Genomic DNA, 72089 nt, shown 5'->3' with positions numbered 1-72089 from the left:
GTTGCTTAACTCGATATCTTTTCACTCTTAAAGACTATTATTCTTTATTACCCTCAAAATGAATTCCCCAGTTACAAACTTACAGGCAGAGGGCTAAAGTGAAACCTCCTGACAGGGGAGGCAACAGAAGGGAGTTTTGGGAGTGGGAGTTGGGGTGGGATGTGGGGGCTTGGGAGGAGTAGCAGCACCTTTCCTTAGGTATCTCAATCCCCACCTTCAGCCCTTATAAACAACACTAATGTTATTCCTGCTCGACTGGCTTTTTCCTTCTTTCACCTCTGAACCTGCCGCTTCTCTAAAATGCCCAGGTTTGGGTTGTTTATTTTGAGAAGTAGATGCTTCCATGGTAGCAGAGGCCCTGGTGAGGAGGGAGGGGCTGCTTGTCTACACGTGTTCCTGAGAACTGGCCGTGCGATTGTCTATTGGCACTCACCTGGGCGTGGCCCTGTGCTAGCCTTGGGAGCGAGCAGCTCAGAAAGGAATTCTGAAGCTCAGGAATGTATCCATGAAGGTAAGCAGGGCAAAAGGAAATGTTGAAGAAGGCCTTTGGCCATTTTCAGTCCTGCAGTTAAGCTGTTCACTTCAGTTCAAGGAATCGCCAAAATTAATAATCAAATAAGAAGTCTGAGGCCAAACCTAGGGAGGGGTCCACTCCAATCAGGAAACCGGGAGAAGACAGAGAGTTAATACATGCAAACAGTTTGTCTTTTTTTCTCCGTTTCCTACAACTCTTAATCTCAATTTCCTCATCTGTAAAATGGGATAAGAATAATCGGTACCTCATAGGGTTCTTGTGAGGTCTAAATAAGATAATGTAAAGTGCTCATGATAGTGACTGGTGCATAACAAGTACACAGTAAATGCTATTTATTTATTTTTGTAAATTCCCTTTAAAAAAAAAGAATCAAGTCAAACTGTTTGTTCTTGAACTCTAGTAGTACAAAGAAAAAGGTAAGCAGCCCTGGCTTGGGTTAATTTCAGGCAGAAAGTAGAAACTGAACATGGCTCTGAAGGAAGTACCAACCTAGAATGGCCCACAAGGAGAAGCCTTTTGGGGGTCCTGGTATAGAAAAGGAAAGGGGACTGTCCCCACAAGGCTTCAGCCAGGAATTAGTAAGAGGAAGAACCTGACTTTAGTACCAAGGAGGAAAGGGAAAATCTACCTACTGAAAACTGGGAGTTGTGGCTGCTGTATTTAATTTTAAAATGTAATCACGTGAGTACAAGGTGGGGAAACCTGATTAACCACACTTTTTTTTTCCTAAAAAAAATGGTCTGGGGGGGGTGTTGTGACTACAATTTAAATAAAAGCCCACAGTATGACATGTGATATGCCTATTTCCAATGTCCATTTAGTTATATGTTATATAATAGTACGAGGAAGGCTTCTATTCAATCATCAGCTATTTATGGAACACTTAATAGTGGGCCAGGCGCTATGCTTGGCCCTGGGGTTCCAATGGTGGCCAAGATAGATGCGGTGTCTGCCTGAGCAGTGGTTATAGTCTACCAGGGAATACAGACACTAAATGAATAATTACAAGTGTGATGGGCAGGATGAAAGGGCAAGTCCAAGTTGCTATGACAGTGTAGGACATGGGGGCTTGTCCTTGTCATGGAGGGGCAAGGAAGACCTTCCAGAGGAAATGACTTTGAAGGTGAGACTTAAAGTTAGGAGTTGGGGTTCCATGCTATGTTTTGTTTGAAAACAGAGTTTGACTGCTTTAAAAGAGTTTTAACAACCATTGGACTAAAGCATTGATTTTTCAGGTGACACCTGTTATAATGTAGGTACCCCTGGTAGGGAGAGGTGACCCCTCACTATAAACCTCCCCTATAAAGAAATTCCATGAAGGAAAATAAAGAGTAGAGCTCTAAGGCGATAGAATAAAAGACACGGACATAATGATGGAGGGAAGGGATATAAATCTGAAGTATGTTTTCAAAAGTCTTAAGTATGGCTCTCCAGAAAAGACAAGAGAACCACTTAGGTACTGGAGTGGGGACAGTGGTGTGTGCCAAAGTGAGAAGTATTTTATCACTGATATTGCTTAGAATTGCCAGCACATGGTGATAATAAAAGTCTGACCCAACATTTAGTTGGTTTTAATATTGTTTTAAAATTCTTTATAAACAATGCACCTGCTTAATGACTGCACCCTGTACCTTCTTGCCCCACCCCCCACCCCATATGCCCACTAGGTGGCGGTCACACAGAGGTTGCATAAAGGCAAAGTTTTCAGCCCAGTTCCCGGGAGCCCTTTGCTCTGCAATTCTAAGAAAAATCAGCTCTCTGAAGTAACTCTTGAAATATGGCCTCTTCTCAAGCAGCTTAAGTCATCATTGTATACATGCTGTGTTACTGCAGGGCAAAGTAGCCACTTATGGCCCTGAGGTCATGTAAGGCAGAGAGGAAAATTGAGGCAATCAGCTGCTCTCAGGCAACAGAACACCCCCTTCTGCAAGGACTGGCTGATTGTTTTCTCAAATGTCCCTTTTGCTTTGGCTAGTGGAGACCCAGTCTGACTATGATTATTCTCCTGGAGCTGAAACAAAGGCATAATCACATGGGGTGGGATTGGAAAGGACCAGATATTAACCCCAAGCCACAGGCAGGGGGCTGCCTGGAGCAAGACAACAGGCTTGAGAAGGCTCTGATGCAATGCAATGGGAAAGGAGGAGGGTGTTTGGGTGAAAGGAAAAGGTCAATGTGCATTTGAAGTCAGAACTGTGGCCTATGGGACGCCCTGAAGTTTCGGAAACTGAGCACAAGCTCCAAGAATATTGAGACATTCTGGCAACTTTGGAGAAGGAACCCCTCCAGAAAAACACAGACAATTCGAGCTGATTGAATGGCTTTGGATAGAAAGTGGGACTCTGGGTTGGATGAAATGGGGAAGGTTTGCAAGCAAGTGTAGGGGAAGGAGGGTCTGGGAAAGAATGAAGGGAAGGGAGAACCTCAAAAGGAGAGGAAGTCTAAAGTAGTCTTCTCAAGATTGCAGTCTTCTAAAGTTTTGGGGTAGACATTACTATCTCCTTGCCCCCCAAAAAACTAAGAAGTAGGCAAATTTGGTCTTGGTCACATATTTAGCTGCCCCCTCCTGCCTTTTAACCTCCGTCCCTGGTGCACAGCACCCTCTTGTTTCTCCTTGAGTGTTTGCCAACACTGGTAGAAGCTGGGGAACATCTGGGTTTGGCTGTTTGGAGTGGTACCAACCAGATAATGATCCATCTATCAAAGTTTGCCTACTGTTATAAATACAAAAACAATTTCCCAAAGCACACATTACACCCCAAAGACTAATTTTTCTAACCCACTAGACCTTCTTGGAGCCATTTCTGATCCCCACTCTGCTTTTAGGATGGAATTATTCAATACCCCACCCTGAAGCAAGCCAATTACTTCAGACTAATGTGTTAATTACTGCTAATAAGTTGAAGCCCTACCAAGCGAAAAATCTGTATCCTATGAAGAAGGGTCTTTGTTTAATTCAGTGGTTTCTAAACATTTTGAGTCCACATGACTTCTTTTACCAATCAAAACTTTATCTGATTATGAAAGTAGTTGTACTTCTATAATAGTATCTGCTGACTGAGAAAATATATAATGAAAAAGTTACTAGGAATTCAGCCACATGTGCAGATTTTGTGCTTTATTAATCCCATCAGCACCCAGGTATGCTTGAGAAATAGTAGTAAATATATGTAGTGAGTTATGTTTATTCCAAATAAAAACAGCACCTTGTTCCCAGGCAGATCTGCATGTCCCTCACATAACTCCCTGGTTCCCCAGAAGGTTGTGGCCCCAGATTAAGAATCACCATGAGAACCAGAAGAAATGATTGAAAGAAGAACTTTAATTTCCTTGAAAGTTTTGTACCGAAGATACACTTGTGTCAGAAGGGTAGGATGGAGCCTCTCCAATGTGCCACATAGATGTATTTTCTGTAGGAGGGTCTGGGCAGGGCTAGTTAATAGCTGACAAAAGAAAAATGAAGAAATGTTCATGTTTTACAGAGCCACCCTAAGTGCTCATGTGAATGACTTCCACAGAGACAAATGCTGGAAGACGCTGATGGAATATTCATTGTTTGACATTTTTTCATTAGTTATATTTCAACAAGAGCCTATAATTTATCAACATAGTATAATTCAAACTTCCCATTTCAATCCTATTAACAATCCAAAGATAAGTTCAATGGTACAAATATTGCAAATGTTCAATAAATATTTGATGGCAATGAACATCATAAAATGAGAATATCCAATGTCATTCTCAGCAGTACTATTTTCCTATCTTCTTTTTTTAAATTTCAAAATACTGGGCCGGTACAAATGTTTTTGTCGTATGGATGCCTTGTATAATGTTTAAGTCAGGGCTTTTGGTGTGCTCATCACCAGAATAGTGTTCATTGTACCCAATAGGTAAGTTTTTATCCCGCACCTCCTTGCCCACCCTCCCTGCTTCTTGGTTTCCAATGACATTTCTTTGTGCCTGTGTGTACTCATGGTTTAGTTACCACTTATTAGAACATATAGTGTTTAGGTTTCCATTCCGGACATACTTCACTTAGGATAATGCTCTCCAGTTCCATCCAAGTCACTGCAAATGATATTTCATTCCTTTCTATGGCTGAGTAGACATACACACACCATATTTTATTTATCTACTTGTGAACTGATGAGCACTTGGGTGAGTTCCACATCTTTGCAAGTGTGAATTGTGCTGTGATAAACATTCAAGTGCAGGTGTCTTTTTTATAAAATGACTTATTTTCCTTTGGATAGGTACCCAGCAGTGGGATTGCTGGATCAAATGGTAAGTCTACATTTATTTCTTTGAAGAATCTCCATACTGTTTCCCTTTGAGGTTGTACTAATTTGCAATCCCACCAACAGTGTATAAGCATTCCTTTCTCTCTGCATCCATGCCAGCATCTATTATTTTTTGAATTTTTAATAATGGTCATTATGTAGGGGTAAGGTGGTATCTAATTGTCATTTTAATTTGCATTTCCCAGATGATTAGTGATGTTGAACATTTTTTCGTATGTTTTTAGGCCACATCTCTATCTTTTTGATTTCCTATTTTTTCAAAGACTGAATAACATGCCCATGTGTGTATGTGTGTGTGTCACATTTTCTTTATCCATTCATCTGCTGATGGACACTTAGATTGATTCAAAATCTTGGTTATGGTAAATAATACTGCAATGAACATGGAAGTACAAATATCTCTTCAACATATTGGTTTCATTTCTTTTGGATATATACTCAGAAGTGGGCTTACTGGATCATATGGTAGATCTATTTTTAATATTTTGAGGAAACTCTGCTCTGTTTTCCATAATGGCTGTACTAATTTACATACCTACCAAAACTGTATAAAGGTTTTTTTTTTCTTTCTTTTTTTTAATTTCAGAGTATTATGGGGGTACAAATGCTTTGGTTACATGAATTGCCTTTGCACCACCCGACAAGTATGCCCATACCCCAGATAGTGCATACCACTTCTGTTAGGTGTGGATTTACCCATCACCTCCTCCCCTCCACCTGCCTGACACTCTAGAATATCACTTCCCATATGTGCACATTAGTGTTGATCAATTAGTACCAATTTAATGGTGAGTACATGTGGTGATTGTTTTTCCATTCTTGTGATACTTTACTTAGAATAGGCTCCAGCTCCATGCAGGATAATATGATAGGTAGTTCACCATTGTTTTTTGTGGTTGAGTAGTACTGCATGGTATACATATGCCACATTTTATTAATCCACTCATGTATTGATGGGCACTTGCGTTGTTTCCACATCTTTGCAGTTATGAATCATGCTGCTATAAACATTCAAGTGCATATGTCCTTTTTATAGAATGTCTTCTTTTTTCCTTTGGGTAGATACCCACTAGTGGCATTGCTGGATCAAAAGGTAGTTCTACTTTTAGTTCTTTGAGGTATCTCCATATTCCTTTCCATAGTGGTTGTACTAGTTTGCAGTCCCACCAGCAGTGTATTGAGTGTTCCTGTCTCTCTGCATCCATGCCAACATTTGTTGTTTTGGGACTTTTTGATAAAAGCCATTCTCACTGGAGTTAAGTGATATTTCATTGTGGTTTTGAGTTGCATTTCCCTGATGATTAGAGATGGTGAGCATTTTTCATATGTTTCTTGGCCATTAGTCTATCTTCTTTTGAAAAGTTTCTGTTCATGTCCTTTGTCCATTTTTTCTCCACATCCTCACCAACAATTGTTATCTTTTGTCTTTTTGATAAAAACCATTCTAACAGATGTGAAGTAATATCTCATTGTGGTTTTAAGTTGCATTTCCCCAATGATTAGTGATGCTGAGCATTTTTTCATACACCTGTTGGCCATTTGTTTATCTTATTTTGAGAAATATTTACTCAGGTCCTTTGTCCACTTTTTAATCAAGTTGGTTTTTTTTTTCTTGCTATTGAGTTGTTTGAGTTTCTTATACATTTTAGACATTAACCCCTTATCAGATGTATGGTTTCCAAATATTTTCTCCCATTCTATACCTTGTATCTTCACTCTGTTGATTGTTTCCTTGTCTGTGCAGAAGCTTTTAAGTTTGATGAAATCTCATTTATATATTTTTGCTTTTGTTGCCTGTGCTTCAGTGTCATAGTCAAGAAGATTTTCTCCTATTTTTTTGTAGTAGTTTTTATGGTTTCAGGTCTTGTGTTTAACTCTTTAATATATTTTGAGTTGAGTTTTGTGTATGGTGTGAGATAAGGGTCCAATTTTACTTTTTTGTGTGTGGATATTCAGTTTTCCCACCACCATTAGTTGAAGAGACTGTCCTTTTCGCATTGTGTGGTCTTGGCACCTTTGTCCAAAATCAGTTGGATGTAAATGCATGAACTTATTTCTGAGTGCTCTATTATGTTTCATTGGGGTGTGTGTGTGTGTGTGTGTGTGTGTGTGTGTGTGTGTGTATGTGTATTTTATGCCAGTACCATGTTGTTTTAATTATTATAGTTTGGTAGTAGATTTTTGAGATCACATAGTATGATGCCTCAAGCTTTGTTCCCGTTTGCTCAAGATTGCTTAGTTATTTGGGTTCCTTTGTGGTTCCATACAAATTTTAGGATTATTTTTTTCTATTTTTGTGAAAACTGCCATTGATGTTTTGATAAGGATTGCATTGAATCTGTAGATCAATTTGGGTAGTATGGACATTTTAATAATATTAATTCTTCTAATCCATGAACATAGGATATCTTTCCATTTATTTACATTGATTTGTGTCTTCTTTGGTTTCTTTCATCAATGTTTCATAGTTTTTATTGTATAGATCTTTCACCTCTTTGGTGCTCAGTCTTTTGATTACTGTGTTTTGGACCATTTACATGTGATGTAATTAGTGATAAGTTTGTATTTTATTATTTTTTATAATTGTTCCTCTGCTTCTACTCTCTTGCTTTCTTTTGTATCATTTGAATATTTTTCAGTATTCCATTTTAATTTGTCTATTGAATTTTTAACAAATCTCTTTGTATATTTTTAGTGATTGCTGTAGGGATTAAAATATACATAGTTAATTTTTCAAATTTTTAATTTTAAAGTTAATATTTTATCATTTCCTCTGGGCTATAAAAATCTTACCCCATATGGATCCTCTTACACTTTCCCTGTGTTTTATAGTCATATATATATACAAGAATACCTCATTTTATTGTGCTTTGCTTTAGTATGCCTCACAAATATTGCAAATTGAAGGTTTGTGGCAACTCTGCATTGAGCAAGTCTATAAGTGCCATTTTTCCAACAGTGTATGCTCACTTCATGTCTCTGTGTCACATTTTGGTGATTCTTGCAATGTTTCAAACTTTTTCATTCTTATTTTATCTGTTATGGTGATTTCTGATTGGTGATCTTTGATGTTACTATTGTAAATATTTTGGGGTGCCACAAATTGTGACCATATAAGATGGAGAACTTAATCGAGAAATGTTGTGTGTGTTCTAACTATTCCAATGACCAGCCATACGCCCATCTCTCTCTCCTCAGGCTTCCCTGTTCCCTGAGACACAACAATATTAAAATTAGGCCAATTAATCACCCATAATGGCTTCTAAGTGTTCATGAAAGGGAGAATTGCACTTCTCTCACTTTAAATCAAAAGCTAGAAATGATTTCGCTTAGTGAGGAAGGCATGTTGAAAGACAAGATAGGGTAAAAGCTAGGCCTCTTGCACCAGTTAACAAAGTTGTAAATGCAAAGGAAGAGTTCTTTTTTTCTTTCCCCTGCTTGATTTCCACTGAGTTTTACTTCCTTCTGTGTACATGTGTGCTCATTGACTATTTCCAATTTAATAGTGAGTATGTGTGGTTTGTTTTTCCATTCTTTAGATACTTCACTTAAGATAATTGTCTCCATTTCCATCCAAATCATTGCAAGAGGCATTAATTCATTCTTTTTCATGGCTGAGTAGTATTCCATGGTATACATATACTATATTTTGTTAATCCATTCATGAATTGATGGGCATTTGGGTTGATTCCACATCTTTTCAGTTGTGACTTGTGCTACAGTAAACACTTGAGTTCAGGTCTTTTTGATAAAATGACTTCTTAAAGAGTTCTTGAAGGAAATTAAAAGTGCTGCTCCAATGAATACATGAATGATAAGAAAGTGAAACAGCCTTATAGTTGATATGGAAAAAGTTTTAGTCATCTAGACAGAAAATAAAACCAGATAAAACATTCTCTTAAGCCAAAGCTATTCTAGAGCAAGGCTGTAGCTCTCTTCAATTCTGTGAAGGCTGAGAGAGGTAAAGAAGATGCAGAAGAGAAGTTTGAAGTTAGTAGAGGGGGTTCATGAGGTTTAAGAAAAAAAGCCATATCTATAAAAGTGCAAGGTGAAGTACTAAGTGCTAGTGTAGAAGCTGCAGAAAGTTGTCCAGAAGAACTAGCTAATAATTGAATAAGGTGGGCTACACTAAAGAACAGATTTTCAATGTAGATGAAACAGCCTTCTACTGAAAGAAGATACCATCTAAGACTTCCATAGATGGAGAGAAGAAGTCAATGCTTGGCTTCAAAGCATCAAAGAACAGGCTGACTCTCCCATTAGGGACTAGTGCAGCTGATGACTTTAAATTGAAGCCAGTGCTAATTTACCAATCACAAAATCCTAGAGCCTTTAAGAATGTTAAATCTACTCTACCTGAACTCTATAAATGAAAAAACAAAGCTTGGATGACAGCACATCTGTTTACAGCATGATTGACTGAATATTTTAAACCCGATGTTGAGACCTAATGCTCAGAAAGGAAAGATCCTTTCAAAATGTTACTACTCATTGACAATGCACCTAGTCACCCAAGAGCTCTGATGGAGATGTACAAGGAGATTAATGTTGTTTTCATGCCTGCTAACACAACATCCATTCTGCAGCTCATGGATCAAGAATTAATTTTGCCTTTCAAGTCTTATTATTTAATAAATATGTATGGTAAGGCTATACCTGTCATAGATAGTGATTCCTTTGATATATCTGGGCAAAGTAAGTTGAAAACCTTCTGGGAAAGATCCATCTCCATTCTAGATGCCATTAAGAACATTCATGATTCATGAGAGGAGGTCAAATCAACATTAAAAGCCATTTGGAAGAAGTCAATAACAACCATCATGGGCGACTTTGAGGGGTTTAAGACGTCAGTGGAGAAAGTAACTGCAGATGTGGTGGAAATAGCAAAAGAACTAGAATTAGAAGTGGAACCTGAAGATGTGACTGAATTGCTGCACTCTCATACAATTTGAACAAATGAGAGATTACTTTTTATGGATGAACAGAGAAAGTAGTTTATTGAGATGGAGTCTACTCCTGGTGAAGATGCTGGGAACACTGTTGAAATGGCAATGAAAGATTTAGAATATTATATAAACTTTGTTGATAAAGCAGTAGCAGAGATTGAGAGGACTGACTCCAATTTTCAAAGAAGTTCTACTGTGGGTAAAATGCTATCAAACAGCATTGCATGCTACAGAGAAATCTTTCATGACAGGAACAGTCAGTCAACACAGAAAGATCCATAGTTATCTCATTTTAAGAAATTGCCTCAGCTGCCCCAACCTTCAGCAACCACCACCCTGATCAGTCAGCAGCCATCAACATCAAGGCCAGACTTTCCATCAGCAAAAAGATTACAACTTGCTGAAGGCTCACATGATTGTTAGCATTTTTTAGAAATAAAATATTTAAATTATGTACAGTGTTTTTTGACATAATGCTGTTGCATTATGCCACATTTAAGAGGCTACAGTATAGTATAAACATATATATACACTGGAAAAAAACTATGACTTGCTTTATTGTGATACTTGCTTTATTGCAGCAGTCTGGAAGCAAACCTGCAAAATCTCTGAGGTATGCCTGCAATATATTTACATACATCAAAAAACCCATCAGATAGTGTTACCATTTTTGTTTTAAACCATTATAACAGATTTTTAAAATTTAAGAGAAAAATAATCGTCTATTATATTTACCCAGATAGTTGCCATTGCTGTTTTTCTTCCTTCATTCTTGAAGATCCTGATTTCCCTCTGGTATCATGTCCTATTCACTTCAAAATTTTATCTTTGGTTTTCAGAAATATGACTATGATGTGTCTATGCATGGTTTTCTTTGTATTTATTCTACTTAGAGTTCACGGAGCTTTTTGGATCTTTCACCAAATTTGGGAAATTTTTGAACATTATATCTTCAAATATTTTTTCCACCCATTCTAGTCTCTCCTTCTAGAAACCCAATTCCATTTATGTTAGACCTTAAGGTAGTGTTCTACAGGTTCCTGTGACTGTGTAGGGTTTTCTTCATCTTATTTATCTCCTTGATTCAGATTGGAGAATTTTTATTACTTTATCTTCAAGATTACTGATTCTTCCCTCTGTCATTTCCATTCTGCTATTAAGCCTATCCAGTGAATTTTTATTTTATAAATGGTATTTTTCAATTTTAAATTTCCATTTCTCTTTTAAAAAATAATTTTTGTTGATATATGCTATCATTTCATTGATTGCAAGCATATTTTTCTTCATTTCATTGAGCATAGTTGTAATAGCCACTTTATATTCCTTGTCAACTGTCTTGGTACATTTGGGCTACTCTAACAAAATACCATAAACTGGGTAGCTTATACACTACAGAAATTTATTTCTTACAAGCCTGGAGGCTGGGAAGTCCAAGATCAACGTGCTGGCAGATTCAGTATTTGATGAGGACCTGTTTTCTGATTCACAGACAGCATCTTTTTGCTGTGTCGTCACATGGAGGAAGGGATGAACAGGCTCTCAGAGGTCTCTTTTATAGGAGCATTAATCCCATTCAAGAGGGTCCACCCTCATAACCTTATCACCTCCCAAAGGCCCCAATTCCAGATGCCATTACATTGGGGATCAGGTTTCAACATATAAATTTGGAAAAGATGCAAACATTCAGATTGTAGCATCTACTAATTCCAACATCATGGTCATCTCCTGGATGGTTTCCATTGTTGTCTTTTTTTTTTCTTGAGACAGGATCATTCCTGTTTCTTCATATATCAAGCAATTTTATATTACAACCTAGACATTATGAATGCTAGGTTGTGGAGGCTCTGAGATTGTCATGCATCGCCCTGAAGAGTATTGATATTTTTGTTTTAGCAGTAAATAAACTTGATTGGATTGAAACTGCCAACCCTGATTATTTAGCTGGGCTGCTTTGCATCTGTCCCACAGGGGCATGGTTCAGGTGTTTGTCGTAGACCTGAGAAGAATTTGGTAGTACTTATCTCTGGGTCTGTCCTTTTTGGAATTCTCCCCTGACTTTCCAGTGGCTTTGGTTGTCCAGAGCACTGTCTTCTGGTTTTTCAGGTCAGAAATACTGCTGGCTTTCTATCAGTATTAGCTGCCTTGCATAATCCAAACTTTGGCCTGTCCTCAGGCTAAAAGGAGTAAAAAACGGGAAGCCCAATTCCTATCTTCCCTTTTTCCAAGCATCTATGCTTTTTGCTCACTCACTAGTGCATTTGTGTCATTATTTGTTGTATTTTGTCCAGAGCAGGTGATGGCAAACTTTTTCTGTAAAGGGCCAGAAAATAAATATTTTAAGCTTTATGGGCCATGCAGTCTGTCATAACTACCCAATTCTGCCATTATAACATGAAAGCCATCATAACAGAAATAGACATATATAAGTGAGTAGGTGTAAGCCTTATTTACAAAGACAGGTGACAAATTTGGCCTATGGGCCACAGTTTCCCAAACCTTAGTCTGTTATTTTCAAGAATGTTGAATCTGATAGACGTGTACTTGGCTGTACCAATAGTTGAAACCTCTCCATAAACTATTTCGTTTTAGATAATTCATTTTAGGACACTTGCATATTAATCTGTTAAATTTAAATTAATCAAATTTAAAATAGAAGAAATAGAAAAAAATGCCTAAAAGAATGTAAAAAAAATCACATATGGTGTTATAATCATCTTTTTGTATATGAAGTATAAATTTGATAAAAATGAGTTAGGTCAATGTGTGATTATGAGGTTATTTTTGCACGTTGCTTGACTTAGAGTTATAAAGGGCAAGATTCATTAATTCATTCATTGAATGTTTATTGAGCATGTACTATGTGTCAAACATTGTACTAGGTACTGGGGATACAATGGTGAGCAAAACAGCACAGCATAATGGTTGAGAGCACAGAATCTGGAACCACACTCCCTGAGTTTGAACCCCGGCTCTGTCACTTATTGGTTTTATGAGTCTGGGCAAGTTACTCTGCCTCTCTGGGTCTCAGTTTCTTCCATATGTATGACAGTAATAATGCTTCATGGAGTCACTCAGAGAATTAAATGAGGTAATATTTGTTAACTACTGAAAAATTGCCTGAAACATAATAAAACTTATATAAGTGCTTATTAAACAATAAAGTCTTTTTTTTTAATTTCAGCTTATTATGGGGGTACAAAAGTTCAGGTTATATATATTGCCCATGCCCCCCCCATCCTCCTGAGTCTGAGCTTCCTAAACAATAAAGTCTTAAACCATCTCTGCCTCCAAGGAACTTAGAGTCTAGTGGGAGAGACTGACTTTAATTAAAAAAATAAAAAATCACACAAGCAAATGAGCAAATGTAAAATCCAAGTGTGGTCAGTGCTACAAGGGAGATTTACATGGAACTATGAGAGTTTATATTGCAAGGATTTGACAAGGGAAGGCATCTCTAAGGAAGTGCTACTTGAGCTGAGGATAAGTATGAGTGCATTAGGCAAAAAAAATGTTTTGGGAAGGAGCATGAAAGGTGACATTGTATTTCCTGTCTCTGTAACTAAACACTCTGTTTAAAGAGGGCATGGCCCAAGTCTCAAACTTCTGCATTCTCCATCATTCCTGACAAACACAGGGATGACCCTATGACAAGCATCCTGGACAAGTCTAATGATATTTGTAGCAGGCAAGACCTGCCATTCTGGAGCCCCACCCTCCTCCTGCCTGGCTACCTCAAATCTGGGAAAATCCTTACAAACAAACTATACAAAAATGCTTGAGGGTGTTAAATGATCTGTCTAGAAGGCAAGGCCACTGAAGGGAAGCAGCAGTTTGGATGATGAATGTAACTCTCTCTGTAGCATTTTGGCTGCTGTATTATTTCAAAAGCATTTGCTCCACAAACTCAGCCTTGGAAATCAAAGGAGCTGTGCTGAGAAGCGGACACTGTGGGCTGAGGCTCCTCGTGCTTCCTCATGGTGTTCAATTCTGAAGCCCACGATCCTCTGGAGGGGCATTCTTTACAAACCAAGGTCTTTATTTCATCACACATGGCTAATGGATCAGGATCATCAGCCACCTGCAACAATTTTATTTCCAGGTTCTTTCTCTTGTCAACTACAGATCAGGAAACAAATGTATGAAAGCGGATATCTTTTTTCCTCTTTCAAAATAGGAGCAGCTGACATCATTTACAGTATAGAACTGCTGAAAACGTTGAACAATCCATTTCAGGGCATTTCTTGGGGAACATTTCCATCCAGTGTAGAGAACTATTCCAATGCAACCCACCCATTTTGCTTGGTGCCTTGCTATATTTTAAAAGGTTTCTTGTTTATTTGTAAGAAACCGGATAAAAATAAACAGCAACAATGCATCAGTTAGGATAGAATTCTTTGTTTGCAGTTCACTGAAAAGCTACCCCAAATTGTCTTAACCAAAAAAAAAAAAAAAAAAAAAAGGAACTTATTGGTCAATGTAGCTGCATAGTTCAGGGGAAAACCTAGCTTCAGATGAACTTTATTCTGCTTACCCTGTCTCTTGCTCTCTTTCTGTATTTCTCAGCTCCACTTCCTTGATGAGGACTCCATTGTCAGGTTGATTCTATCTTCTTGGTTTAAAGAGGGACTTGGCTGCTACTACCAGGGCTATACTACCACATTCCTGTCAAACAAAAGCATTTATCCCAGTATTCCCGGCCAAAGTCTTAAGATTCAGCCTGGTTTAAGCAGCTTGGGTCATATGCACACCCCAAATCCATCTCTGTGACTAGGGGATGGAATGAGTGCCTGGTTAATACTAGTCTATGTGTTCCATGAGTCAGCTGCCTCAAAACTGTATGTATCCCCGAATGGGAATCAGGTTTCTTTGGAAGCCAGAAAGTGGAAATGCATGATGGGAAGGCAAACAACAAATGTCCACTGTGCAACAATTATTGTTACTAACATTAGATAAGTGTTTTAACTTTAAACTTGTCTAAACCTTTTCATGTCCATTAGCACAGTAGAGGCTTGCAATAACCCTGATGGGTGACCAAGACTGCAAATATATTTGTGTTTGTTTTTTCTGTTTGCTGACATTTATTCAGATGCAAATGCACTCACACTAGAGAGTACAACTTGAAGGCTGGGAAAGACACAGCTCAATTAGTTATAAATATTCACAGAAATTTTATGTTTAGATGAAATCTAATTCCTGATAGAATGAGTTAAAACATGAAAGTTAACAGAATTAGAGATCAAACAAAATAAATAAAAGTAAATATTGAAATCTGCAGAGGATAGGAGCAATTTTTCCTGTCGATATTTAATATTTTTAATTTACATTCAGTCCCAACCTCAAGAGAAAATAAGTCAGGGTTTCAACAGCAGCAAATAAAATGTAATAAGCACATTAAGAAACCAATAAACTCCTGCAAAGTGACAGATGATTGAGATCCTAGGAAATTAAAAAAACTCAAATGCCAAGCAAAAGACATAAGTTTTAAAAAACTATATGTTTACATATACATTTGTGTACATGCAAATGTATGCCTATGCATATGCTTATATACATATATGTGTGTTAAACAGATGTGTATATATTTTAAGTTTTACCAAATATGGCATTTTTATTTTTTTTTATTTCAGAATATTATGAGGGTACGGGGGTACAAATGCTTTGGTTATATATATATATTGCCTTTGTACCACCAAAGTTGGAGCTACAAGCATGCCCAATCCCCAAACATTGCATGACATACACATTAGGTGTGAATTTACCCATCCCCTCCTCCCACCTCTCACCTGCCTGATGCCCTATGAATGTTACTTCCATATGTGCACATAAGTGTTGATCAATTAGTACCAATTTGATGGCGAGTACATGTGGTGTTTGTTTTTTCATTCTTGTGATACTTCACTTAGTAGAATGGGCTCTGGCTCCATCCAGGATAATACAAGAGGTGCTAGATCACCATTGTTTCTTGTGGCTGAGTAGAACTCCATGGTATACATATACCACATTTTATTAATCCACTCATGTATGGATGGACACTTGAGTTGTTTCCACATCTTTGCAATTATGAATTGTGCTGCTGTGAACATCCAAGTGCAGATGTCTTTTTTATAGAATGTCTTTTTTCCTTTGGGTAAATACCCAGTAGTGGAATTGCTGGATCAAATGGTAGTTCTACTTTGAGTTCTTTGAGGTATCTCCATATTAATTTCCACAGAAATTATATTAGTTTGCTGCAAGACTGCAAATATTGTTCCCATTTTATATCTGAGGAAACTGAAGCCAAGATGCATCAAATAAATTGATTAAGTATGTAGTGTTGCATAGTGTTAGAGACACTTGACTCTTAGGTTGTAGAAATCTGGATTCTCTAAGCACCAAATCCATATATTGGGTTATGTTCACCTTATCTTATTTTTAAAGCCCATAACCCACTCCCATTCCCCCATTCCCCTCCTTTTTCCCATGCTCACAGCCTTCCTAATATATTTAACATGTAGGTTATTTTTTGTTTGAATGCATTCTTTCAGATTGTATATTGTTGTTTTATATGCAAGTATTCTTTTTTTTATTTTTTTATTCTTATTTCAGCATATTATGGGAGTACAAAAGTTTAGGTTACGTATATTGCCCTTGCCCCCCGAGCCCCCCCACCGAGTCAGAGCTTCAAATGTGTCCATTCCCTAGACAGCATGTATTCTTAATCTATACATGTAGTGCTATATTATATATCTCATCTGTTTCTTAGTTCTTTCAGCATTATATTTTTAGATTAATCCATGTTGCTGTGCATCTATCACGTTTTACCTAACCAGTGAAGAGTTCCCACTGAGATTCTGCTACCTTCCACCTCCACAAGTAATGCTGTCATGAACATTTTTATACTTGTCCCTCTATGGTCTTGTGTGAGGATTTTCCTGGCTATATATACTCAAGAACAGAATTTTTGGGTCATATGATATGTGTATATTTCATGTGACTAAGTTAATCATATGACCCTCAAGCCAGTGTGGCCTTCCTTGGCCACTCTGTTTTTCAATTTCAACTCCCATGTAACATCTCACATCCCTTTCCTGCTTTAATTTCTCTCTTTAATACTTACAGCTATCTAATAAATTATGTATTTTATTCTTTATCTTTATTATCTTATTACTTATCCTTATTGTTTGTCTCCCCTAGGGATTTTTGTCTGTTTTGTTCACTGCTTATATCCCAAGCACTTAAAACAGTGCTTAGCACATGGATACTGCTCAATAAATATTCATTGAGTGAATGGAGTAGTGCCAAATTGTTCTCCAGCATAGCTGAACCAGTCTATATTATGCAGAACATAAGGGTCCTGTGTCCCCATATCCTCATCAACACTTAGCATTATCAGCTTTTAAATTTTTGCCAGTCTGAGAGCTGCTTAGTTACACTTGCATTTCTGTAATCACTTATGAGTTTAAGCATGTCTTCTCAGATTTCATTTTTCCAAGTGTTGCCCTTGGCGGTGAGCACTTTGTTCCTAAAGAGGCAAATTGAGTACTAATAGAGATGCCCAAACAAATGCCCTGAGCTGCACATCCACATACCTAACAAAAAGCAAGCACAATCAGGATGTCTAATGTCCTATTTGCAAAGAAAATTCTGAAACCCAAGACAAGAGTTCAGAACATCAGTTTCAGCTCTACCTCCCAAATTGTGTATCTTCTGGCTGCTAAAAACTCCTTAACTAAGCTTGTTGAAGATGAAGTCTGAATTCCATGGCTTTCTTCACTTATTGAACATAAAACTATCTAAATAGCCATTTTTTTCCTCATGAGCCCCAGTTAACACACCTAAGGAAGCATGTGTCCCAGGATTAGCTCAGAAATGAAGCTCAACTTTCAAATGCCATATCATCCCTTTCTTGGCTTATTCCAGATCCTTGTAGCCTGCAGCGGGGAGCAGGTTTCAGCTTCATCTCCTTCTCTGGCCCAGGCTGTTTGATGTGTCAAATGGGCAAAGGCTTAGGACCAAGGAGATGAAGCTCTAAACATTCATTCATTCCACCTCTATTGAGGCACCTACATGTTCCAAAAAGTACTCTAGGCACTGGGGGTACAGTGTCTGACACTAATCAATGCCCAGTGTTGGGGGTGAATAGAACCATTGTATAAGCAGTTCTATTCAGAGACTGTAATATGGTTTATGCTAGAAGGAAGCAGCGTGCTGGGAAGCACAGCGGAGGACCGCCTGACCTGGTCTGGGAAGGGATAAACAGGAGTAGATGAGGCAGGAAGAAGGCTTCTCATAGGCATATTGCTTGAACTGAAATAGAAGATCAAACAGAAGGTTGCCAGAAGGATTGGGGAAGGGGGATAGAAAAGACAGCTGTGTGCACATTCCAAAAAATTATAGGTAGCTCACTGTGGTTTAAAATGAGGGCGGGAAGATGTGCTAGTTGTGTTTTTTGCCAAATATTCCACTAACTCTTCCACCCCATTATTCTGAGCACTGATAAGATTGCACTTCCTGGTTCTCCTTGTGTCCAGGAATGGCCAGTGAATTGTGAGCAGAAATGATGCCAGTCATTTTCAGTCTGAGCATTTCATCGCCAGAGTAAGAGCCATGAGGCTATCTTCCCTCTGCCATGGTGACAGGCAATGGGTGACAGGCCCCATCAGCCTTTGTCCCAGAATGAAGACGAGGTGGAGCAGAGCCCCCTGCTGCCTGGCAGTAGACAAGCAGCATGAGTGAGAAAGACATTTTTTGTTATTTTATGCCACTAAGTTGTGGGGTTTGTTCATTTGTTACTGCAGCATAACCTAGACTGTCCTAACTAATGCAGAGGGGAAGAGTAGCAGGAGTGAGGAATCGAGTTAGAGAGGTAAGCAAGAGCCTAATCAGGACAAACTTCTCAGACCATGCTAAAAAGCTTTATCCTGTGGGATTAGTGGTTTTTAACCTTTGCTCTTCAGAATCCTTGGTGCCTCAGGGAAGCTAGGAGATACAAAATATTCAGGGATTCAGGCCTCTGACCCTCACTTCAATAGGCACACTTCTGCTTTTATTTGTTTTATATATATACACACACATATATATGTATGTATGTATATACACACACACATATAACACATATATACATATACAGTTGTGTGCTGTATAATGACATTTTGGTCAACAATGAACTCCATGTATGACAATGGTCCCATAAGATTATAATGGACCTGAAAAATTCCTATCACCTAGTGACACTGTAGCTGTTGTAATGTCATAGCATAATGCATTACTCATGTTGGTGGTGACACTGGTGTAAACAAACCTACTGTGCTGCCAGTTGTATGAAAGTATAGCACATGCAATTATGTACAGTACATAATTCTTAATGATAATAAACAACTATGTTACTGGGTTATGTATTTACTATACTATACTTTTATTGTTATATTAGAGTATACTCCTTCTACTTTTAAAAAAAGTTAACTGTAAAACCACTTCAGGCAGGTCCTTCCAAAAGTGTTCTAGAAGGCATTGTTATCGTAGGAGAAGACATCTGCGTGCATGTTATTGCATGTGAACACCTTCTAGTAAGACAAGATGTGAAAGTGGAAGACAGTGATATTGATGAGCCTGACCCTGGGTAGACCTAGGCTAATGCATTTGTGTCTTAGTTTTTAACAGTTTTTAACAATATTGCTTTGCATGTTGTCATCCTTTGTGTCAAGGATGTAATAACTGTAAGTGTGTTTTCAACTTGGGTCCACGATTGATACATGTACTTCAAATTTATTCATATGCACTGTTACGGTATTCCATTTTAAGAATGTACCTCATTTTATTTATCCATTCTTCCATGCATAATTTCTTAGGCTGATTCCAATCTTACATTATTTCAAACAATGCTGCAATGAGCATTCTGGTTCAGTCTCCTGGTGCCATATATGAGAAGGTGAATGCTGCTTTTTTGCCAAGTTCCTCAACCAATGTTCATGGAACTCCCACTCTACATAAGAGTGGCACATTTGGGAGGACAAAGTTTCCTCCTGAAGAACCTAGTGACCAGAACACTAGAAGGTCTTCAGAATTCTCTTATCTCATTATGTTTGGTCAAACATTTTTGACCTAAACCAAAATGACCAAGCCAGGAAAACCTAAAGTGACAAGATCAAGGTTACCTTCTCTCTTAATTCTCGGTTCAGAGTCTTGGTCTCTGAGAGTCAAAGCAAAATATATTTGTTTGTCCGCCTGGCCTGATGGATCCTCATGCATCAGTGACAGAGGGAGGTTAAGTAGTCAATGACAATCAGGTTGCAATGTCATTTCATCAAGTATCACAAGTGGCAAGAGACTTTTAGATGGTAGAGTCAAACTCAGGCTGTTTTACAGTGCAAAGGCAGAAGGTAACCAAATAGTTAGCCCACCACTGGATTTCCGAGTTGTTCTTTGGGTGTCACCTGCTGTTGCTCTGTTGTGGAGCTAGACGAAAGAGCATATGATGTTTATGAGTCTTTACTGAGGAGGACTCATGCTATAAGTCCGTGAGAAACTTGACAGTTCGGACGTTAATGTGGACTGCCCTTTTTTTTCCTCAGGATATTTCCAGAAGATTTTCTATTGCTCACTGAGTTCACATTTGCCCCCTTTATAAAATTTTCCTTAGACACTGTCAATTGTCTAGGTCTGTCAGAAACAGGAAAAAAAGTTTTGAAGCATCAGTGGATATTATCATTTAAGTCAGGTTATAATGGAGGTACTTTCTGCCTTTTTGCTCCCCACTATTCGTTACATCCTTTATCTCAAAAGTCTCTGATGCCACCCACTGTCCTTAAGCACCCAAGGAATTAATGCAGCTCTGTAATCTACCGATGGCAGCCCTGCTTTCTTGCCAGTCTGAAAAAACTACAGTTTAAATTCTTACAGACACATTTACTTTCTTAGATTGAGTCCTTTCCACTGCTATCACATAATTTCTCTGTGAACTCCCTTTAGGAATGTAGCCTGAAGCTTAGCAAGGAGCCCTGAGTTTCCCTAATAACTCTCATGCTCCATTCCACACGCAAAAGCTGTCTCCCTCTTCACATGATAGTGCTTTTTCTGGAAAAGTACGAATAAAATATAACAATGTTAGGCTGTTTCCATGTGATACTAAATCAAGGTGTTAATTAGAGTAATTCAAGATTTTTTTAAATTATCACATACTCATAAAAAGAGTCAAACGGATTTCTTTGGATTGTGGTCAATAATTTCTGTAATTGTGGTATTTATTACCACCAGCAAATACAGAATAGAAGCTGGTAAGCAGACTAACTTTAAAATTGAAAAAATATATATATATATATATGTATTTTAACATGTGTTAGAAAACTACTACTATAACATTATAAAATATCAAGCCCGTTATTTCAGAACTATTATTGCTTAGGATGAAGCTCCACTTTCTAGTTGACAAAAATTATATATATTTCTGATTTACAACATGATGTTTTGATAAATATTATGGAATGGCTAAATCAAGCTGATTAGCATATGATCACATACTTATTTTTTGTGATGAGAACATTTAAAACCTACTCTCGGCAATTTCCAAATATATAATACACTGTTATTAACTATAATCACCATGTTGTACAATGGATCTCCTGAGAGGCTATTTTGTTAAAGAAGTGAGTCAATTTGATGAAAAGTATTGAGTGAATAATAGGATAGGTGGTTTATGGATGTAGCAAAAATAGTGAAGGTGGTATGTCAGTGAGTAATACTTGAAAAACACGGATGTTGTAAATGTTTTGCTTCCTTCCAAGGACTCTGAAGAAATGGCCTAGGGGCTCTAAAACCCATTTGGATATCATTTAAAAATATTTGAAAACAACTTGAAATTTTTAACTGAAGAAAATGAAACTAAAAACAATGCAAACACTCAAAAACATTATAGATGCCACATTTTAATACATTGAAGACCAACAAGTGCTTTATCTTGCGATGCTCAGTAGATTCATTTTTGTACAAGATTCAAACTTCACTTGTCATTCAGTTTCATCCAAGAATATACCATAATTCCACAGTATGTTATTAAATGAAGGAATAAAAGTTATTGCCATTTGCAAATACTTATCTGTGAAGATCAAAATATTCTTACTACTGTGCAACCAAAACAAATTAAGAAATGAATGGATACAACTGCATCATAACTCCCAATTTCAAATATTTGTGTTTATCAAAACAGTTATATTTATTAATTTTTACAAGTAAATATGTATCTGGGCTAGTAAGTAAATTTATATTAGTAAACTACTGCTTTTACATGATTTATATATTGAGGTGCAATATGGAACTTTATTTGAAAAGGTGGCTTCATCATTGCACAGGTTTGGAAACCATTGGTGGAGATAAAGCAGCCAGTTGAATTACTAAAATTTGCACTAGCATGATGTATTAGGATTTTATGTAGAATGAGAGAGAAATTCCACTTAATAATAAGAGTTTATATTTATTTAATACTTCTTATATCAGTAAAGTTAGGTGAGGTTGTGCTGCAGTAACAAGTAAATGCAAAATCTCAGTTGTGAACCACAAAGGTTTATTTCTCACTCGTGCTATATGTCTTTCATGGTTTGGTTGAGCCTCTGTCCCATACTATCCTCACTCCAGGATGCAGGCTAATATGAGGTCTGTCCAGAAAGTATTCAGCCATGTAATGTGAAAAATAGAGACATTTATTGAAAAAGATACAAGATACAAGAAACATTGTACATAGGACAACGATGCCTCATTCCCCTTCAAAGTAGGCACCTTGAGACCTCACACAGTTCTCCCAGTATCTCTTAACCTAACCTGTACACGTTCACCATTCTCTGGTATTCTGCTTGTTGCAGGCCTTTCAGAATGTGGATCACTTTCAACAGATTCTCGATCATCTTTGAAGCATTTGTGCCACACTTTTATTTGTGCTGCATTCATTGCATCATCCCTGAAAGCCTTCTAAATGATCCGAATAGTTTCTGCAGAGGAATGTTCAAGCTTAAGGCAAAATTTGATGCAGATTTGTTGCTTACTTGCTCAGTCATTTTGAATGTGATGGCCACAAAATACACGTGCTCACTCCACGGCATCTAGCACCCCACTGACTAATACAGTGAAGTCATCATTGCTCACGCATGCACATTACAGTCACCTTGGCTGCCAGGTTACATCGATGTCATGCAAACCATTCTCATTATATAATAATGGCTGGATACTTTCCGGACAGCCCTTATAGATCAACCTCTACCTGGAACATTGCAGCTACATAGCAGAGGAAAGAGGGTACATGAAAACCATACACTGGCTCTTAAAGCCTCTGCCTGCATATAACACATGTCATTTTTTGCTCATATGTCATTAGTCAAACCAAATCACAGGACCAAGCCTGCATTCAAAAGGGCAGAGATGTGTTACAATTCCATAGAGAGGGACACTACAAGAAGGGGCACAGAATCTAGGTAAATAGTTCTACAATCTTCCATGCTTATTATGTGCCAGGCCCTCTTCATTTATGACTTACAGCAATCTGATAAGGCAGTTGCTATAATTACCCCATTCTAGAGGTGAATCAATGGAGGCTCAGAGAGTTTAAATGACCTGCTGAAGGTCACACATCTGGATAGTAGCCAAGCTGGGATTTACAATGCAGCCAGTCTGACTCCAGAGCCTGTGCTCTTAACCATCATGCTATAGTGCTTAGCTTAGACTTCCCACCAAACTGACTGGTTTTGCTCTTCAGCCGTAGCCAAAGTGGGTATTTTAAATAGGTTACAAAATTATACTGAAGGCTATGATTCTACAGGGGCTTATAGTATGATTCCATAGTGTATTTAATGTATTAATGTATGAATTCCACAAAGACAACAATTTCAGTCATCTTCAAACATATAAATCAGACACATTCAAAATACGGGTAGTTCATTGCAGCTCAGTGTTTTGTTACCAGAAAGATATCTCTGTATATTTATAAAGATTGCTGCCAGCCTTAGAATTAAGCATAGCATGTAATCTAATTATCTTCTGTAGGATAAAAATAAGCCATCAAAGGCAGAGTCTCACCTAAGGTCACTTTCAGGGTGTTCCCTAACGTATACTCAAGAAAACAAGGGACCCTGAAACAAAGAGGCTGATTTAGCTGACTCTGACTAAGGGAGGACCCACGGGCCTTAGAGTTGGAGGATCCCTGTTCTTGGGAACAATACCACTAATAATGCAGCTTTTGAGTGGAGCCAGGACCTAAGTTTTTGTATAGACATGATGCCCCTAAGGAACAAAGTCAATCAGGAAACAAATCACTAACTGGGCTGGAATTTCATCAGCGCAGAAAGCAGCTGGAGTTGTAAAATTGAGGACCCTTAACAAATGGAAGAAATAAATTCCTGGCCACAGTCTAATCAAATTAACAGGTTGAAGTTTAGAAACAAATTCCTATAGATAGATTCCATGGCCATACTAGCAATCTCTGGACCTGTCCCGCCTCATTTCTTAATACTCATGTCTTTGCCTGGAACACTTATAAGCTTTCAAGCAGGTAAGTGAGTAGAGAAAAATCTGTTTTTAATATAGAATTTGCAGAATGTCCCAGCTGAGCATACATATTCTTTAACTCATTCTGTCCTCATAACAACCCCATGAGGAAGATACTTACATTAACCTGATTTTAGAAATTAGGAAACTAAAACTTATGGAGATATGGTAACCTGTCCATGCTTCAAGAAGGCAAAGATTGTGTCTGTGTCCCTGTATTTCCAGCACCTCACAAAGCATCCTGAGTTGATGCTCAGGAAATAATCAAACGAATGAATGAATGAATGAATGAACAAGCAAACAATTGATTCCTCTCATACTATGCACAAGCCACTGGGCCTCACTCCTGTTATGTCCTCACCCATCTTATTCTTCACCATTCACACTGGGCCACCATCACTGTCTGACCTTTACCAAGTCTTGGGGTGGGGTGGCAGTGGAAGGAAGATGATGACTGAGCCAAATTCAAATTCTTCCATCCCACATTTGCCCTTAAGAGCAAGCAAAGTAATGCAATCCTGGAGAAGGCAACTCTTGGGGAAAATGTTTTCCCACCACATGCCTCATCTTTTTCCAAACACAGTCTCCACAGGCCCCATATTTTTTTCTAATGCAATTCGCATCTCCATCTAAATGAGGCAGCCTAAAAAAGGCACCACTCTGTATTACAGATCTGGTCTTGATTTGCAGCCATCAATGGAATTAACCACATTTTGGCCTTGGAGAGGTTGCATTCCTGATTCTCTCTACCATCTCACTTTTATAAAGGCAGAAGAGGGAAGCAGGGTGCCAGGGAGAAGGCATCAGCTTGGCATCTGTGGCATAACCACTCAGGAAATTCCATTCTCTGCAAAATCCACATCTTCTTCCTGTAGGTCCTGTGGCTGGGGCCCACAACTAGGGACAGAGGCCACATAGTTGCACTCCCTTTAGCCCCTTCCCCTACTTCCATCAAGGACAGAAAGATGCTGATGCCCAGACATTCAAAAGGACAGGGACTTTGTCCTCTAAAATCTCCTGCCCTGAAGATTTTAAGGATAACAGAAACTTTTCTTTGTTGGGATTAAATCCTGAACACAAAAGCTCTTCCTTTGCCATTCCAAGAAGGTGACTTTGAGAGGTTGAGCTTAGAACCACTGTCATTGCCAGGGACTTCCACTAGGGCAGTCGTTTTTAAACATTTCTTAGCCATGAAACACTTTCTAAAAATGAAGCTCAATATATAAAATAGATAAAAAGTCTGCATAAAATAGAAGAGATGACCTAGATCTCTGACAGTTTTGTCTCCCTATATCAGCCTCTGCAAACTCTCCATGAACCCAAGTGGGTGCAGTACACGATTCAAAGGGCACTGCCCTTGACCGTAAGATCCACCATGGAGGACTGAGAACCATGTCTGGCTTACTGGCCTCTGTATCCCAGCTCTATATTCAAAGCCTGGCACGTAGGAGGAACATCATAGTCATGTATCAAATGAATAGGATGTGATAGTGACTTGTGACAGTTGCTGTTTGTTACGTGATTTGTTCTCCTGTGATGTGTGTGTGCCTGTGTGTGTGCATTGAAAGGAAGAGGGACTAAAAGCTGAGGGTTGGAGTGCATTGGAGCTGAGATGAGTGGCCAAGTCTTTGATGGGGAGCTTGCAACAACTGGAGCATGAAGAGGAGCTGAATGGCAAATGGCTCAGCAGGCTGCTAGGTCCTGCAGATTTGCAGGCAAATCTGGTTTGTGTGCTCATTCACTTGTTGAATGGTTATTGAATGGCTGACATGTGGCAGGCTAGCTCATAAGAGACAAAGATGACTAAAACACAGTCCCTGCTCTCAAGGGGCTTATCGTCTAGTGCAGGAGACAGATATGAAAGCAAAGCAGTGCCAATAAATAATGTAATGGCCATAACCTTTTTTTTTTTGAGACAGAGTTGCCTTTTGTTGTCGGGGCTACAGTGCCGTGTCGTCACAGCAACCTCAAACTCCTGGGCTCGAGTGATCTTCCTTCCTGCCTCAGCCTCCCGAGTAGCTAGGACTACAGGTTCATGTCACCATGCCCAGCTAATTTTTTCTATTTTTAGTAGAGATGGGGTCTCACTCTTGCTTAGGCTGGTCTCAAACTCCCGACCTCAAAAAACCCTCCTCCCTCAGTCTCCCAGAGTGCTAGGATTACAGGCATGAACCACTGCACCGGGCCCCATAGTAATTTTTAAACCATTAAATTGACATATCTTTCATTCCCTGGAAGTTGTGATGCCCTAGGTTTCATCAAAACTGTAGGTTTCCACTCTTCAGTGGGGGGCGGGGCGGGTAGATAACAACAAATCATTGTTTAGCTTTGACTGTCAGATTAGATTTTGCTTTTTTACTCTATAGATGAGTTTTTTTTAAATACATGGGATCCAAAGTTAAAATACAAAAAGGACAAGTTTCATCTTAATTTTCACTAATTTCTCACCAAAAATTTGCATTTATGTTTATTATGAATGCAGGCAATAAACCACAGTAATATTAGCCATAGCTGTGACTTCATCACCAATGGAAATGAGACATTTTTGTATCAAATTATTATTGCTATAACTATCTCAAAATGATATTTACCCTCATCATTACTTCAAAATTATGGTGGTTACCAGATCTGCCCCTAGATCTTATCATTTAATGCATTAATGAAACACAGATATTAGTCTATCATGAAGTTGTTTTTATATTTTAATAACTGCACTTCAATATAACTCACTTTCTGTACAATCTGATGTACTTTATTTTACCTATTTAAAAACATTATTCTGAGAAGGGGTCCATAGATACCATCAGACTATTAAAGGGGGCTACCATGTTACAAAATGGCTAAGAACCCTTGTTAGACAATAGTTTTAAGAGTGAGATTTTATCCAGGAAGAAAAGAATTTTCGAATGTCAAAAGCTTCCTTTATATATTCAAAGCAAAACACAGGGTTTTACTATAAGCCATGAGTGAAAAGCCCTCAGTCTAGGATGTAAAGGAAATTCCCACCTGCCTAGGGAGCAAAGAGCATTTCTGGTATTGGGGATGTGGAACTGTGGAAGAAAGAAGAGACTGAGGGGGACAAGTGGACACATACAAGAGGGGCCTGGTAGAAACCACATAATCAGTGAGGCACATTCCCCACTTAGAACAGACTGGGAAGATGTGAAGTCTCCCATGAATGAACCCACATTCATCTTGGTGTTGGAGCAATCTGGCATCCAGGTGGTAGAACAACAGAGGAGGGAGGTATCTAAGTGCGTGAACCTAATGTAGCACTTGTGTTTCTGCATAGCCTGCAACTGGCACGCAGAAAATCCAGAGTTTGAAGGAGCAGCGAGGACCAGTTGGCCACCAGTAGCCTATGTTTGGAATCAAGAGGCTATAGAATCAGGAGCCTTCACAACCAGAAATAGCTAAGATCATGGATTTTAACAACAGGTGCAACCAACGAAGTCCCTAGAAGACTGAGGGGACCCACTGCACATCACCCTTCACAGGGCTGTAGGGATTGTTCCAGATCAGCCACTCCATAGCAGAGAATAGTGAGCATCTGGAAAAATGAGCATGGATCCAAGGCTCCATTCTCCCCAACCCCACCACCCCCAGACATCACATTTTATAAGAGATGGGGAAATGAAGTTAAAACATGCAACACTAAGCATTTATCCAAAGAGGCAGATGTTTCAATTGGCACAATGAATTGTGTGTCTGCACTTCCTCCCTGCTCTCCATCAGGGTGGGAAGTTCCTGAAGTAATTCAGGTCAACTCTAGAGAACCTTTTTGCACATCTGAGTTGCTGGGTATACATTGCAACCCTGCTGTATGTGTTTGGGTGCTATACAATAAAAGTTCTGAGTCAAAAGGAAGACAGAGGAGTTTTCAGTTCCATGACAATGTGGGTGGTGTGTCAGGAAAGCCTGTACTGAGGAGAGAACACCTGAGCTGTGCCTTGAAATATGAGTATGTTCTGTAGAGGCAGTCGGGCACTTCACTTGCAACATCAACCTTTTTGGTCAAGAAAGTAACCATGTACGTGGTGTGATTTGAAGGGTACCAGGAAGGACCGCTAATGCCCACCTCCCCCCACAAAGCACTCAGAACACCATCATTCAAGATCTATTTATTCTTTTGGTGGTCCTGAGTGGTTTCTAGACACATGCTTCTCAAATGATAATGTGAATGCAAATCACCTGCAGATAAGCTGGAGATTCTGATGCAGTAGGTCTGGGGTGAAATCTGAGATTTTGCATTTCTAACAAGCTCCCGGGGGATGTTTCTGATGTGGGCTGTGGAATGTTTCTCACTGCTTGCCTGACCCCTGTCCTCTCTCCTGCTGAAGTCAGGGGAGCCTTTCTGCCCTGAGTCCCAGCAAATTCTGGAAATAGACACTAGATAACTACTCATAATGCATTTCAACCCTAGGATTGTCTCTGATCATGCTCTAGTCTCTTCCATTTGGCTGTCTGCTCAAACGTCACCTCCTCAAAGAAGCCTTCCCTGACCACGCTGTCTAAAAAAGCATTCCCATACCCTGCTTTGTTTTCTTCACAGCACTGTTAGCTGCCCAACTTTATGTATTTATTGCCTCTCTCCCCACTAAAATGTAAGCTGTACCTCACTGCCATTTCCTGTACAACCTAAACCATTGCCTGGGACATAACGTGTACTCAATAAATATTTGTTCAATGAACGGATGGATGGATAGATGAATCCAACTCACACTTAAGCATAGTCTTATTCATCAAATCTGGGGGCCTTCTCTTTTCACAGGAGGGCATATAATATGAGCTTGTGCATTCCCTGAAACATGGTAGTGGCTCAATGGCTAACTGAATGAGAGAGGTGGCTATGGGGAGAGAGGCTTGGCTTAGACTTATGATTTTTGCTATTTGTGAGGTCACTGTGGATTCCCACCCCAGTAGGGTAGAATATCAAAACCAGAATTATTTACATAGCACCAGAGCACTTTTAATATTACAAATATGGGGTTCAAATTTTTAAATTATTTACAAATTTTAAAAGTTATAAAGGAAAAATGTGAAAAAAATAGTTTTCATGATACAAACTACAAAAAGGACATGAGCTCTTTGTTTATCAAAAGATTGGCATGGACTATAATGGTTGCAGGCAGCACTGGACTGACAGTCCCTAGGGGCTCCTCTCACTTGAAAAATCTGTGATTCTAAGCCCATGCACAGCCCATGGCATGTGATCCTGCTGTGCAACATCTCTTTCCTAAGGAGTGCCTCTCACGAAAGAAAATGCTGCTCAAATTGTTTTCCCCGTTGTAAAAAAAAAAAAAGAAAAAGAAAAAGAAAGAAAGAGAGAAAGAAAAAGCCATGGAAATGAAATTACCAAACCACAACTGAACTGTGGTTAAAGCAGTCTCGAATGAGCATTAACAACAAGAGGGTGCCATGAAACAAAGGCAAATTTTCCCTCCTTCCCTCCCCCATGCCGATCACATTCCATTTTTCAAGACAATGGCAGCTATCCAGCGGCATTTAATTTATGCAAATCCACAGCGGCTCATAGGTGGAACTGACACAGCAAGGGGTCGCCGCAGAAGGCAGACCTTGATGTTCTAATTGAGATTCTGTCCCCATGGCTGTGGAGAATGTAAAGTACCTTGTATACAATCTGGGCTGCATCCATTTTAGTGTCCAAATCCGCTGCCAGGTGAAAGGGATCAGACACTGGCAGGCTTTGAGTTTTTAAAATGACTGTGTAAAATTACACAGATAATACCTGCTCATTGAGAAAAAAATGAGTATAAAAGGTGACCAAAAACTCAGGGATAGCTACTGTTAATATATCGATATTCCAACCAGACTTTTCTCCAAGCATATATACACACATTTTTCAAAACTAGAAATTATAATGTGCTTTTTTTTTCCACTCGGCATTATGTGGTACAGATTCTTTCTTGTCAAAACGTGTAGGTATATATTATCAATGTATGGTTTTCAGTTTTTCACTATATAAACATAGTTACAGTGGACATCCTTGTAACTGAATATATAATTATTTATTTAGGATAATTATCTAAAAGTGGGATTGCAAGGGCAAAGGATATGAGCATTTTAAGATTTATGATATTATTTTTCCCTGATGATGCTTGGCATTATCATACAATGATTATTATTATTACTACAATTATATGAGCAGCAAACACTTATTGAGAGCTTACTATACACCAGACACTGTTCTAAGCATTTTATACTTATTACCCCATTTAATCCTCGCCATGATTCTATGTGATAGGTATTATGATGCCCATTTTACAGATGGGGAAACTGAGATAGAGAGCTGTTAAGTAACTTGATTAAAAATTACACAGCTAACAAGTGGGAGTCCAGAATTAGAACTCAGAGAACCAGTAGCCTATAATCTTAACCACCACACCACCTTTGTGAATTTGATAAAGCAAAGAATGAACCTTAAGCTTTTAAGTCTAGCCCGTAGCCTGAATGATAGGTATTTCCCAATGTTTTCCGAATTTGTCTGCTTCCTGACTCCATCATCTTTCATTCATCAAAGCAAGTACCTTATCCAATGAATCTGTCACTGATTTCTTAGCCTAAAAAGACAAAATACCAAATGTAAAACTTTTAGTTATTTTAAACAAAAGTGCTATTGAAAACCATTCTAAAAGAAAGCCAGTGCTTCTGCTTTGGCACCAGTGCCAATTGCTGATGACAATCTAGGGGAAATGCACTCTTATTTGGACATCTCTCTTACTTACCAAAAAGTCTCGCATGCAACAAGTCTCATTGAAACCTCTCAGCTAATTTTGCACTCACTTTCTAATTGCAAATGTTTGCAAGCAGGTGTCATTGGAAGTTCATTAGTGTTGAGGTAACCCTGTTTGCTTCTGGGTACTATTTTCCCTTCTACTTTTACCACTGAAGCAGCTTCAACTTCAGCTCTGTTCATATGAGCATAGGGACTAAGCATGCTTGACCTGGCTTGGTATCTTGGTTTCACTAATACAAGCCATGTGGCCTTGAGTAAATTACTTAGCCTCTCCATGGCTTATTCACTTCATTTATAAGATGGAGGTGATAAAATGGCATCTAATTCACTGGTATTTTGTGAGATGAAATGAGAAAATGGGTGTAAAACAGAATGTGAGTTATTATCATTAGAGTTAGTGTTGCCTATTTGTCAAAAGTACAAACTTTGGAGATAACCTTCTAGATTTGAATCTTGGCCCTGACATTTTTTAGGTGTGTGAACTTGGGCAATTTACTTATTCTCTCTGTGCCTCAATTTCCTCATCTGAAATATGAGGTACCTACCAAGATTCAATCAGTTAGTTTATGTAAAGTGCTTAGAAGAGTGTCTGACACATAGTAAGTGTTGGCTATTAATACTGTTGTTGCTGTTATTATTATTAAAGCACTGCAAGGCCTACTTTAAAGAGACTTATAAAATGTTGGCTAGGATACAGAGAAACCGGAACCTTCATACATTGCTGATGGAGTGTAAAATGGTACTACCACTGTGGGAAAACAGTTTGTTGGTTCCTCAATAAGTTAAGCATAGAATTACCATAGGACCCAGCAATTTCACTCCTAGGTATACCCAAAAGAATAGAAAAGGAGCATTCAAACAAAAACTTGTACACAAATGTTTATAATAGCATTATGCACAATAGGTAGAAACAACCCAAATGTCCACCAACTGATGAATGGATAAATAAAATCTGGCATATTCACACAATGAAATTTTATTTGGCCATAAAAAGGAATGAAGTACTGATACATGCTACAACATGGATAAACCTTGAAAACATTATGCTAAGTAAAAGAAACCAGTAACAAAGGATCATATACTGTATGATTCCATTCATTTGAAATATCCAAAATAGGTAAATCCATGCAGACAGAAAGTATATTAGTGGTTTCCTGGGTCTGGAGCAGGGAGGGAGGGAGAGCAGGAACGGGACATGACTGCTACTGTTTATGCGGTTTCTTTGGAGGTGATGAAAGTGTTCTAAAATTAGACTGTGGTGATGGTTGAACAATTCTGTGAATATACTAAAAAAACACATTGGATTATATACTTTAAAAGGGTGAATTTAATGGTATGTACCTTATATCTCAGTAAAGTTTTTTTAGAGGCTTCTATACATAAGAAGAATTAAGGTCCCCTCCTCATACCACTTTGCTAGCAGTTTTGGTCAAGTGTAATGGGATCTTTTTGGGGTCCTGACAAGATGATGATCAGGTCAAAGATCAGTCCCTCTCCTGAACAGTGCTAACCAGATTGCACCATGGCCCTCTGGTATCTTTGTAATCAGTCATCTGTTTTGAGTCTTTTTTTTTTTCATTTTTTTTTTTACTCTGTACTTTAATGGATGCATGTTTTGAGTCTTATTGCAGCCATGGGAATGCACATTGTCCTGTGATCTACCGTATTCAGGATAATTTCATGCTGTAAATGAACCATGATGGAGAGCAAGAACCTTATCTATTTATTGCCCACTGTATCCACAGTGTCTATTTAGCACATAGTAGGTGCTCAATAAATATATGATGAATGACTACATTGATGGATGAATGAAGAGGCAGCATGAGTTGTGGCAAGACTTTGTAACAAGGAGGACTTGGATTGGAATCTCATCTCCACTACTTACTAGATATGCAATATCCAGCCAATCGTTTAAATTCTCTTGAACTCAATTTCTTATAAAATGGGGGAAATGGCACCTCTTTCATAGGCAGTAAGTTTTAACTAAGATAATACATACTATGTGATAACTCAATAAATGTTAGTTTCCTTCCCTTTTCTTCCCCCACTTGGGGAAGCCCTGGGGCACTGGAGAGAGTTCACTACTGATAAAAACTTTGTGTTAAGTCCTGATGTGGCAATAAACATGAGTATTGACACTTTCCTAAGCACAAATTTGATGTCATGTGATATCAGTCCTCAATCATGAAAGCTGGCAGTGAAATTTGAGCCCATAAAATGCCAGAATTGGGAGGGCTCTTAGTAAGAGGTTATCTAGCCCAAGCACTATATTTGATAGAGAATTCTCAAATGCCACAACATTAGTGAGCCATTTGGAGACTCTGGCTTAATAAAAATGAGTGGGCAAAGAAATAGCTGGCAAGGTGGATGGCAGACATCTGGGGGACCATTAGTGAGAAATTCCAGGAGTGATTCATTGTCCTCACCTCTGAAAATGTCCCCTATCATATCTGACAGCTTAATCACCATGTGTGTATTAATACAGGGTGAGGCAAAGGTCACTGTACAAGAGAGAACCACTAGAGGAACAGGTGTTGATCTTCAACATTCTAAATATATTAGTCAAAGCAGAATGTCTGCAGCAGGAAAAAAGTCAGCATATCTATACAGGATCCTGCTTACATTTCAGTTTTAAGGACCAAATTTTAGTTTCTTCCTCAAATTTTGGGTCTTGTTTTCATATGAAGGAACTATCTGAATTTGGCTCCCAGTATCCAGTGAAATGTGGTATGCAACTAAAATAGACAAATAATGTCTTCATTTATTAAGATCGTGAATTGAGAACCAAATTGTTAGATAATGGAGGAAATAATTGGCTCATTTAGAAAGTAAATAAAGGATGATTAATTTGCTAACTTCTTTTTCCTTAGTTGATAATTTCAAGTGTGATAGATATGCCTATTTTTATTGTATAGAGAAAGTGTTTGTTACAGATTTTATCTCTTTATTTATAAAATGTACAGCAGCATCAAGGGTGATATTGAAAACCTAAGAGGAAAAACAACACTGGGAGGCAGTAGAGCCTAGTGGTTAAGAGCAAAGGCTTGTTTTTCAGTCAAGATCAATGCCTAGGCTGATGTAGGAACTTACCCAACATCCCACTGACATACACACACACACACCCCCACACACGCAAACACACACCATAAACTCACACATTCCAGAGATGTAGAAATGGCTAATATTTACACCATAAATGTACAGATGAGCTTGAAAGCAAGAAAGGAAATCTCCACAGGCTAGAAACAAAGAAAATACCCCAAATGGTAATTAGGGTTTGAAGACATGTGGCTCAAGAAGATGAGTAAACCAGATATAGTTCTTAGGGTCTGGAATTGTAATGCTTAAAAGAGAATAGGAGACAGATTTGCAAGTTCTGTGTATAGCAGACAGTTAGAACTAGTACGCCTGGGGAAAAGTGGGAGGTATTGAAAATCCTTTGTAAAAAAATCTAATCACTGGCCTGAGGACAGCAATTATGCGGTTCCTTCTCCAAGTCATAGGTGGAAACAAAATCAACCTGAAAAATCAATGCCCCTAGATAATATGCCACGAAATGAAAACAAAAGAAGCAAAGAAAAAACATGGTAACCAGAAAACAGACTAATATGTCAATAGTCACAATAAATGTATAATAAATGGATTAAAAATATTTTTTGAAGACAGAAACACTCAGATTCGATATGAAAATTTCAGCTATGTGTTGTCCACAAGAAAAATACCTAAAATATGATGACACAGAGAGGTTAAAAGAAAAAGAGGGGATAGAAAAAGATATAACAAGCAAAATGGAATTTAAAGAAAAGCATTAAAACAAAGAGACACATCACTTAATTATTAAAAAATAGCCACCTACTAAAAATTAATTTGTATGCGTCTGAAAGTACAGATTTAAAACCTATAAAGTAAAAGTTAGCAGAAGGAAAATGAGCAATAACCAAATCTATAATCATAGTGAGAGATTTTAGCACACCTCTTTCAGGAACTACTAGATAAAGTAGACAAAAGTTACTAGGGATATATAAGACTTGAATAAAACTATAAAATTGAGCTAATAAATAGATACATAAAAAACAGTAACCAATGTGATAAGTCTATAATACTGTATAATTCCAATTATGTGACATTCTGGAAAAGGCAAACCATAATGCAACAAAATGAGACTCAATAACCAAAAGAAGAACCTTGAAAAGCCATAGACTTTGAAATGACACATGCATTTCTAAATATACATATGTTAGAGGATAAATCTCAATGAAAATTATCAAATATTTAGAACTGATTGATGAAAGAAATACTACGTATCAGAAGTTATGACATGTAAGCTAATCAGTGGTATGCTAAGCCAGTTTGTACCAGTTCCTGGAAGCTGGTTTTTAAATATTCAGGAATGGCTGGGCGCAGTGGCTCAAGCCTGTAATCCTAGCACTCTGGGAGGCCGAGGCTGGTGGATCACTCGAGGTCAGGAGTTCAAGACCAGCCTGAGCAAGAGCAAGACCCCGTCTCTGCTAAAAATAGAAAGAAATTATATGGACAACTAAAAATATATACATAAAAAATTAGCCGGGCATGGTGGCACATGCCTGTAGTCCCAGCTAATTGGGAGGCTGAGGCAGGAGGATCGCTTGAGCCCAGGAGTTTGAGGTTGCCATGAGGTAGGCTGATGCCATGGCACTCTAGCCCGGGCAACAGAGTAAGACTGTGTCTCAAAAAAAAAAATAAATAAATAAATAAAAATAAATAAATAAATCTTCAGGAATTTTCCAGCCAATTGTTAAATGGCTTGAAATCAGCAAACATGGGAATATTTACATTATGGAAATCTGCAAATGCTACAAATTGGACTTAATTTTTTTGTTGTTGCTTTTCCTTTCTATTTTTCTTTTCTTTCTTCTCTTTTTCAGAGAGTCTGTTTACCAGTACACCACTGGCTAAAGTGATAATTAGAAGGAAATATGAAGGTATAAATACATTTATTAAAAAACAAAAAACACAGAAAATTAATAAACTAAACTTTCAACTCAAGAAGATAGAATAATAAGATAATAAAGCAGTGGTGTGCTGGTAAATGTTTAACAAGCAGATCTCTGAATGTAATTCTACCATGAATGTTGGCTGATGTTTTCTTTTATGTTAATGAGTAAGGTGAAGTAAAACAACAACTTATTTTTGAACTTCTCTCACTTGTCAGTGATCTGAGTGACTCATTTGCTTACTCAGACAATAGTTTTAAATGCTAGAAGAATATTTCCTAAATGTTTGTGCTATTCAAAATTCAATGGCTACAGATATAACAGTTTTGAGTTCAATGTACATTATTAATATTTTCTTCATCACTTTAAGTCTAGAGAACTAACAAAACCATAAATCAAGCCCTGATTTATAGCATTTACAAATTTCTATGTTTTAAATACTCTAACCATGGCAAATTTTAGGCTGTCAACATGACATCACTGGGAAAAGATGCACAGCATACTATTATATAGCATTTCTTCCATTTAGATACAATAGATGTAAATAACTTCAAGAGCATACATAATAGTAAAATGTAGTAAACTAATTAAAGAGTGGCAGGTTTTAAATGCTTATTAACTTTGTTTTAATGTAATTTATTTAATTATAATTTTATATAGTTTAATTTTTAATAATGACTTTTTTTAACAACCAGATGGCAAATTTCCTGAAAACGTAACAATTGACTCTGGCTAGCTGATATGAGTTGGCTCCAGCACACTGCTGGTAAACCCAAAGAATGTAGATGAAAAGAAATAATTAAAGTGCAAGCATAAGTTAATAAAAAAATAGGCAAACTATAGAGGTGATGAATAATACTAAAAGCTGGTTCTTTAAAAGAGTTAATACAATAGTCAAATATTTGGCAAGACCAATGAAGAAAAAAGAAAAGGTATAAACAAACAACATTAGAAATGTAAAATGGGACAAATACATATAAAATGGGGAGTCTTAAATTATTAGAGAATACTATATATGACAATGATTTTTGCTGATGATTAGAAGGAATGAATAATTTTGTAGAAAATTTTAACAAAATTGACTCAAGAAGAAATAAAAACTATGAATATGCTAATGACCATTAAAGAAAATGAATTTGTAACTGAAAATATCACTCCAAGAAAGGACCTGCCTAGGCAGTTTCTATAGGTCAGTTTTACCAAACCCTCAAGGAACTGATAATGCCATCTTTTGCATACTGTTCTACAAAATAGAAAAAGATGGGGAGATGTCCATCTTATTTTATTCACTGGTACAACCTTGACACTAAAACTGAACAAAAACAAAGTAAGTAAAGTATAGGTTGGTGTCACTTATGAACAGAGATGAAAAACAAAATCCTAAAAAAAATTTGAATAAAACTGACAAATCAAACCTATTGGTGTAAAGACACAACAATAACCATAATACCAAGTTTATCCAGGAATGAGAGGATGATTTAACATTAGGAAATCTATCAAGTCACTGCATTACTAGATTCACTGAGCATTGGCCATTGCAGTTGCTATGTGGGACAGGTATCTTTACTAGAGTAGATTAATGTGGCCTGGGGTGTACAGTTTGTGGCCATCAATTTAGAAAATATGTTCTTTTCTATCCCACTCAGAAAAGAGTATCAGAAACAGATTGCATTCACGTGGAATGGAAAAAAATAAACACAATGTTGCCCCAGGTCCATTTTAACTCTTCTGCTTTCTGCCATAATACACTAAAGAGATTTGAACCATCTGCACATTTCAGGACATCACACAAGATTCATTGCATTGTTGACATTATGCTCATTGAGCAGGAAAGGCAAGAGGTGGCTTAATATACTAGAGTACTTGGCAAGATACACATGTATTGCACATGGTGAAAAATAAATCCTACAAAGATTCAGAGACTTGCCAATTTGTTAAAATTTTTAGGGGTCCAATAGGCACATGCCAAGAATATCCATTCCATAGCAAAAAAAATCATTTGCAGTATCTTGTATTCCTTACTACAAAGAAGGGAGCACAATACCTGATAAGTCTCTTGGGTTCTAGAGGCAAAACATTCCACAGTGGCCCATATACTGGGTGACAGAGAATATTGTCAATTTTGACTGGAGATAGGAGAAAAATAGGGCTCTGCAACAGGTCAAGGTTGTGATGCAAGGAGACTTTCTGTGTGAAGCATATGATTTTAAAGACCCTATGGTGTGGATATGCCATGGTGGGAAAAAATGTGATGTGAAATTAATGGCAAATTCCACTGGGAAAACAATATAGGTATCTGAGGTTATGGATCAAAACCATGCCATCTGCAGTGGAAAATTATATACCTTTTGAGAAACACCTCTTGGCATGTTGCTGGGCCCTAATAGAATTGGAAAGCCTAACTATGGGACATTAAGTGATAATGCATCCAGAACTGCTTATTATAAGCTGAGTTCTGTCATTTTGACCAATTCATAAGGTCAGGCCCAGCAGTAGTCCATCATAAAATAGAAATTATACTCCAGGATTGAGATAAAACAGAACCAGGGGTTACCAGTAAGCTGCAGGAGCAGGTAGACTGGACTCCCCATGTCACCCACTAGGGTTGCAGTAGCACTCCTCCTTCAGCTTGAACCTATGGCTATATGAGGTATAGATCGGGTATAGGTTCCTAAATAATAAATAGATTACAACATGTATAACATCTTTATGCAGAATCTTCTAAAATTGTATTGAAGGGCATAAAAAGACCTAAACAAATTGAGAGATATATTATGACAGTTCTCTTATTCATCTGTAAGTATAAATTGATGTCAAACAAAATTCCAATAGTGTTTTTTGGTACCACTTGAAAAATTGATTCTAAAATTTGTATGAAAGAATAAAAGTCCAAAAATGGCCAAGAAAATTCTAGAAGGCCAAAGAAGAGCTTGCCTACCAAATAGCATGGATTTTAATGAAACCATAGTAATTCAAATGACCTTGTCAAAAATCAATGGGCCATAGATGTATGGGTTTATTTCTGGACTCTTAACTTCATTTCATTGGTTCGTAGGTCTATCCTTATGCCAGTACCACATTGTTTTGATTATTGTAGCTTTGTAGTAAGTGTTAAAATTGGGGAAGTGTAAATCCTCCAACTTTGTTCTACTTTTTCTAGATTTTGGGGGACCACTTAAAATTCCATTTGAATTTGAGGATTGGCTTTACCATTTCTGCAAAGAAGGAAGTTGGAATTTTGGTAGGGATTGTGTTGAATTTGTAAATAGCTTTGGGTAGTATTGACATCTTAACAAAATTAAGTCTACCTATCCATGAACATGAGATCTTTCCATTTATTTACATTTTGTGTAATTTAATTCAGCAATATTTTGTAATTTTCAGTATGTAAGTTTTTCACATCCTTGGTTAAATTCATATGTAGGTACTATGGTATTAAGTATGAAATGTTCAATTTCCTTAAGTACTAAGTTTGACAGTTGATATCTCTGACATTTTACTTTGACACTTTTTGTTTTATGTTTATTGTGAAAGTACATCCTCATTCTTTCAAATGCATGGTTTGGTTTGTCATTATGTTTCAAAGTTTTTTAAGAGCAATTTTTGGGAAACCATGGATAAATCAAAAATTCATGTTATTTTTGAATATGAGTTCCATCATGGAACCAATGCTATGCAGACAGCTCAAAATATCAACAAAGTGTTTGGGAAGGATGTGGCTAATGAACGCACAGTACATCCATGGTTTGAGTACATCCATGGTTTGAGAAGTTCCATTCTGGTGATTCTAATCTTGAAAATGAGCCACGTAGGTGACCAGAGACCAAAGTGGATAGTGATGAGCTGAAAGCTGTAGTAGAAGCAAATCCATATCAACCTATGCATGAATTAGCAGTAAGGTTTGACATTACTATTCTAACAATATCGGACCATTTGAAATAAATTTGCAAAATAAAGAAACTGGATAGATGGTTACCACATGAATTAAATGAGTGTCAGAAGAGAAATAGTCTCGAAGCTTGCCTTTCTTTGCTGTCATGGCATACAGGTGAGCCATTTCTACACCATATTATTATGTGTGATGAAAAATGGATTCTTTTTGACAATCGCAAGTGTTCAGCACAATGGTTGGATAGAGATGAAGTGCTGAAACACAGTCTAAAACCAAATATTCATTAAAAAAAAAAAGCTAATGATGTCTGGTGGTCCAGCGCTGCTATTATCCACTACAGCTTCATGAAACCTGGTCAATCGATTGCAGCAGATATTTACTGCAACCAGTTGAATGAAATGATGAGGATGCTTGTGATTAAGTATCTGAGATTGGTCCATAAAGACAGGCCAATCTTCTTGCAAGACAACACTCAACCACATGTCACACAAACAACGCTGCCCAAAGGCTGGACTTACAAACTCTTTGGCATCCACCATATTCACTGGACCTTGCACCAACTGACTACCACTTCTTCTAGGCTTTGGACCACTTCTTGCAAGGAAAAATATTCCATTTTCAACAAACTGTGGAAAACACCTTTCACAATTTCATCGCTACTTGCTCTCTAGGCTTCTTCGCTCCTGGCATAAACAAGCTACTGTTAAGATGGCAAAACTGTGTTGATAGTTTAGGCACATACTTTGATTAACTGTACTGCTTCTTGTTTGAGATACAATAAACTAAACTTTTGATTCAAAATCGGATATTTCAAATTTAATGACCTAATACTTTATAGTACTGTAAAAGAAATTGTTTTCTTAAGTTCATTTTCAAATTTTTCATTGCTAGTGCATAGAAATACAACTGATTTTTGTGTGTTGAGTTTGTATGCAACTTCTCTGAATTCCTTTATTACCTCTAATGGGTTTTTGTGAGTTCTTTAGAAATTTTTTATACGTAAGATCATGTCAACTTCAAATAAAGATAATTTTACATATTCTTTTCTAATCTGGATGCCTTTTATTTCTATTTTTTATCTAATGGCACTGGCTAGAACTTCCAGTGCAATGTTGAATAGAAATAGTGAAAGCAATTATCCTTGTCCTGTCCCTTATCTTAGGGGAAAAGCTTTTATTCTTTCAATATTGAGTGTAATGTTAGCTGTGCAATTTTCAAAAATACCCTTCATTAGCTTGAGTAAGTTTCTTTCCTTTCCTAGATTTTCAATGTTTTTAACATGAAAATATGTTGGATTTTGTCAAATGCTTTTTCTTCACCAACTGAGATGATCAATGTGATTTTTCCGCCTTCATTCTACAAATATAGTGTACTACCCTAACTTTTTTTTTGTATGTTGAACCACCCTTACATTGCTGGGATAAGTCCCACTTATTCATGATGAATAATCTTCTTCATATGATGCTGGATTTGGTTTGCTAGTATTTTGTTGTGGATTTTTGCTTCTATATTCATAAAATATTTTGGTCTATAATTTTATTTTCTTGTGATGCCTTTATCTGACTATGTTAGCAAGGCAATGCTGGCCTTATATACTGAGTTAGTTATTGTTCTTCCTTCTGTTTGTTTGGAAGGATTTGAGAATGATTAGTGTTAATTCTTCCAAAACAGCATGGTACTAGTATAAAAATAGATACATAGATAAATGGAACAGAATAGATATCCCAGAAGTAAAGCCACATACTTATAGCAACCTGACTTTTGACAAAGTTGACAAGAACATACACTAGGGAAAGAACACTCTTTTTGATAAATGGTACTGGGAAAACTGGATTGCCATATGCAGAAGAATGAAACTGGACCTCTATCTCTCACTGTATACAAAAACCAACTCAAGATGGATTAACACCTTAAATGTAAGACCTGAACTTATAAAAATACCAGAAGAAAACCTAGGGAAAACTCTTCTGGACATTGGTTTAGGCAAAGAATTCATGACTAAGATTTCAAAACCACAGGCAGCAAAAACAAAACTAAACAAATTGGATTTAATTCAACTACAAAGCTTCTGCACAGCAAAAGAAATAATCAATAGAGTGAACAGACAACCTTCAGAATGGGAGAAAATATTTGCAAACTATACATCCAACAGGGAACTACTATCCAGGATTTACAAGGAACTCAAATAACTCAGTAACAACAACAAAAGAAATAATTAACCCCATTACAAAGTGGGCTAGGGATATGAATGAACATTTTTTCAAAGAAGACCCAGAAATGGCTAACAAGCATATCAAAAAATGTTCAACATCACCAATCATCAGGGAAATGCAAATTAAAACCACAATGAAGTATTATTTTTACACCAATCAGAATGGCTATTATTAAAAGGACAAAAAATTACAGACATTGGTGAGGATGCAGAGAAAAGGGGATTCTTATGTTGGTAGGAATGTAAATTTGTGCAATATCTATGGAAAACGCTATGGAGATTTCGCAAAGACTTGAAAATAGAACTACCATATATTCAGCAATCTCAATTCTGGGTATCTACCCAAAGGAAAAGAAATCAATATATTAAAAAGATGCCTGGACTCATATGTTTATTGGAGCACTAGTCACAATAGCAAAGGTATGGAATCAACCTAAGTATCCATTAATGGAGGATTGGATAAAGAAAATGTGGTATATATACACAATGAAGTACTAGTTAGATGTGAAAGAGAAGGAAATCATGTCTTTTGTAGCAAAATGGATGGAACTGGAGGCCATTATCTTAAGTGAAACAACTCAAACACAGAAAGACAAACACTGTATGTTGTCACTTATAAGTGGGAGGTAAATAATGTGTACACATGGTGTAGAATGGACAATGGAGACTCAGAGGGGTAGGGAAGAGTGGGGGAGGGGGATGATTGGAGGTTGCTTGGTGGGTACAATGTCTATTGCTTCAGTAATGTATGCACTGAAGGCTCTGACTCCACCACAATGCAATATATTAATATCAGTGTAACAAAATTGCACTTATACCCCATGAATATAAACAAATAAAAGATAATGGAAAAAATTGGTAGAATTCACTAGTGAAATTATCTGGTTCTAGGCTTTTCTTCTTAGGGAGGCTTTTGATTACTGACTCAATCTCTCTACTTGTTATATGTCTGCTCAGATTTTCTGTTTCTTCTTAAGTCATTTTGGGTTTTGTGTCACTAGGAATTTGTCCATTTCATCTAGGCTGTCTAATTTGCTGGCATACAATGGCTCATAGCATTCTCTTATAACCCTTTTATTTTATAAGGTCTGTAGTAATGTCTCCAGTTTCATTTCTGATTTTATTGAGTCTTCTGTTTCTTGGTCATTCTAGCTAAAGTTTTGTCAATTTTTAAAATATTTTTGAAAAAACAATTTTTGTTTTGTTGATTCTCTCTATTGATTTTCTATTCATTATTTTGTTTATCTCTTTTCTAATCTTTATTATTTCCTTCCTTCTGCTAGATTTGGGATTAGTTTTTTTTTCTAGTTTCTTAAGATGTAAAGTTAGGTTATTGATTTGGGATCATTCTTCATTTTTTAATGTAGGCATGTACAGCAATGAATTTCCTATAAGAACTGCTTTTGCTATATCACCTTAGTTTTGGTATGTTTTATTTTAATTTTCATTCATCTCGACATACTTTCTAATTTCATTTGTAATTTCTTCTTTGACCCATTGATTGTTTGAAAGTGTGTTATTAAATTCCCACATATCTGTGATTTTTTTTCAGTTTTCCTCCTGTTTTTTATTTCTCATTTCATTTGATTGTAGTCAGAGTAGTTACATTGTATGATTTCAATTTTTTAAAATTTGTCAAAACTTGTTTTGTGCCTTAAAAATAGTGTATTCTGAAGAATGTTCTATGTGCACTTGAGAAAAATATATATGCTGCTGTTTTAGGGTAGAGTGTTCTATATATGTCTGTTAGGTCTAGTTGATTTATAATGTTTTTCAAGAGTTTTATTTGTTTAGTGATATTCTGTTTAGTCCTATCCATTATTGAAGGTGGGGTACTGAAGTCTCCAGCAATTATTGTAGAACTATTTCTTACTTCAGTTTTGTTAGGTTTTGCTTTTTATGTTTTAGGGTTCTGTTGCTAGGCACATATATGTTCATAATTGTTATAATTTCTTGATAAATTGACTCTATTTTCAATATAAAATGGCCTTAATTGTGTCTTATAACAATATTTGTCTTAAAATCTGTTTTGTCTGATATTAGTATGATATCACCCCAGCTCCCTTTTGGTTACTATTTGTATGGAATATCTTTTCCATCCTTTCCCTTTCCATTTATGTCTTTAGATATAAAGTGAGTCTTAATGTATAGTTGGAAAATTTCTTTTTTAAATCCACTCTACCAATCTCTGTCTTTTAATTGGAGAGTTTAATCTATTCATGTCTAAAGTAATTCCTGATACGGAAGGACTTCCCTCTGCCATTTTGCTATTAGTTTCCTATATTTCTTATATATTTTTTGTTCCTCAGTTCATCTTTCATTACCTTATTTTGTGATTAATTGATTTTTTTCTAGTGTACTTTTTTTTGATTCTCTTCTCACTTCTTTTTCTGTACATTTTATAGTTTTCTTAGTGGTTATCCTGGGCATTTCAATTAACATCTTAACTTTGTAACAATCAAATTTGCATCAATACCAACTTTGTTTCAATAGTATGCAAAAATGTTGATTCTTTATGCCTCTACCCCACTTTACATTATTATTTTTCAAATTATACCTTTATACATTTTGTACCCATTCACGTTGAATAGCCATTATTTTCTTATATATTTGTGTTTTAAATTATGTAGGAAAAAAAGAGATGTTGCAAACCAAAAATGCAATAATACTGGCTTTTATATTTACCTATTTGGCTACTTTTACTCTTGTTCTTTATTTCTTCATATGGTTTGAGTTACTGTCCAATGTCATCTCATTTCAATCTGAAGAACTCCCATTAGACTTTCTTACAGGGCAGGTCTAGTAGTGACATACTCCCTCAGATTTTGTTTATCTGGGAATGTCTTAATTTCTCCATTTTAGAAACATTGCCTTGCCAGATCTAGAATTCTTGATTGATGGGTTTTGTTTTGTTTTGTTTCTTCCAGCACCTTAAATATGTCATCCCACTTTCTTCTCACCTCAATGAATTCTGAAGAGAAATTGGCTATTAATCCTGTTTAGGATCCCTTATATGCAACCAGTTTCTTCTCTCTTCTTGGTTTCAAGATTCTCTCTTTGGTTTTGGCTTTTGACTGTTTGACTATAATGTGTCTTGGTATGGATCTCTTTAAATTTATTTTTCTTGGAGTTCATTGAGCTACTTAGATATGTAGCTTTATATATTTCATCAAATTTATGAAGTTTTCAGCCATTAGTTCTTCAAATATTTTTCTGCCTATTTCTTTTTCTCCTCTTCTAGAGGTGTTCACATAAAATGTACCAACATATACATATGTTCTTTTCATTGTACTTTATTCTTTTTCTCAGACTGGATAATGTAAATTGGTCTATCTTCAAGTTAGCTAATTCTTTTGCCTTCTCAAATCTTCTGTTGAACTCCTCCGGTAAATTTTTTATGTATCTTATTGTGCTTGTCAGCTCTGGAATTTCTATTTGGTTCCTTTTAAAAATTTCTATCTCTTTACTGATATTCTCTATTTGGTATTTCTCCTGGTTTACTTTAATGCTTTCCCATAGTTTTCTTTACCTCTTTGGGGCATACTTATGATGGCTGATTTAGGCTGGGCGCGGTGGCTCACGCCTGTAATCCTAGCACTCTGGGAGGCCGAGGCGGGTGGATTGCTCGAGGTCAGGAGTTCGAGACCAGCCTCAGCAAGAGTGAGACCCCGTCTCTACTAAAAAATAGAAAGAAATTATCTGGCCAACTAAAATATATATATAGAAAAAGTTAGCCAGGCATGGTGGCGCATGCCTGTAGTCCCAGCTACTCGGGAGGCTGAGGCAGTAGGATTGCTTAAGCTCAGGAGTTCAAGGTTGCTGTGAGCTAGGTTGACGCCACAGCACTCACTCTAGCCCGGGCAACACAGCGAGACTGTCTCAAAAAAAAAAAAAAAAGATGGCTGATTTAATGTTTTTGTCTAGTAAGTCCATTGCCTGGGCTTCCTCTGGGATAATTTCTATTAACTTTTTCCCTTTGAATGGGCATACTCACTTGTTTCTTTGCATGCCTTATAATTTTTGTTGAAACCTGGAAATTTTGAATATTATAATATGACAACTCTAGAAATCAGATTCTGGGAATGAGATTCTCTCTGTCTACCTAGGATTTGCTGCTTGACATAGCTTGTTTTTATTTTTTTTGTTATTTGTTTAGTCTTTCTTAAGCTATTTTTGTAAAGCCTATATTCTTTGCCATGTGTGACCACTGAAGTCTGTATTCTATTAGTTTTTTTCTTTCCTCTCTATTCTTTTTTTATTTCAAAATATTAGGGGGTACAAATGTTTTTGGTTACATAAATCACTTTTGCAATGCTTGAGTCACAGCTGTAAGTATGCTGTGTTCTATTAGTATAGTGATAAGCCAGTGTTTTAACAGAATTTCCTTAAATACCTGCAACCAAGGTGAAAAAAAGAAAAAAGCTACTCTCCCAGTCTTTGCAGATTGGTTCTGTCTTAAGACATTCCTTCAACACTTAACCAATGTGTTTACAACTCTACCTTAGCCTTAGTTCTCACTTCCTGCCTACATGGAGACTGGAGGTCAACCAGAGGTGAAAGTATAGGGCCTTCTTAGGCCTTTTATGAGCAGGTATCCAGCCCTGGGCTTATGCATGGTCTTCTTTATTCCTCACTTTACACAGAAGTTTTAAAATATTGTTTTACTCCCATGTATCTCCTTTCCCAGCCTTTTTGTTCTGTCTGCTGCTTGTCCAGACTGTTCTCCCTTGCCCAGGCTCCTACATCCAATACTTTTTCTTGTAAATGCTTTCAACAAATGCCACCCAAGAAGTTTCCCCAGCCCTGGGCATGCTCTGAGTCAGCAAAACAAAGATAAGCCCTTGCACTATTCTTTGAGGAAGGTTCCAGAGTCATGTTATAACAAACAATGACAATTCTTTGAGCGAATAATGTCTGTATTGTTCCCTCTGGCACTAGCGGCCTGCACCAAGAGTGTAGGCTGCCATCTTCATGGCTGCTTCCAAACTCCAGAGTGAGGGATGGTAAGCAGGCAATTTAAAATGTCACAGTACTGTCTTAGCATAACACAGCAGCCTCTTTCTTTCTTAAGTTCTCCCCTGGTTGTTGTAGGTTTTTTACTAGATTCTGGAGTTCTGAAAAATTGATTCTGATAGGTTTTGCCAACTTATCTTGGAAAAGACAGAGACCTAGAATTCCCTCTTTTACCATTTTTGGGGATTTGACCTATACAAAAAAATTTAAACCCACAAAATAATATTACATATTATTTATGGGTACATGGATTTGTAGTAAACATATCAAATCAAACTGGAAGATTATACACCAAAATTATGATAGTAGTTGCCTTTAGGAAGGGAGAAGATTAGAAAGGGGGATAAGTAGAAAAGGAAAGTCAACTTTTTCAGTAATATTTTGCTTACTATAAATATATAAATCTGAAGTAAGTATGACACAAAGTTTTTGCATTTATAAATTCTGCATGGTACATACATAAGTGTTATATTACTCTACTTAATTTTCTAAAGCTTTCAATTATTTCCTGCTTCCAAAAAAGTTATAGGCTCACTAAGTGAAATAGGACAAGCACAGAAAGACAAAAACTGAATATTCTCACTTATATGTGGAATCTAAAACAATCAAACTCATAGAAACAGAGAGTAAAGTGGTGGTTACCAGAGGCTATGGGATGGAGGCAGGGAATGAGGAGATGTTAGTCGATGGATACAAAGTTGCAGTTAGACAAGAGAAATAAATGCTAAGTATTTAAGGTGATGGACATGTTAATTAGCTTGACTTAATTATTTCACATTGTATACATACATCATAACATCCCTATGTACTCCATAATTTTATATAATTATAATTTATCAAATTAAATTAATTTTTAAAATAAAAAATAAAGTGTAAAAAATTTAAAAAATAAATGCTCAAGAGATGGAAAGATAAGCCACAGACTGGGAGAAAATATTTGCAAAAGATATATCTGATAAAGGACTGTCACCCAAAATATACAAGAACTCTTAAAACCCACCAGTAAGAAAACAACACTCTGATTAAAAATGGGCAAAAGACCTGAATAGACACTTCACCAAAGAAGATATAAAGATAGAGAATAAACATATGAAAAGATGCACAGCATCAGATGTCACTAGGGAATTACAAATTGAAACAACAGTGACATACCACTGCACACATATTAGAATGGCCAAAATCCACAACACTGACACCATCAAATGAGGATGTTGAGTAAGTAACAGGAACTCTCTCGTTCATTGTTGGCGAGAATCCAAAATGATACAACCACTTTGGAAGACAGTTTGATTATTTCTTACAAAACCAAATATACTTTTACCATACAATCCAGCAATTGCTCTGCTTGATATTTATCCAAAGGAGTTGAAAACTTATATCCACTCAAAAACCTTCCCACAGATGTTTATAGCAGCTTTACTCATAATTTCCAAAACCTGAAAGCAACCAGGATGTCCTTCAGTAGGTGAATGAATAAACAAAATGACAATGAAATATTATTCAGTGCTAAAAAGAAATGAGCTATCAAGCCATGGAAAGACATGGGAGTCTTTTCTTAGTAAATTTTGTTCCTCAAAATTAGCCAGTCCATTGTCCCCTGCCCCAGTGTCTTTTTCATCTTCTTTTTAAAATTTAATTTTAATTGTTAATTGAAAAATAATAACTGTATATATTTATGGGGTACAACATGATGTTTTGATATATGTATATGTTATGGAAATGATTATATCAAGGTAATTAACATACCCATCACCCTAGATCCTTATTTTTTGTAACAAGGACATTTAAAATGTATTCTTTTAGCAATTTGGAAGTATACATTATTAACTATGGTTACTAGGCTGTGCAATATATCTCAAAAACTTTATTTCTCCTGTCTAACTGAAATTTTGTACCCTTTGACCAACATCTCCCCATTCCCTAGTCCCCCCAGCTTCTGGTAACCACCATTCTACTTTCTACTTCTGTAAGTTCAACTTTTTTAGATTCCACATATAAGTGAGATCATACAGTATATGTCTTTCTGTGAATGGTTAATTTCATTTAGCATAACATCCTCCAAATTGTGTATATATACATTTTCTTTATCCATTCACCCATTGACAAACACTTAAGTTGATTCCATATCTTGGCTATTGTGAATAGTGCTGCAACAAACATGGGAATGCAGATATCTCTTCAACATACTGATTTCATTTCTTTTGGATATATAAACAATAGTGGGATTTCTGGATCATATAGTAATTCTATTTTTAGTTTTTAGAGGACCCTAAGAACTGTTTTCTATACTGTTTTCTATAATGGCTGTACTAAATTACATTCCCACCAACAGTGTACAAGTGTTCCCTTTTCTCCACATACTCTTCATCACTTGTTACATATTGTCTTTTCGATGAAAGCCATTCCTACAGTTGTGAGGTGATATTGTGATTTTAATTGCATTTCTATGATGATTAGTGATGTTGAGCATCTTGCATAACTTTTTGGCCATTTGTATGTCTTCTTTTGAGAAATGTCTATGCAAATATTTTCTCCCATTCTGTAGATTGTCACTCTGTTAATTTTTTTCTTTGCTGTGCAGAAGCTTTTTAGTTTGATGTCATTTCATTTGTCTTTTTTTTCTTTTTGTTGCTTGTGCTTTTGGGGTCATATCCAAAACATCACTGCTGAGACCAAGGACATAAAGCTTTTCTCCTATGTTTTCTTCTAGTGGTTTTACAGTTTCACATCTTACATACAAGTCTTTAATCCACTTTGAGTTGATTGTGGTATATGGTATGAAATAAGGGCCCAATTTTATTTTTCCTCATGTGGATATTCAGTTTTCCCAACACCCTTTATTGTCCTTTCTCCTCCTGTGTATTCTTTGCATCTTTGTTGAAAATTAATTGATCATAAGTACATGGATTTATTTTGGCTCTCTACACTGTTCCATTGGTTGATGTGTCTGTTTTTAAGTCGTGGAGGAATGACTACATATTATTAAGTGAAAGAAGCCGATATGAAAAGGCTGCATACTATATGATTCCATCAATGTGAATTTCTGGAAAAGGAAAAGCCATGGAAACAGTAAAATGATCAGTGGTTGCCAGGTGTTGGGGGAGAGATAGATGAATATGTGGAGCACAGGGAATTTGTAGGGCAGTGAAAGTATTCTATGTGATGCTATAATGGTGGACACATGTCATCATACATTTGTCCAAACTCCTAGAATGTACAATATCAAGAGTTAACCATAATGTAAACTATGGCCTTTGGGTGATAACAATGTGTCAATGGTACATTTGTTACAATCAGTTGTAACAAATATACCACTCTGGTGTGGGATGTTAATAGCAGGGGAGATTGTCCATATGTGGGAATAGTAGGTATATGAGAACTCTTTGTACTTTCCACTCAATCTTTCTGTGAACCTAAAAACTGTTCTAAATAATAAAGTCTGTTTTAATTTTTAAAAACTATATAGGCAAAAGAATTATAAACTTTGGAGTCAGGCCTAGAATTCCAGCTCTGCTGAATATTAGCTGTGTAACCTTGGACAATTTACTTATTTAAACCTCATGTTTTCTTATATTGTGAATGAAGATATTTCACACAGTTGCTATGAAAATTAAACATGATCGTACCAGCACAATGCCTGACATATACCATAGTAGTAACTATTGTTATTATCAGAGACACATGGAGCTGAAGAGTTCATCAAATTGTGCAGGGATCTACAACTACAATCTTTCCCAGTAGCTTAATCTAGCATCTAGTTTTTCATCCAATTACATGTTTTCTCTTTATAGTAATTAAGCCTATCTACTCTAGTTTGTACAATTGTAGAACTGAAGAACAAGTTTATCATCCTCATGTTAACATTTCAATAGCATTGGACTAGGAGTCTAAAAACCTAGATTCTAGTCACAGTTCTATGACTGTGTAACTGGATAACCTTGAACACTTTGGTTTTTTGCCTCCTATAAGAAGATAATAATTCCTACCTTACCCACCCACTTTGCAAGGTTGTTGTAAGAACTGTATAAAGCAGTGTGCCTGATTACGGTTTGAAAGTTTAAAGGGCTGTACAAGTATCAGGGATTAACAGTTACTCGAAGAAATGTATTAAATTCTCATAGCCTTCTCCATTCAAGCCTAATTAGTCTCCAATCCCCTCAATACTCATCTGAAAATGTAGATATCAGTAGCATATTCATTTATTTCTTTGTTCATTCCACAAACTTGAATTGAGGGGCTACTTTGTGTCAAGCACACTTTTAGGTGCTGGGGGTGCAAAAATTAGTAAGACCCTTCCACAAAGAAGCTTAAAACCTAATAGACAAACATGCAAAATAAATTTGTAATGATATGATAAAGTGTTTTGGAGCAGGTATATATATAATCTATGGGAGCACAGATGAATGGGGGATTTATTATAGGAGATGGGATTGGAGGCTTCACAGAGAAGGTGGCATCAGTTCTGGACTCTGAAGCATGGATAGCAAGTTTCTAGACAAAGGGGAACATTTTAGGCAGAAAGAACAGTGTAAGTAAATTCATAGAGACATAAAAGCACATAGCATGTATAGGAGGATGATATTTAGGCATGATGGGAGGTAAAGCAGATGAAATAGACTAGTAAGAGAATTATTAAATTTTATTTGGAAAATATTGACTTTAAGATGCCTATGTAACATCTCTTTGGATGTTATAAATTAATGGGAACATAGATAGGAAGAGATTTGGGAGTTATCAGTATATAGGTATTAGCTAGATATGATGAGGGAGAGATAATGGTCTTGAATATTATTTGTATTTCTTTGGGCAACTTGGTAGATAATGGAGCCCTCACTGAGGTAAAGAATATATAGGAGGAGAGGCAGAGACAGTAGGAGATCATATGATCCTTTGGATATTTTAATTTCCAGATGCTCATGAGACATACAGAAGATGTTTAGCAGGCATTTAGATATATAGATATGACATTCTAAAATGAAATTTTGGTTGGAGATACAGAAATAACATAGAGATGATAGCTAAATTAATGGAAATGAGTTAAATTGCCCAGAGATTGAATGTAGAATAAGAAGAGCAAGTGCTAGGACAGGGCCATGGTGAATGCCAACATGTAACAACAACCAGGCAGAGGAGGAGGGTCCCATAAAAGAGATCAAGGAAGAATTAGAAAGATATTATGAGAACCAAGAGAGAGAGGTATCACACAAGCCAAGGGAAGGGGATATTTCAAGGCAAAGAGGAAGTAGTCACCTGTGTGAAATGCTGAAGACTAAGAGATTAAGTAAAATAAGGACCAACAAGTGTCCATTGAATATTGGATACTTAGCTTTTGCTTGCAATTATCTGGACACAGTGGCTCTGAAAATATCAAATCTAAAAGCTATAAAAAGCACTAGTTGTCAGTGCCTTGTTTTCCACCCATCTGGTATGGACCTTTCTATATAAGACCTTCCCAAGTTCATCAACTTCAATATTTATCCCAGAATAAATACCAACACAATACTGTGTGTGCTCCAACAGCTTGGTTTCCCCCTTGCCCGTCAGCTGCCCAGACAAGGAAATCACCTGGACACTTGCTGAAACACTTGTAATCAATTTCAGCAAAGTAAAAAAATAAAAATAAAAAACTTAGCCCTTAGCTCCTAATGGAACTGACCATACAGGCCTCCCCAGGGTATAGAGGTTTATGTGCTGTGCCTGGACTATGTTAAGAAAATTAAAACTGGATTTGTAACAAAAGGGCCAAAGTGTCAAATCACTAAAAGCAGAAAATACCACTTGCAACACAGATGCCAACTCTCACACTGGTTTATGAAGAGAGAAAGTGAAGATTTACAATATGCTTTCCATAAAATTTTGACAACCACTGAACTGGGACCTCTCGGGGCCAGCTCAGAGGTTCTACCTCATTACCCAGGGAGAGAGGGCAAAGGGAGAGAGTGCTTAGTCACAGAGCAGGCTTTGTCTTTAAAAGGACCACCTCTCACACCTGGATTTCTTGAGCTCTGTGACTTGGGGGTTTTTCAATATTTATACCAGAATCAAAGCAAGAAGTAAGTTGGCCCTTTAGCCCAAGCTAAAGGAAGAGTTGTCATATACCAACTACATATGAATTCCTTATAGTCACTCTTCTGGCATCTTTGGAAGCTTTACTAGCCAGGACAAGGTAGATTATGCTGCAGTAAGAAACGATTTCAAAATTTCAGTGGCTTTTAATAAATGTTGATTTCCTGCTCATATTACGTGTCCAACACTGGTTAGTGGAAGGTCAGTGGGGAAGGTTCTGATCATAGTAGATCTTAGTTGCCCTTATCCTGGATCTCCAACTGATGGAGAAGGATTCATCTGGGATGTTGCCAGTCAGCACAGCATATGGAAAAGGGAAAGTGGCAGAGCCAGCACTGGTTCTTTAAGTTTCCACCTAGAAGTAATACCTGCCACTTTTGCTCATAGTTCATTGGCCAAAGCAAGTCATATGTCTGAGCTTGATTTAAAGGATTGGGGAAGTATAATCCTTCTGTAGGTAGAGACATTGCATGGAGGGACATCAAATATGGGTGAACAATATAATAGTCTACCAGAGAAGACATAATAAATATGTGTTAAATCTTGAATAGATTACATAATAGGTACTCTGAACATGAATGTCTAGGTTGCTGTCATGAAAATATCTACTACCCACTAGCTGGCTACTGTGCCTCAGAATGCATCATTCAAAATTCATTCCATGAAGTTTAAAACATTGGTCTACCAGAAGTCATTGGCTACCAAAGAGCAAATACTTGGGGTAGGCAAACTAGCGAATTCCTGAAATAACAACAGCACAGTAACCTGTATCAAATTAATATAGTATTCAGATTAGTTGTCCTACAGTGGGATGTTATCATTGGAAGCAGAGAGCACAACCCGGAGACATTGTATTTAGTACCTACTATATGCCAAGCACTACATAGGTTCTTTCACATCTATATCTTATTTTCTCCTCTTTTCCAATTTAAATTTCTCCTCAATTCCAATTTAAATATAATGCAAAAGATCATGACTTGACAAAAAATCTGGAATTGGAGTTCATGGCTGGCCCCATCTCCCTGCCCCAGACAGGAATTCTCAGGGGATTCTGAGCTTTGCCTACAGTGGGCAAAAGTGTGTGGCAGTCTCCCTGGCCCTTTCTTTTTTAAATACATTTTCACAAGTTTTTGAAAGACTGGATTTCTTTAATTTTAAAAAAGGTTATGAACTGCCCATGGTCACACAGCTAGTCCAACAAGTCATAATAAGTGCAGGGAAAAGTGCAGCACTTAGGGTGTCACCTAGAGAGAGCAATTAAGTGGGACAGCAGCAAGACACTAGGTACTTGGGGTGAGGGGGTGTTATGTACCCCATAAGGCAGGAGAAACCTGCCCAAAGAAATCTCAACAAAGGTTTGGCCTACTTTATACTTCTGCCCAGAACCAAGCCAACTCTTTCTTAATCTGCACCTGGGATTTTTTTTTTTAGGTGAGGGAGGGAACCAATTTCATTCCCCAGTGGGATCTTTGCAGAACCAACTCCAGGGAGCTGGAAAAGTTTCTTTCAGAAGTCACCTGTCAGTGGAGTCTGGCTTGCCAATCAATCAGCCTTCTGCCAGTGGCTACAGATACCCTTGCATGATTATGCATTTATTGAATTATAAAGCCTGCCAGAGTGGATTACATTGGCTGAATTTTAGCTCTATCTACAAAATAGTGGGTAAGTCAGTAGGAAGGTGAAGTTTAAAAGCCATAAAGGGTAGGTCACACCTAATCCTGACACCTCCCCATTAAGAAAAACAACAGAATATGGATGGCAAAGTTAATAAAGATCACCAGGAGGATTTCTCTCTAAAAGGACAGCACCAGTAGGATGTACTCAGATGTTTAGCAAATCCTTTCCACACCACACTTGGATACATCTATTCATTTATCCATTCATTCAACATATATTTATTGACCACTTACTGTATTCCAAGCACTGAAGTAGGTGCTGGGGAAAAAACAATTGACAAAACAGATTTGACCCCCACCTCTATTTAGCTAACAATCTAGTGGAAGTTTGTTACATACATTAACAAATGCACAAATTGATGCATCATCACAAATTAAGGAGAGTTCTGTGAAGAAAATAGACAGGGGTTCAATTGAGAGCAAAAGAGGGGGTCCCACTTTAGATAGAGATAATCCAGGAAGGCATCTTTGAGGAGGTGACATTTAGGTTGAGACTCGAAGGGTACAAAAGACCCACCATGATAAGCAGCAAAATATTTCCATGGTCTTAAAGCATCTATCCATGGATTGCATAGTAGACATATAGTAGTAACTTTATAGTGGAGAAACTAGATAACCCTTTGACCAAGTAATAAAAACTAATATCACCAATGAGGAGAAGATGAACATTGTATGCCTCCACCATATGTGATATTCCTAGATGAACATAACATCACTTACATAGTATTCTGGAATAACCTGGATTTAATAGTGAGGAAATATCAAACTCAAAATGGGGAACATTTTATTTTAAAAAGGGGATGTATTAGTCTGCTCAGGCTGCCATAACAAAATACCACAAACTGGGTGGCTTAAACAACAGACACTTATTTCTCACAATTCTGTAGTCTGGAAGTCCAAGATCAAGTTGCCATCAGAGCTGGTTCCTGTTAAGGCCTCTCTTCCTCACTAGTACATGGCCATCTTCTTGTTGTGTCCTCACATGGTGTTCTTTTGTTCTCTCATGAGGACAGAGAGATCTCTGGTGTCTTTTGCTCTTCTTATAAAGACACCAGTCCTATTGGATTAGGGACCCACCCTTAGGACTCCATTTAACCTTAGTTACCTTCCTAAAGGCCCTATCTCCAAATACAGTCACACTGGGGGTTAGGAATTCAACATATGAATTTGGGGAGGGGGTGACACAATTCAGTCCATAGCAGGAGAACTATATACTCGGGGGGATGGGTGGTACATGGGCAATATATGTAACCTGAACTTTTGTACCCCCATAATAAGCTGAATTAAAAAAAAAAGAACAAAAAAACAAAAAAACAAAATTGTCAATATCATAGAAGATAGAGAAAGGTTTAGGAATGATTCCAGAATAAAGAAGGCTAAAGGGACATGGCAATGAATTGATATTTGATTGTAGGCTGGATTCTCTACTAAAGGAGGATAATGCTATGAAGTACATTTTTTGAGTTAACTGACAAATTCTAGTACAGACAGAATACTAGAAAAAACAATTGCATCACTGTTCAATTCTTGTGATTGACAACTGTACTACGGTTATGTAGGAAAATATCCCTATACCTAGGAAATACATACTGAAGTAATTAGGAATAAAGGAACATGATGTATGCAACTTATTCTTTAATGATTTTTAAAATGTATATATAAAGCAAATGATAAATGGGGCAGTGAAATGTCAAGATGAGGTGAATATGGTGGATAAAGGGTGTACTGTTTCGGAAATGTGAAATTATTTTCATATTAAAAGCTAAAAAAAGGAAATAGAAGAGGGACCCGACCACATGACAAGTGGGATTAAGGGGTCTTCTCCCTCATAACATTCTTCCTTTATCTTTAGGGCCCTTAAGATAATTCGCAATTGAAGATTTATTATTATGATTGTTTGTTTATTTGCCAACTCCCCTACAAAACTGTGAGCTTCTTGAGGGCCTTATCAGCTTGAACCATCACTGCATCCCCAGCACCTAGCATAGTGAATGGCAGATAGATAGCACAGCAGGTAGAATGGAAGTGATGTGATCTGGATTTACAGTCTTGAAAGATGCTATGTACAAAGAAAAAAAATAAGAAAGACCAGTCTTTGGAGGGAATTGTAGGTGACTTTTTCTCCACCCGAGAATCACAGATGTTTCTAAGCCAATGAATGGTACATAGAAGATATAAGGAGGTGTTTCAGCTACTAAGGAAACAAAACATCCAAACATCTTGATAGTAACTATTTTTTATACAAATAATCTGCCCAGAATATGCCTTAAACTTTTCCCCAATCTTAACCTCTTTTTACCCATATTTTATTAACCTTTTTAGTTTAAAAAAAAACTCCAATTATTAGACAATAATAAACAGCAACAATAGCAAAAAAGACACTGAGTAAAGTATTTGTTTGTTTACCTGTTCAGAGACTACTACAATCGTCCAGGCAAGACAGAGATTGGTGATTGGGTTAGGGTGAAGACAAGAGGGATGGAGAGAAGAGAGAGAAGGAAAGGGATTTTGAGAGTGATTTTGGAAGTTGTCTTAGTTTGTTTTGTGCTGCCATCACAGAGTACCTAAGCCTGGGCAATTTAGAAAGAACAAGAATTTATTTCTCACAGTTCCGAAGGCTGGGAAGTCCAGGTTCAAGGAACTAGCGTCTGGTGAGGGCCCTCTTGCTGCATACTCATATGAGAAGATGAAGGGCAAAAGAGGATGTTGTGTCCTCACATGGCAGAAGTGTGGAAGAGAGCAAACTCACTCCTGCAAACTCTTTGTATAGTGCCACTAATCCATTCATGAGGGTAGAGCTCTCATAATCTAAACACCACCCATTAGGCCTCACCTCCAAACACTGTTGCATTGGGGATTAAGTTTCTGACATATGAATTTTTGGGGATACATTCAGACCATAGCCGAGGTATATTTGTTGTACACCTAGATATGCCCCCTTTCCTGTAGAGCAACTAAGGAAGTTTGATAGCATCTGGGGCTGTAGGGAGATGTTAGATGACTGAGGTAGGGACTTCTTAAAAAGCCCTCTTTCTTACTCTCAACCTATTGAATTTCTAGTTTGTATCTTTGCTGGGTTGAAGGAGATAAATAAGCATTTTGGCTGGATTGCAGGCCTCATGAGGGACTAAAAAGAAGCAGAAACTAGTAAACAGTGCTCATGAAGTGCTTCATTATCTACTAACTGTGCCTAAGTATTTCACTGTAATTTAGATATTCCATCCAAGGATAACTGAGAGTTGACTGTAACTGTGATGAATACATTAGCTCAGTAACGTGGTGAAGGGCCCCTTGTAGCCCTGCAAGCTTTAGCCATGCAGCCCCTAAAATTCATAAGTGAGAAAGTATTCACTTTGCCCTCCTCTTATATTTCCCAAAGTGGCCAGGCTTGTGTCAGTCCTACAGGCAATCACCCATTCACTCCCACAATCAAGATCCTGGTGAAATGATGCCCATGGAAATGGTTCTCTGGGAACTGGGCTGGATACCACAAACAAACATGCAGAGAAGCCAGCTCCAGAGACCAATGGTTAGATGGGCCCAAAGAAAAAAAATCCATCAGTCAAGCAGGTAGTCAATAAATATTTAGTGAGCACCTACTACATACTAGCGAAACATACGCTTATGGTTCTCAACCATGGGCAGTACCTCCCCAAAAGGGCAACTGGAAATTCATAGGGGCTTTATTTTTGGTTGTCATAATGAAAGGGTGCTGATGATGCTACTGGAATTTAGCACATAGGAAGCAGGAAATATAAACATTCTGTAATGCATGAGACAATCCCATACAACATAGAAGAGCCCAGCTTAAAATGTCTATAGCACTCTTATGGAGAAACACTGTGCCAGGCCAAGGCACAGTGAGTAATCCAATGTGCATAGGACATACCCCATTCCTGTCCTCAAGAACTAATCAGTGCCAGAGGAAAACCAATGCCTCTCTGCTTGCACCCTTCCTCCTTATTCTTTCCCTGGGAAGAAAGGATTGTAGCTTCCATTTTAAAGATAAGGAAAAAGACAGACACACTGGTCAGACGTTACAACAGCTAATAAGTGGCAGAACTGCGACCCAGTATCTTAATTCCACAATTACATGGAGTCCCCCAATAGACAACCATAAAACAGAACCTTTTATACTTAAACTCCCAATGCAAGTCAGCTCTCAAATCAACTCTTATCTCTGGAGCACACCAGCAATGTGGTTTTGGGTGACAGTGTTCCCTAGAAAATAAATAATAATATCAAAATTCATAAATGTTAGTTTATTTAATTGAAATTTTTATTGAGGCAATTGTAGATTTGCATGCAGTTATAAGAAATAATACAGAGATATCTCTTGTACCCTTTACCCAGTTTTCTCCAAAGGTAACATCTCACACAACTATAGTATGAAAATCACAGTCAGAACTTTGACACTGACACAACCCACCAATCTTACTTGTATTTACACTTATGCGTGTGTATGAAGTTCTATACTATTTTAGCACAATTGTAGGTGTTTGTGTATCCATCATCACAGTCAAAATACTGAATAGTTACAATACCACAAAGATCTCTCTTGTTACCTATTTACAACCACACCCACTATCCTCCACCACTACCGCATCTTGTCCCTAACTCCCAGAAGTCCCTAATTTCTCCTTCATTTCTAAATTTTGTCATATCAAAATATTATATGCAAAAAATAAAAAAGGCTGTATGTGGTGGCTCACTCCTGTAATCCTAGCACTTTGGGAGGCTGAGGCAGGAGGATCACTTGAGCCCAGGAGTTTGAGGTTACAGTGAGCTATGATGATGCCACTGCACTCCAGCCTGGGTGACAGAACAAGACCCTCTCTAGCGCTCTCTCTCTCTCTCCATATGTATGTGTGTGTGTGTGTGTGTGTGTGTGTGTGTGTGTGTGCGCGCGCGCGCGCGCGCGTGTGGATATACCACAGTCTACTTAATCATTCACCCATTTAAAGACCTCTGAGATGATTACAGTTTTGAGCTATTAAGAAAAAAGCTACTATAAACATTTATGTATGAGGTTTTTGTGTGAACATAAGTCTTCATTTCTCTGGGATAAATGCCCAATAGTGCAGTTGCTATGTCACATAGTAATTGTATGTTTGGTTTTGTAAGAAACTTCCAAACTGTTTTCCAGAGTGGCTGCACCTCTTATATTCTCACCAGCAAAGTATGAGTAATCCAGTTTCTCCACATTCTCGCCACTATTTGCTTTTTTTTTTACAACTTTTTTTTAGCCATTCTTATAAGTTTTTGTAGTGATATCTTATTGTGGTTTTAGTTTGTATTTTCTGATGGTTAATGATGGTGAACATCTTTTCATATACTTAGTTGACATCTTTATTTCCATTTTTGTGAAATGTTTCTTCATGCCTTTTGCCCATTTCTAATTGGATTGCTTGATTTTTTTCACTGTTGAGTTTTAAAAGTTCTTTATATATTCTAGATACTAGTCCTTTTTTGGCATACATTGTTTGCAAATATTTTCTCCCAGTCTATAGCTTGTCTTTTCATTCTCTTCACATAGACTTTCCATAACAAAAGCTTCTAATTCTGATGAGGTTGAATTTATGAATTTTTCCTTTATGGATCATGTTTTGGTGTCAAGTCTCGGAACTCTTTGCCTAGCCTTAGATCCCAAAGATTTTCTCAAATGTTTATTTCTAAAAGTTTTATTGTTTTATGTTTTAGATTTAAGTCTATGATCCATTTGAGTTAATTTTTATATATTAACAAATTTTTAAATTATGTTAATTTTTACAATTTTGTTTGAGGTTTAGGTTAAGTTTTATTTTTTTGCTTATGGATGTCTAGTTGCTCCGACACTATTTGTTGAAAAGGCTATCCTTCTTCCACTGAATTGCTTTTGCAACTTTATCAGCAGTATTTTTAGCATAATTTGTAAATTGCTCCATTGATATATATTCCACCTATGTATGTATCAATACCATACTGTATTGGTTATTTTAGCCATATAGGAGGCCTTAATATCCATGTAAAGTAATTTAGTAATTTCCCCCACTTTATTCCCTTTTATAAGATTGTTTTAGCTATTCTATGGCCTGTGCCTTTCCATATAAATTTTAGAATAAACTTGTCAATGTCTACAAAACACCTTGCTAAGATTTGGTAAGAATCATATTAAGCATGCAGATAAATTTGAGGATAATTGGCATTTTTACTATGCTGAGTCTTCTGATCAACAAACATAGTGTCTTCATTTATTTATGTCTTCTCTGATTTCATTCTTCAGTGTTTTGTAATTTCAGCATAGAGATCCTGTGTGTGTTTTGTCAAGTTTATACTTAAGTATTTCATTTTCTTTGGAATGACTATAAATAGTTTGTCTTTTTTAATTTCATTTTCTGTATGTTTATTTGTTAGTATATAGCAATGCAATTGGTTTTTGAGTGTTGATCTTGTATCCCACGACCTTACTGAATTCACTTATTAGTTCTAAGTAGGTTTCTTGTAGATTACTTGGAATTTTCTACATAGACAGTTCTGCTGTCTGTAAACAATGACAGTTTTATTTCTTCTTTTCCAGTATTTATGCCTTTTATTTCTTGTTGTTGTCTTATTGTAGTGGCTAGAACTTTCAGTATGATGCTAAATAAGAGTGGTGAGAGTAGAAATCTTTGCCTTTTCTCAATCTTAGAAAAAAGGCATTCAATCTTTCATTATTAAATATGATGTTAGCTGTAGTTTTTTTTGCAGATGCTCTTTATCAGGTTGAGGTAATTTTCCTTAGTTCCTAACTTGCTGAGAGGTTTTTTTGGTCATGAATTGGTGTTAGATTTTTGTCAAATGTTTTTCTGCATTAGTTGAAGTGAACATATGATTTTTCTTCTATAGCTTGTTGACATGGTAGATTACATTGATTGAATTTTTAATGTAATTCTCATAATTATTATAGCTAGTAGCTACTGAACACTTATACCCTTATCTCATTTAAACCTTGCAACAGCCATGTGAGATGGGTGCAATTATTATCAACCTAGTTGTATGAAGGAAAAAAAACAAGCTCAGAGAAGTTAAGGAATTTGCCTAAAGTCACACAGGCAATAAAGGGCAAATCTGGGAAGTGAATCCAGGACTGGTCCACATCATTTACTCCGTCTTCTGACTCTGCTAGCCTCCCTTCAGGTGCTAATCAGAAATTCCTTAGTATAGGAGTTTCTACCATTGTAAATAAACAGGGGAACTTGACTATACTAAGTTGGCTCATCACAAAGATAAGGATTCTCTCTCTCCTTTTTTGTTCTTGAACTTGAACAATAGACCCTTTCCTGGAAGTCATCAAAACTGGTGTTGAGTCAGAGCCAAAACTCTTAGAAATGCTTTCTTGGGAACCATGGGTGGGTAGGGGTAGCAGACAGAGTAATGATTAAACTCAATTATCCCAATTTCCAACATTAGCTAGGGTGGCTGGCAGAGCCTTCTAACCCAGAGATGATACTGGCTATCAAGCTGCACTTAAAAAGAATTATGTGTGTGCAATATGCATCTGACATTCTCCTTCAGCGACACACTGGTGACTCAGAAGGGGATTTCATAGCAGAGCAGGAAAAGCTACTTCATGCCATTGTTTTCCCCAAATGATTAAATTAAGCATATTTCCTTGTTGTTAGAAATTCTTTTTCATTTTTTCAAATAAACAATCCCGGGATTTTTTTCTCTAGTCTGCTTAATGGTATACCACAGACAAAGGAGACATTTGACACAAATACTTTGGGAGCAGAATTTACAGTGTTTATTAGATTTCCCTTTTTTTCTTTGTTAATTCAAATAAACATTTCCCTCCTCTTTTAAAGGAAAAAAGTATCTGGGACCAACTTTTTTAGATCCTCTTCTTTCTCTCTTTCCCTCTCTCTTCCTAAGCTATGACTCCCTCCCCTGCATCTCACAGTATGTCTTTCTCCTCAAGCTTTCCTCCCCTGAGTTTTTTTTCTTTACTTTCAGATAGAAATTTCAAAGAAAGGCACATATCCCAGCTTCTCCAGTTCTTATTTCTCCAAAACTGGCTTCAGTGACTGTGGCTTATGCTATTTTGCTCAGTAGACTCAAGTTTTACACTTACCTCCCTTCTTTTCAAAATCTATGATGCACCCCCAACCCTCTGCCCAGCCCAGAGGCAGTATGGTAGCCATTTCACCCTCAAGATATCCAAGAATGGGGTCATTTCTTGACTTTTCCTTCTAGTGAGTCCAAAGCCTGGGGGATTTCCTTTATTTGGTTTCCTGGGCTCCCTTGAGCTATTTCCTCATTTTTCACCTTTCTATCTGAGGGCATCAGTCAGTTCAATAAGCTCTTATATGTTCATCTAAAGCAGAAGTAAAATAAATAAATAAATCAGGCTCCGTTATCCAGTTGTCTGTGATCCAAATTCTATGAAGGTGAAAGGACCTCTTTCTGGAAAAATAACTGGGTCAGGCCAGAGCTGCCATTCAGCATTGGCAAAGTGGACAGCTGCCTCCTGAGGACTAATAACCACCTCCCCTCCTTACTCACTGAGACCTTTAGATCTCTTTCTCACCAATCACAAAGAGCCTGACAGGGCAGGGATGGGGAAGAGGAGAGACACATTGACTGTCATTTTCCTAGGGTGGGAAATAACCTGAGCAGGTGTGGCCAGAAGGAGTGGTGGAGACAGCTGAGGGGCACAGTGCCCCAGGCCCCTTGAGGGGGTGGATGAAAAATCACCTTGCAGCAAGAATAAGGCCTCAGGGCAGGGAGGCTGAGTTCTCTTTAAGACTAATAGTGAGCATGTAGTAAATTTGTTCCTGGCTTACCCTAGCCTGGGTTAGCCTGGGCCCAACCTCAAATCTCATGTTCTCCTTGGCCAAATGCTATTCCCTGTCAGGTCCAGGTGATTTTCCAGGCCTGTTGAGAAGTATCAGTGTGCCCTGGCTATCCTACATGCTGCAAATTCTATTTCTCTCACAGAGAAGAGTTCTCTGAAGAACAATAATGTGCAGCTTAGTGGACCTTTAGCTGGTGGGATATTCTGGGTTCTGACAGCTGCAAGACAAGAACACATTTCCTGGCCACTGTTAGTCAATGTCATCTTTGTGGCTCCAGAAATGTATCTTCAAGTAATAAAATATGCTGATTGGCTAAACCACAGCAGCTAGTCTGGACTGGGCTGGACTGGACCAGACTAGAGCAGAGACAAGCATTGTGAGGTATTCATAACACTAATGTTGGCTGAGGTATCAGCATCTCCCCCACCTTATTCACTGCTGTCCCTCCAATTATAGAAATAATGGGGCAGGAATAGCTAAACACACTTGGAGCTGGCAAGGAAAAAGCCAAAATTGCATAAATGGAGAGTATGCTTGTGGGGAAAGGGAGAAAAAGGAGAGGGAATAAGATAGACCTTTACACAGAAAGAGGCTCAAGACTTCAGAAAGTGTCTCTGGCTAGACAGGAACTGGCAGTTCGGTATCAAGAAGTCTGAGGAACAGATGAGTCTAGTGATTGGATAAAGCTGAGTCAAAGACAAAGGTATCAGGAGCACTCTGGAGGGCAAAAGAGCCAGCCTGGTCAGGGGCTACCTCCTAGACAATGAATTGTTCTTAGGAGATGAGTTATACCAAATGTTTTTCTGGAACAGGAATATCCCCTGGATATACCAATTCCAATAATGACTAGCCAACATTTATTGAGTCCATGGTATGTGCCCATGCTTGATCAGAGTACTAACATACTAGACTATAAGCTTACAGCCCAGTGGTAGAATTTTGATCACAATCCAAGGTGATCACCACCTCCCAGTCACTGTGTTCAGTCCTAGGGATTCGGCAGTGAATAAAGCAGTGTGGCCTCTAGAGATAGCTGTGCATTTACCAAAATCCTTTCCCTCTTTTTCCTCAGCACCCAACTAGACTACATTCCACAGCCTTTTCTTGCAGTTACATATGGTTATGTGATTGAGTTCTAGCAAATAGAAAGTGAACAGAAGTGATGTGTGCCACTTACAGACCTGGCCCATTAAAAAAAAAAAACACCTAAGGTGTATGATCTCTTTTTTCCCACATTAGTGGGCTGGATATGGATTCTCAAGGGAATTTTGGAAGCCGCATGTTAAAGATGGTAGCACCCTTATCAGCCTGGGTCCTAAATGACTTCATGGAGCAGAACATATTATACTACTACCCACTCCTGCCATCACCAACTGGATGTTATTTGAGTGAAAAATAAACCTTTACTCTGTCAAACCATTGAGATTAATATTTTGGGATTTATTTCTTACTAAAGTTAGCATTATCTTAACACCAAAATCACTGGTCCTTGCTTTCGTGGAGATCACAGGTTAGTGGGTATACAGTAGAGGAATTTACAGACTCCTATTGAAACATAGAGGAGTAAGTGACCCACTTAGTCTAGGGCAATGGCAGAAGACTTCATGTAGACTGTAACATTTAAGATATGTCCTGAAGGAGAAAAAGATTCCCCATAAGAGACAGGGAGTCAGGTTGAGGGTGGCATATGCAAAGGCCCCAAAATGAGAGAGCTCAAGGACAGTATGGCTGAAGAGCAAAAGGCAACAATGTTGGGGGAGGTCCCTGGGGGCTTAAGCACTGAAGAGAAAAGAAAAAATGCCAGGCCTCTGTGGGTATATGTCTGTGTGATCCCAGGCATCAGCATATTTGGAAACATCTGGAGGTGTGGGTTAGGCCAGCATGAGACAGTATCCTTCACGACGTCAATCCAAGCCAATCCCCAAACAAGAAGACCAGGGGTCAAGAAATGAAGGCTGTAACCTCGGTTCTTGCTGTTCATAAGTCTGGATTCCCTGACTCCTACCCTAAACCCCGTCCCTCAACACTCTCACCCCTATTTACTGGGAAAGAAGCTCAATAAGTGGTGTTGCCCTCACCCCTCCCATTTACAGAGGTTGCTCTTCTAGGCAACAATCCACTGTCTGTGCTCTGCAGCTGTGGCCTGTGAACACCTTCCAAGAGGCAGGATCCCAGGAGCCAAAAGTTGAAGGGAAAGAGCAACCACCTGCATGTTCTGTTGTGTCTGATTAATTTCAAACGAATATTCCAGTGCTTCAGATGTTCCTGGACAACTCTCCGACATCCTGCAATTAGCCTAAATGGATGTGCTCCATGCAGGAAGATGGAATGAGGATGACTCTGATTTGAGAGGTGAAGATGAATAAGTAAAACCATAGACTGAACTGGAAGGGACCTTTGAGATCACCCCACTTGAAATGCTTTGTGTAACAGATGAGAAAACTGAGGTTCAGGAAGGGGTCATGGTTTGCCTTAATGTCAGAGTGAGTCAGTAGCACAGACAGGGTCTCCGGGTCTCAATTCCCAGCCCAGTGCTCTTTCCACTATACTAATCAAGCATCTAGACCAGTTGGAAGAAGCATGCTAAACGCTACTGATGAGAAAAATAGTGGGTGGTTCCAAGGCAGGGAAGTTGAACATCCAGCCAAAATGTTACAGACAAGGGTCAGTCATATGTTTTCCGTTTATAGTCTTTCCACTGGGCTGCATGTTTCTGAGAACAATAGGCAGAGGAAAAATTAACTTGAGCCTGTGCCTGGTCTACTTTGTAGAAGTAGGAGACAGTCATGTCTCTGATCTGATTTGAGGGGTACTAAAGAGGCTCTACTGCCCCAGATAATCTTCCCTATCAGCCTACTATTTCAGGTAAGTATTGCCTTTCCTGGAGGCTGCCTTTAGAAGAGCCTTGGAAAGAAAACACTGAATGCTGTTTCCAGCCACTAAAGTCCTATGAATTAGGCATATATTTGATTTCCAGGGATTCTATCAATCTACATTGAGGAAAGCAGCAAATGATACAAGTCAAGGACCTGATCAATAGATCATAAAGTGCTTGGATTTTCTTAGAACTCTCTGGTCCACCTAGAGAAAGTGGCCTACTTGGGAGACCAATTGCAGTGAGAAAATAGCCCAGAGATGTGGATGGGGCCTAGAAATCCAGATTGCCTTATACTGCAAGCTCCAGAAATCTCTGTTGTATGCACACCTCAGTTCTAATCACTGCCATCCTGAGGTCTCAATGGCCATACCCTTGAACTTGCCACACAAGGAGTCCTCTCTTCACTTCTTACTACAGCTGGATTCACAGTGATCACTTCCACTCTTGATTTCCAAAATTAGTATAGTAGGTGATAGTTTACAAAGCTCTTTCTCCCGTACCTTACTAGGCAGGTAATATGGGTAATCTCACACTCCTCATTTTACAAATAGGAAACCTGTGGCTCAAAGAGATTAAGTGACTTGCTCAAAGTCACAAAAGCAATAGAAGTCACTGTCAAATCAAACTGTAACCCAAGTGTTCTGTCTCCAAATCATGCCTTCTTTCTCAACACCAGTATTTCCCAAAGTGTTCTTCACAGAGCACAAGTTCACTGAGAATTATATTGGTAGAAAGGGGGGTTCCATAATCTAATAAGCATTTGCTTCTTTTTCTACTCTCCTAGGAACATCAGCATATTAGAGGCTCTGAGAAGTAACCTACCTGTATAATCCAGAGTTTCCAAACAGTGTTTATGGATAAGAAGAACTCACATTAATCAGGCACTTACCATGCTAGGCTCTATGTTAAGTACTTTACATGCATTAGCTTATCTTCCAAATAATCTTATGATCTTCATACTGTGCTTATCCCATTTTACCAATGATGAAATTGAGGTTCTGAGAGATAACATGACTTGTCCAAGTTCACACAATAAGAACATGAGCAGAAGTGTTCTCAAATTCAGCAGCCAGAGTCTATACAATATCTGACCACAGAAATTTTCTGCCTATAAACCTTGTTTACATCCCACAGAACTAGCCTCTTGCAGACGCAACTTTGGGAAATGTAGTCCCCCATTAACCAACCTCTTTACAACAACCTTGCCTTGTTCCTTCTGCCTCATCTCTCAACACCCAGAAACAATGTTATTTTCAACCACTGAGCAGCAAATCCACATGCTGGAATGTAAGACAGATACTTAGCTACGGGGGAGGCAAAAGGATATATACAGCATGAGCACTATGCCAGGAGGGTGGCCAGAGACTGGGGCCCTGAAAGATGAGACAGGAGGACATCACCAAACTGTTTCACAGTTTTGCTCTACACGCTCAAAGGCAGAATTATAGCAGAATTCTCAGTTGAAGGAATCAAGCCTGTCTTCTCTCTATCTAGCAAGGTAACCGGAGTGATATGTATGTACTGTTCTGGCTGCCGATGATTGTAATGTCAGGTAAATGGATCAAGGTTGGTCAGTTCAATTGAAAGGATTAAATACCAGCCAAAACCACTGTGTAATGGTCCCACCAATGGGTGTGGGCACACACATGTGTGCATACACACTCAGACTCAGTGCCAATAAGACTGGCTGATGAGGTCAATTTAGTCAAAGAACCAGTCAATTTAGTGGAGAGGGAAAAAAAAGTAAGTCAAAGGAGATGCTTGACTAAACTAATCAGTCAATTCAATCCAGTCACTCAGTCAGCAGAAAAGCTCTGATAGGCATAGCTCAGGTGTCTTTGGGGATATGGAGAGTGACAATGAGGCACAGAACCCAGAGAAAGAGAGGTGAATTGCAACACATTTAACATTTAGGTTAAATGTGAGAAAAAGTTTTTTGACAATAATGTCCAAAAGTCTCCTGTGAAAGGAATTTTACAAGCAAAAAACGCCAGGAAAACTTCAATAGAGAAACAAACTGGGAGAAAACATTTGCAACGCATAAAGAAGTAGCCCTAACATTTTTAAATGCTCTTACAATTTGATATGAAGAAAGACAATCCATGTAACAGAAAATGGCAAACATTATGCACACGCACATCACAGCAGAAAATCTCTACCTGCTGGCTCAGAGTCACAGTATTTCAGAATGCAAATGGCCACGTCATATATGATAATCCAAGATTCTCAACCTGACCAGGAGTCAGGGAAATGCACATTAATATATCAAGGAAATCCTTTTTACCCTTCAGATTGAAAAATAAAAACTTAAAAAAAGATTAATAATATTCAATGTTGGTGAGCACTCTCTCATACACTGCTGGTGGAAATGGACATTGCTTCAACTTTTTCTACTCTGGTAGTAGTTACAAAAATCTTAAATCCATATACCCTTTGACCCAGCATTCTCACTGTGTGGGAAAGCATAAGAATTTAAGGATATATAAGGAATGCAAAGTGGCATTATATATAGTGGCTACAAAAACAAAAACAACATAATATCTACTAATAAGGAAATAGTAGAATAAATTAAGTTACATCTATCTAACAGAATATTCTAAAGAAATTTTTTAATGGATTAGATCTACAGTACTGACCTGATGGAATGTCTGTGACATATTGTTAGGTGAAAATAGGTTGTAGAATAATGTATATAATGTAATCTCATTTTTGCAAACCAAAAAGTGGGCAGGACTGTGTGTTTATGTGTGTGTACATATATATAAAATTATGGAAATACACACATAAAGCTAATAATATTAAGTACCTTGGGGAAATAGAGGGAGAAGAGGGGAACTACTATTTTTTCTTCATATACAGTTTTTGTTATGACAGAATATATTACGTTTTTTGAAGTAGAAAATATTAACATCTTTATTATGGAAGAAATCATTGTTTTTTAGTTATCAAAAAATAAAGTAAAAATGGTTAAAGGCATTTTCCACTCTTAAAATACTTTGTCCCAATACACCAAGGTCTACTAGGAAACAACAGATGGCACTTTCCCACTTGTAGAATCATACTGTGTAAACCCAAGACAAAGAATTCCTTCTCCCCACTGGTTGGGAAGTCTGTCACAGTGGAAGCTGGGCTATTTGGAAACTATGTTGTGGAATCAGGGCCAAAGGCCAGTGCTGACGCCCAGGGTCAGATGACAGAGTGTATGTTCATCACACAGGATGTGTGACTTCAACTGAAATACGAAGAACCTGGTTTCTTATGTGGCTCATAAACCAGTTCTGAAGGCATTTCCCAAAAAGGAAGTCTGAAATGTTTGGGTGGTAGCAGCCACTTTGGTGTAAGCCTGTTCCCCCAAGGTTGTTATTTGGAGGGACAACACTCAACCACTTCAAAGTGTTTCTAGTCTCTTGGTATAAAAATCTTTTGTCCGAGGTCTTTATCAAAAAGTCCCAAAACAATCCATGTTGGCATGGATGTGGAGAGACAGGAACACTCATACACTGCTGGTGGAACTGCAAACTAGTGCAACCTCTGTGGAAAGCAATATGGAGATACCTTAAACAGATACAAGTAGACTTACCATTTGATCCAGGAATCCCATTATTGGGCATCTACCCAAAAGAACAAAAGACATTCTGTAAAAAAGACATCTGCACTCAAATGTTTATAGCAGCACAATTCACAATTGTGAAGATGTGGAAACAACCCAAGTGCCCATCAATACATGAGTGGATCAATAAAATGTGGTATATGTATACCATGGAATACTACTCAGCTATAAGAAACAATGGTGATATAGCACCTCTTGTATTTTACTGGAAAGAGTTGGAACCCATTCTACTAAGTGAAGTATCCCAAGAATGGAAAAATAAGCACCACACGTACTCACCATCAAATTGGTTTCACTGATCATCACCTAAGAGCACATTTAGGAATAATATCAATCGGGAGTTGGGCAGATGTTGGGGGAGAGGGGATGGGTGTATACATACATAATTAGTGTGATGCACACTGTCTAGGGGATGGACACGTTTGAAGCTCTGACTCGGGGGTGGGAGGGGCAAGGGCAGTATACGTAACCTAAACTTTTGTACTCCCATAATATGCTGAAATAAAAAAAATATTTTGGTCTGTTGATATAAAAAACACAAAAAGCCAGTCTCATTTTATGGCCATACCAATTCTGCTATGTGCAATAACTACCTAATCTTAGATATGTATGTACTTTTAATTCAACCTTTGAGGGAATTGCTTCAATGGTTCCAAGCGATTTTTCAACTAGCTTTTGCACAGCTCTCCTGCTATCATTACAGTCTCATGGTCCTGAGCCTGGCACAGTGAAAACTGACCTCATATGCAAAGCCTAAAGGATTCCATGGTTACTTCTTCTGCTACTACCACTACTGAGAGATGCTGCTATTTTTGAGTGTGTATTTACTATGTGCCAGGCATTGTGTCAAGTGACAAAGAAACAGAGTCACCAGGAGATTAAGTAACTCATGTAAGGCCACACAGCTAGTATGATTTGGAGCTGGAGACTAACACCAATCTAATTCAAAAGCCCTTTGCTCTTAACCTCTTTGTTATTTGCCCTAAAGGGCCACAATAGTTATCTAGCTTCAGTTCTCCGTCCATTCATCCATTCATTCACTCATGCATTAATTCTACTAAATTTACTGAGCACCTACTATGCATAAGGCATTGTGCTGGAGATACAGAGAAAAGTAAGACATCATTCCTACCCTTGAGAAACTTACACTCTGACGTAGGATATAGTTAAGCAACCATAAGTATAATGCAGTGTGACAATACAACATATACAAGAAACTAGGGATGCTTGAGATGAGGAGCAGCTAGCCCTGCCTGGCAGGAAACGGAAGACAGTTGTTTCAGGGTCAGGGAAGTCTTGGTTGGAAAGAGGTCATCTTAACATTTCTAAAGGGCAAATCACCAATCCTGACTTTTCTTTATTATTTTTGTTAGGATCTAGAAAATATAAGATATATGCAAGCCCCTAAAAAAGGAAAGGGTAGGATGAGCTACATGAAAAGAACATAATCTTCCCTTTTATTAAAAAAAAATGATGAAAAACCTTTAGGTCCCTGAAATTACTATGATCGGGTCACTTGTTAGATACTTTCACTGATGCAATCAGATGCAATTAGAAATAAAAGCAAAGCACTTGATGAACTGCAAGCAGGCCAAAGTCATCACAGCATGGAAGTTGCTTGGATTGCTTGATATACACAGACAGGGAACTGTGGGTCAGCTTTTTGACATCTGATGTGTGTGAGAAAGATTCTCTATCAAACAGAGTAAGTACTGTCTTAGGCTAGGTTATTTGAAGTTTATTGTGAGAAGAGGAACTTAGTGTATCTCAGAATTTATGTTCTTTTAAATCTCACTTTATATTACCTTGTCTTTAAAAGTCACAGAACATTTAGAGATAATAATTTATATTGATGCGTTTATAAAGGGTTTTCTTTCATAAGATAAAGAGAGATTGGGTCATGTTAATTTAG

The sequence above is a fragment of the Lemur catta genome, chromosome X, assembly GCF_020740605.2.
Source record: "Lemur catta isolate mLemCat1 chromosome X, mLemCat1.pri, whole genome shotgun sequence".
Lineage (NCBI taxonomy): Eukaryota > Metazoa > Chordata > Mammalia > Primates > Lemuridae > Lemur > Lemur catta.
This window is presented reverse-complemented; position numbering follows the sequence as displayed.